Below are 57130 nucleotides of genomic sequence, written 5' to 3'. Positions count from 1 at the left end.
TTTTTATTTTAGGACACGCAAGGGTTGTCTTTTATTTTTTTAAAATCATTCTATTATTATTATAATAATTTTTTGTGGTTCTTTTTGTATGTAGGTGGTTTTTTTTTTGTTTTGGTTTTGGATTTTTTTTTTTTTTTTTTTTTTTTTTTTTATGATTCTCAGTGGTTCTATAAATATATATATATATTTTTTTTTTTTTTTTTTGGTAATGCAGGTCTATCTTGTATTTTGCCAATGTGAAAACTGCCCAGAAATGTGTGAAGTGAGGTCAGAAGGTTGTGGAATGCAGGGGGCACAGTTAACACACCACGTCACAAAAACCAGACAGATTTCTATCTCCATTTTATTTTGGGGTTGGTTTGGGGTTGTTTTTTTTTTGTTTTTTTTTGTTTTTTTTATTTTGTTTTGTTTTGTTTTGTTTTTGGTTTGCTTTTTTTGTTCTTTGGTTGGGTTTGGGGTTTTTTTTTTTTGTTTTGTTTTGTTTTTTTGTTTTTGTTTTATTTTTAATTTTTTACCTCTTTATGTATATGTAGGGAATTTATAGGAAAATATGTACTTTATTGAATAAATTTTAAAAACTAAAATATATTTTATTTTAAAAAGAAAATAACGGACCTTTAACCTTACATGGCTAAAGTACTGATTATATATTTGCTGAGCTGACTTGACGGTTATGAAAATTGTATCAAGAGTTTTATTTTTTGACTTCAAAGCCTTCTTAATAAAGACTTTTTACTATATATGAATTCTTGTGCTAGCTCAAGTGGTGTCTCCCTGCCTGGAGCCTCTTGGTATCTGTTCCCATTTCCTTGGGCCCAGGGAGAAAGGTGCCAGGAGCAGGAACCAGGGGGGGCTTCTGCCACCTCCACAGCTGGACCTGTCCCTGTTCAGGCTGGGTGTCCCTGCTCTGGGTCTGCCTCCTCCTGGTCCCCACAGGTGCTCCTGCCCCAGGCACTGTGGTGCTGCTGAGCAGGTCCCAGTCCCAAAATCCATCCGTGGCCTGGGCTGAGCCCCCAGCGTGGGCAGCAGGGGAGGGGGGGATTCTGCCCCTCTGCCTGCTCAGGTGAGACCCCACCTGCAGAGCTGCCCCAGCCCTGGGAACAGCAGCAGGAGGACGTGGAGCTGCTGGAGCCAGTGCAGAGGAACCACGGAGATGCTGCAAGGGCTGGAGCCCCTCTGCTCTGGGGACAGCCTGGGACAGCTGGGGGTGCTCACCTGGAGAAGAGAAGGATCCAGGGAGAGCTCAGAGCCCCTGGCAGGGCCTGAAGGGGCTCCAGGAGAGCTGGAGAGGGACTGGGGACAAGGGATGGAGGGACAGGAGCCAGGGAATGGCTGCCACTGGCAGAGGGCAGGGCTGGATGGGATATTGGGCAGGAATTGTTCCCTGGGAGGGTGGGGAGCCCTGGCACAGGGTGCCCAGAGCAGCTGTGGCTGCCCCTGGATCCCTGGCAGTGTCCCAGGCCAGGCTGGACATTGGGGCTGGAGCAGCCTGGGACAGTGGGAGGTGTCCCTGCCAGGGCAGGGGTGGCACTGGATGGGATTTGAGATCCTTTCCAGCCCAAACCATTCTCCATGCTCATCATCCCTCACCTCACCTGGACACCCTGTTGTCACTCTGTCCCCAGCTGCACCAGGGTTTCATTGTGGCCCTGCAGGGCTGCTCTGGCTGTGGCACAGCAGGGATGTGCTGAGAGCAGCACCGGGGCTGGGGGGACACAAGGGCAGCTGGGGCCGTGGCAAACGGGGATCTGCACACAGGGGCACCCCTGGGCAGTGGGGGCCCAGCCAGGGGCACTTGCAGGGACACCCCAAAATGTAGGAGCACCAGCAGTGCAAGGGTGGCTGATTTCCATCATTACTGGAGCCCCTGTCCTGAGGGGAGGGGGACTGTGCTGTGGGGTGGCCTGGGGGCCTCGGGGTGCCCTTTGATGGGGACAGTTTGGGGGTATTCTGAACAGGAGGGGTCTCTGGCTGCCCTCGACAGGATCTTGGGGTGTCCCAGTGGGAGAGGAGTGAGAGTTTGGGGTGTCCCTGTCGGGGGTGCCTGATGAGGTGTCTCTGAATGCCCCAAGGGAGGTCTTGGGATGCCTCTTTTGAGATGACCCTTTTTTTCTTGAATACATTTTCTCTATCCTTTGCACATGCAGTTGTTGCCTTGTAGCCTCATGTTGTAGCTTAGTTTCACACTTTTCCCAAGCAAAAAGACAAAACAACTTCCAGGATCCCTGTGCTATCTTGGTTTGACTTAGAAACCAAGGCTGAAACCAGCTCTCAGACACACTTTTATAAACAGGGCCTGGATCTTATCTGCAGGGTGCTAGAACTGGGGGAATAACTTCAGCAGGTGCTTTTCTAATTGGAGATTCTTGTCAGATTTTGCAGAATTTGCAGAATCTATAAAAATTCTACATGGGTCACAGGCAGTGTTCATCTTCAGCCTTTTCTACCTGATGAATTTGTGCACCTGAGGATCCTCATACAAAGGTACCCTTTTATCACTCTAATTGTGTTTGATTCATATTTTTAGGGCCAGTGAAAAGGGCATCAGGAGGACTGGCAGCAGTGGGGGGGGTCACACTGTGGCTGTGGGGACCTGCACATGCAGGTGAGGGGCTGGGGGTCCCAGCCACGGTGCTGTGAAGGGAGCTGGAGGAGCTTCACCCCCTTCCCTTGGGTCTGGAGGGCTCATTTCTGACCTGGGAAATGAGTGGCAGGGACTGAACCTCCCCAGAGCACCTGGAGTTCTAGGGCCAGCTCAAACCTCCTCCCTCCCTGCTTGGCAGGCATTTGGAAATGTAAAAACAACCAGGAATGACAACAGCAGCTGCTTTGGGAAGGACTTAGAGAACGGATTTATCCAAGAGAACATCACAGGGGCCACCATCAAAACCTACCTGTCTGAGAAGTCCCATGTCACCCTCCAGGTGGCACAGGGATGGAGCTGAGTGGGTCCCAGCCCTTCCAGTGGGAGGTTGTTCTTCCTGGGCATCCCTGGGGATGTGACCCCAGTGCTGCTGAGTTGAGCTGGGACAGGGGAAGGTGTCTCCTGCCCCCAAATCTGGGGCTGCAGTGCTGCTGCAGGGTGGCCCATGGTGACCTGACTTCAAGGTGACTCTGTTCATCCACAGGCAAAAGAGATGAACTACCACATCTCTGCCTGAGCTCCATGGCCTGGCTCTCTGTGAATGTCCCCACAAGTCCCCACGACCCCCATCTCTGCCATGCTGGCCAGTGCCAAAGTGCTGGAGGGGGCTCTGCTGGTGACAACCACAGAATGGTTTGGGTGGGGAGGGACCTTAAAGCCCATCTCCTTCTGTCCCCTGCCATGGGCAGGGACACCTGGCACTATCCCAGGCTGCTCCAAGCCCTGTCCAACCTGGCCTGGAACACTTCCTGCCGTGGGCTCTGGGCACCCTGTCACAGGGCAAGACTCGTTCCCAATATCCCATCCCTGCCTTCCTGCTGGATGCCCAGGGCTGGTTGGGGGGTGGTTTGGAGCCCCATGGGGCAGGGCTGTGCTGGGTCTCACAGGTGGGGCAGGGTCCTTCCACTCCTCCTGCCAGTGCCCAGAGCTTCAGAGATGCCAAGACTCGGAGAGCACCTGGCACTCCCTGGTTCCTCCTGGCCCTGGCTGAGCAAGGTGGGCAGGGCTGTCCCCAGGGGTGGCTGCCCCCTGTCCTCACCCTGACCCTGGGCTAAGAGTGCTGGGGAGCCTGGCTGTTAGTGAGAATTCCATCCCTCTGCTTCCTGGGTTGTGGGGGGTCTGGGGGTTCCTCGGGTGGGTGGGTATGAGGGACCCCTCCCTTGCTGCACCTGCCACAGGTGTCACTGCTGTCCCTGCAGGCCCTGGGGCTGTCCTGTGCCCTGCAGGGTGTGGGGGTGTCACAGGTGTCACTGCTGTCCCTGCAGGCCCTGGGGCTGTCCTGTGCCCTGCAGGGTGTGGGGTGTCACAGGTGTCACTGCTGTCCCTGCAGGCCCTGGGCTCCTGGGATGCCCTGGCCAAGCACAGGCACAGACAGGTCTGGATGGGGAGGAGGGTCAGCAGTGCCCTGGATCACTGAGGGGTCACCACACCTCCATTGTCACCTATGGCAAGAGCAGCTCCCCTCTCCTGGCTGGAAGAACTTGACCCTGACCCAGCTGCAGCTGGGCACAGCTGTGCCTGTCCCTGCACTGGGGACAGCTGGGCTGAGGAGGCTCTGCTGGGAGGTGCCTCACACTGGTCTCTGCTGCCCACAGGTTTGAGATGTGACAGTTTTGAGCAGTTCTGCATCAACTGCACCAACGAGAAGCTCCAGCAGTGCTTTAACCCGGTGGTATCACCCAGGGGTGTCCCCAGGGGTGTCCCCAGGGGTGTCCCTTTGCTGGGAGCTACTGAGGGGGGCCTGGCATGTCCCTGCTGATTCTGCGTCTGCAAGCCCAGGGCTCAGCACAGCCCCTGCTCTCTCCCAGAGTGCTGCACAGAAAGGGCTGCTCAGGGCTCATGTGGAAACCAAGTCACTGCCTGGGGGCTGAGCACCTTTGTCCCCTCCTGGCTGCTCCTGGTGTCCTGTCTCTGCCTTCCAGCACATCTTCAGGCTGGACTGGGAGGAGTGACACGACTGAGGTGATTCCTTGGGTGTTTGTCACCCTCTGTGCCTGCTTGGCATCCTGGACCTGCAGAATGAGGAGTCAAGGGGGGTGAGATCTGCTGGGAACAGGCTGCTGTGACCACCAGAGCCCCCCACTGCCCCCTCTGACCTCCTTGCTTTCCAGATGCCTCAAGGCAGTGATGGGAGCTGGGCCCAGAAGCTTTATCAGACCCACCTCAGTATCTCCCACTCCCAAAAACACCAGAGGCCCGTGGATGCTTTCATTGTCTCCCACTTTGCTGGAAAGGTAGGGGATGCTGTGGGTGGGGTGGGCTGGGGAGGGGCTGTGCACAAATGGTCCCCTCTCTGGAGATCATGATGGCACCTTCTGCACCCTCCCAGGGGGGAGGTGGATCCTGCTGGGCTGAAGCTCCTCATCTGAGGGAAAAACTGTGGAAACTGTGCTGGTTCCCATCAGCAGCCTCACAGCAGGATGAGAGAAGCTGTGTGGCCACCACTTCTGACTCCTGCACAGACATTGCCCAAGTGCTTGGGCTGTGTCCAAGCAGAGCCCTGCACCAAACTGGCCTGGGAAGCTGCAGGCTGAGGCTGGTGCAGGGGCTGTGTCCTGCCAGGTGGAACCAGTGTGAGGGCAGAAGAGCAGGGATGCTGTTCCCACGGGGCTGTGGAGCCAGCCAGGTGAGAGCCCCTGGGCAGGTGCTGAGCAGGTGCTGGGTGGCTGTGGGAGCTGAGATGGTGCAGGAGGTGAATCCCTGTGTGCCAGCCCCACACAGAGCAACAACCCCCAACAGCCCCCAACAGCCCCCAACAGCCCCCAACAGCCCCAACAGCCCCCAACAACCCCCAACAGCCCCCAACAGCCCCCAACAGCCCCACCCTGAGCATCCCTGAGAGCGCTGTCCAAACGCTCCTGCAGCTCTGGCAGCCTTGGGGCCGGGACCATTCCCTGGGGAGCCTGGGCAGTGCCCAGCACCCTCGGGGGGAAGAACCTTTCCCTGAGCTCCATGCCAGCCCTGACACAGCTCCAGCTGTTTGCGTGTGTGTGTCATGAGCTGTGTGTGCTCCCTGCTCCATTCCCCTTGCTTCAGCTTCCCCGTTTTGGGATCCACCTTGGCCATGTCCCTGCTCAGAATCCTTAAAGTTCCTGCTGCTTCCATGTCTGTAATGCTGTTGTGTCTCCCTTCCACCCTCTATGCACCTGGAAGAAGTAAGGAGCACGTGGGAAGGTTCTTGAGCTCACCTGGGAAGGTGCTTGGGGCTGTTCCTGGGGCAGGAGGGGCACAGCTGGGTCTAGCACATCTGGGCTGTGTGTCTGGGTGGGTTTTGGGGCTGTGGCTCTGCTCTCTCTGGGCAGTCTGCCCTCCTCACCAAGCTCTTCCTGGAGGACAGGGCTGTCCCCATGTCCCTGCAGTCCCACAGGGTCAGGGGCCTGGCTGCTCTGGCCACAGGTCCCTGCCCTGAGACAGAAGAGCAAGAAATCCCTCTCCAGGCAGGTCTGGGGGAGGGTGTGCTGGCCCCACCAGGAGCTCTGTGTGCCCTGGGGATCTCCTTGAGCCCCCGGGGCTTCCTGCTGGCCCTGAGCCCCCCTGCCTTGTCCCCTGCAGTTCAAAGCCTCCCTGAGCTGGTGGAGGAGCTGGGCAGCACCATCCCCATGACACCTCTGCTGTACCAACCCCAGCAGTGGAACAGCCCCTGGTGTGAGTGCCTGGCCAGAGGGATGGGGATGGGGAGGCTGGTGGGCACTGCTGTCCCTCCACTCGCTGTCCCTCTTGCCCTGCATGGTTTGGGGTGTGCCAAGCTGCCAGGACCTGTTCTGCACCAGCCCCTCTGTGCCCCAGGTTCGATTCCAGATAAGTGGTGGAGCCTGGGGGGTCCTGGAGACAATCCTGACCAGTGCCTCAGGATACCCCTCCAGGTGTTCCTGGGTGCTTCCCCCTGAGAGGAATGTTACATTTGTCTTTACAAATAAATTGTAAATCTGTTGGTAGATAAAGTTAGCACCTAGAGATAAAAGAAACAATGGGAGGGATTACACTGATTGGTGAATGGAAAAAGATATTTGCCTTTACAAACAAACTGTAGGTTTGCTGGTAAATGAAATTGGATAACAGAAGATGAAAGAAGCAAAAGCGGGGGAAACTATGAATTCTACAAGAATTAAAAATTAAAAGGGAGGGTTATACATTAGAGGGGAATGTCAGGTGTCAGGCGTTCCGGGAAGTCTGTGCCTCTCGAGTACCTCAGCCAATGGGGAAAGAGAGAGGGAAAAGCGGCCGGGAAATTAGGATAAAAAGGGAGGCTGCGTCCTCCAAAAATTCGAGAGATCCCAGGGGAATGCCCCATGGCCTCTCCCTTTATTCGAATAAAGCAAAAAGGACTCTTCTGTCTCCTTTTTGGACATAAACCTCTGGTGTTTGTGGATTAATTTTCCTTACAATTTGGGGGCTCGTCCGGGATATTTCCACCGTCCGGGGCGGCAGGCAGCGGGTGGAGCTGAAGGCGCGCCTCACCCAGTTTCGGTGATCAGCTCCCCTGGGTGCCAGCTGGCCCCGGGCGATTGATTGGGTTCCCGAGACTGTCCAGGAGACAGACGAGTGGCGGACCAGGGGTCCGTGAAGAGTCCGCAGGGAAGGACCAGTGAAAATCTCACCGGAGGCTCAGCTAGCACAGACCCTGCCTTTGGACTTTGCTGTTCACAACATCCAGCCAGGAGACTGGGTCCTAATTAAAGAGTATAAAGAAGCACCGCTGGTGGTGAAGTGGCGTGGACCGTTCCAGGTGTTGCTGACCACAGAAACAGCCGTCAAGACAGCTGAACACGGGTGGACCCATCATACTCGGGTCAAGATCTCTGAAGCCCCAGAGATTTGGACATCTCATCTGGAGGAGAGGGACAGGAAGCCACGACTGACACTCCGCAGGGGCGGACTGGAGCAGTAGCAAGTGCGTTGACATCGAGGGAAGCCTCGTGTGCCCACCCACGGACTGCCTGCTGAAAGTCTGTGTGGGCATCCCTCCTCTCGGATCTCCAGTCTGGCTGGGGGGCCAGCCCTTTGCTGTCACTGTTTTCTTTGTGTTGGGCTGTTTCTGTGCCTTCACTAACCACAGGTGCAGAAAACAACGTGAAAGTCAAAATTAGTTTGGGGAATTACATAACACCATTAGAATGTTTCTCTTAATAATCTTACCTTTATACTGTCAGTTAGGGTGGGGCCACGAATGGGAAAATAAGTTTTTAACTTTAGGAGAAGAAGTAGCAAAAACCTTTAACCTTAGCAATTGCTGGGTCTGTGGGGGGCCAGGGGGGATCTGAAAACTGGCCACGGGTGGCCAGCCCAGTCGAACCTAAATGGTGGGTTAGCACCCTGAGTGAGGTCCATAATGGAACAGGATTCTGGGATGAAGAAGGAAGTCCATGGCAGCTTCATTCTTCTGAAAGAGGAAGTTATTGTCTAAATAGAACAGGAAGCAAATACGTGGGAAAAAGTGTTTGTGACTGGACTTTATCTTTGGGTTTAGATTGTTGGACTCCCAACTGTCTTCCTTATGATTGTTCCAGATATCAGGGCAGATGGAATCAAACTCATGTTAAGCTCTCAAATGGTAGCTGGGTAAAGTGTTCCTACCATAATTACCAGAAAAATTTGGAAGGCTGTAAAGCAGTGGGAAGGGATAAGTTTTTTTGACTCCTTATTTTTAAGCTGCCCCCGCGATAATTCCACAAGTAGGACACATGTCGTTCGTGACTATCAGTGGAAGTGGCAACACCGGAATGGAACTCGAACTCTTTTTAGCAGGTTCTGGTCCAAATCTAATAAGACAGATCTGGGATGTAACTGCAGCTGGAAACCTCATGTGGGAGCATGGAAGTGCAAATACTGTGATTCCTATGGTGGGGAAACTATTGTTGGGGGACCACTAGGCCCAGGAAGCAAGCTGTATTTTGACTCCCCAGTGGATCATGAACATTGGGAAGGTCCCTTTGCCAACGGGACCGGGCTTTAAAAGGGCATTACTGGATTTGTGGCCAACACGCCTATCGCAGGTTACCCCCAAACTGGTCAGGGATATGTTATGTGGGGTATATCAGACCTCTGTTCTTTCTGCTACCACAGGTTCAGGGAAACCAGTTAGGAATCAAGGTATATGATGATCTAATTAGGGAAAAGCGGTCGATTGATGTATCCCTGGCTGGGGGGAGCACCCAAAAGTGGGGTGATGATGAATGGCCACCTGAACGAATCATACAACACTATGGACCAGCCACTTGGAATCCTAATGAATTAATATCAGGTGCCAGAGAGCCCATTTATAATTTAAATCGAATAATTAGGTTACAAGCTGTCTTTGAAATAGTAAGTAACCAGACAGCTACAGCTCTTGCTGACCAATCTACTCAGATGAGAAATGCAATATTCCAACACCGGATGGTATTAACCTATTTATTAGCAGAAGAAGGGGGGGTGTGTGGCAAATTAAATGACTCAAATTGCTGTTTGCAAATAGATGACAATGGAAAAGTGGTGAAACAAATAGCAAAAGGAATAAGAAAGTTAGCTCATGTACCTGTCCAAACATGGAAAGGATGGGAATGGGACATGTTTTCATGGCTACCTGGTGGACTGTGGGTTAAACAACTGCTTTTTTTCCTCTTATGTGCTGTAGCAACTCTAACCTTTTTACCATGCATGATTCCTTGCATAGTACAACTTATTCAACATGTGATCAAGGGGATGCAGGTTATAGCCATGCCTACTGACCCAGAGATGGCTACAAAAGGACAGAAATTGATGTCATTGCAAATAATTGCAAAACCAAAAAAGACACAAGAACAAGAAATTAAGACAATGATAGCTAAAGTTTGTAAAGACAATTACTAAAAATAAAAAGAGGAGGGATTGAGAGGAATGTTACATTTGTCTTTACAAATAAATTGTAAATCTGTTGGTAGATAAAGTTAGCACCTAGAGATAAAAGAAACAATGGGAGGGATTACACTGATTGGTGAATGGAAAAAGATATTTGCCTTTACAAACAAACTGTAGGTTTGCTGGTAAATGAAATTGGATAACAGAAGATGAAAGAAGCAAAAGCGGGGGAAACTATGAATTCTACAAGAATTAAAAATTAAAAGGGAGGGTTATACATTAGAGGGGAATGTCAGGTGTCAGGCGTTCCGGGAAGTCTGTGCCTCTCGAGTACCTCAGCCAATGGGGAAAGAGAGAGGGAAAAGCGGCCGGGAAATTAGGATAAAAAGGGAGGCTGCGTCCTCCAAAAATTCGAGAGATCCCAGGGGAATGCCCCATGGCCTCTCCCTTTATTCGAATAAAGCAAAAAGGACTCCTCTGTCTCCTTTTTGGACATAAACCTCTGGTGTTTGTGGATTAATTTTCCTTACACCCCTCTCCAGCTGCGACGCCTCTGACCCCACTCTGACCCCACAGATGGATGTACCAGGAGTTCTTGGAGAGGCCTCTGTGAACAGAGACAAGCTGAAAGGCACCAACACGAAGCAGAGCTGCAGCGCTGCCCTTGGGACACTGCTTCAAGCAAAGGTCCTGCCTGGGGATGCAGCTGTGGCACCAGAGCACCCCTTGCAGGTGCTTTCCCCGTGTGTTGGTGCCCATGAGGCACAGAAATGCGTGAGCTGGGATGAGCTCTGCCTCTGGAGAGGCTGGATGGGAAGGATCCCTCTGCAGATGCTCTGTCCTGGCTCTGGCTCTGCCGCAGGACTCCAGCAGGTACCAGAGTGGGAAGAGCAAAGTGTGTTTCGGGCTGGAGGAGCTGGGGCAGCCTGCGGGGCGGGACGGCAGAGCCGAGCTGTGCCTGCAGTGCCACGCCCGGGCTGGCCCAGCTGAGCGGGGACACTCTGGGGACACGCTGGGCACACACGGCAGGGCTGGGGACACATGGCAGTGCTGGGGACACATGGCAGGTCTGGGGACACACGCTGGGGACACGCTGGGGACACACGGCAGTGCTGGGGACACATGGCAGTGCCGGACTCTGGGCTGTCGCCGGGGCTTTGTCCTCCCTCTGCCCAGGGAGCCCCTCCTTGCCCTGCTCTCTGCCATTCCTCTCAGCCCTTGCTGTCCCTTCTCTGGGCTCTGCCACCCCTCGCTCAGCTCTGTTCCCCTCTTGGCTCTGTGTTCCCTGCCCAGCTCCCTGTTCCTCTCTTGGCTCTGTGCTCCCTGCCCTGCTCCCTGTTCCCCTCTTGGCTCTGTGTTCCCTGCCCTGCTCCCTGTTCCCCTCTTGGCTCTGTGTTCCCTGCCCTGCTCCCTGTTCCCCTCTTGGCTCTGTGTTCCCAGCCCAGCTCCCTGTTCCTCTCTTGGCTCTGTGTTCCCAGCCCAGCTCCCTGTTCCTCTCTTGGCTCTGTGTTCCCTGCCCAGCTCCCTGTTCCCCTCTTGGCTCTGTGTTCCCAGCCCTGCTCCCTGTTCCTCTCTTGGCTCTGTGTTCCCTGCCCTGCTCCCTGTTCCCCTCTTGGCTCTGTGTTCCCTGCCCTGCTCCCTGTTCCTCTCTTGGCTCTGTGTTCCCTGCCCTGCTCCCTGTTCCTCTCTTGGCTCTGTGTTCCCTGCCCTGCTCCCTGTTCCCCTCTTGGCTCTGTGTTCCCTGCCCTGCTCCCTGTTCCTCTCTTGGCTCTGTGTTCCCTGCCCAGCTCCCTGTTCCCCTCTTGGCTCTGTGTTCCCAGCCCTGCTCCCTGTTCCTCTCTTGGCTCTGTGTTCCCTGCCCTGCTCCCTGTTCCCCTCTTGGCTCTGTGTTCCCTGCCCTGCTCCCTGCTCCCCTGCGGGTTTGTGGGGATGCTGCAGAGGACCAGAGCTGCCCTGGTGTGCAGAGAACTCTGTGGATGCTCGTGCCCCCCTCATTCCTGCAGCTGCACCGGGCTGGTGCCATCACCGAGAGCCGGGAGCGCGGCAGGGCAGGGGGTGCCCGGGTCCCCTCTGGGGGTGCCGGTGGTGCCACTGCCCCAGCTCTGCCCCACGGGTGTTGTGGCTCTGCAAGGCTGTGGTGACCCAGGCTCTGTCCCAGTCGAGCAGCACAAGCAGCTCACAGGGCAGGAGACGGAGGTGACCCAGCTGAGCAGGCTGGAGGAGCTGGAGGGTCCCAGGGGCAGGGGCAGTGCTTTGTGCTGACCACCCCTCACCTGGTCCTGTTCCCCTGACTCCTGGCCTGGGGCAGGAGCTGATTTCCTGACATGGTCCCCAGGAGAAGTTGTGCCTCTGGGCTTTGCTGCTGGGTTTCTGTGCTCCTTGGTGGCATCGGGACGGGTGGGACTCTCCTGGGTGCAGCCGTGCCATGTGCCAGGGACAGCTCTGGTGTGACATGTTCCACTCTGCTGCTGGCAGTGTCCCTTTCCACCGTCTGGGTTTCTCTGCTCTGCCACTGCTCCAGTTCTGGGCTGTCTCTGGAGGATGAGGGAGGTGGTGTGATCCTGTCTGGGAGCTGGAGGAACCAGGGCAGGGTAATCCTGCTGTGGGGACCAGCCTGGGGGTGGGGAAGGGAGGGACGTCCCAGGAGCTTTGCCATGCTTTAGAGCCCATGGGAGAGCTGCTCTCCCAGGCCTGAGCTCAGTGGGGGGGATCCCAAGGCTCAGAACTCCAAAGGGGTGGTGGGAAATGGGGTTTCATTACAGAGGGGCAGCCCCTGAGTCCACGGGGCTCTCAGTGATGTGACAAGTGTGACATGTGTCCCTGCTCCTGTTCCCAGCCCTGCCTGATGCTCTTTTGCCTTTTTTCCAACCTGGAAATGAAACTCAAGTTAATTTTAGTAAGGAGGTAATATAAGAATGGATCTTTATTTTCTCTATTCCACCATAAGAGCCTTCAGAGGCAGTTATGGAAAGATGTCCACAAAAGCCAAACCCCCCAGGGATGAGTGCATATTTATAGGTTTTAGGAAATTAGCATAATTGATAAAAAGCACCAATTAGGAGGACAAGTGGTGATTTAATTTCCCCTCAGGTCAAACCCCCTCTCTGGAGTCCCCCTGCTGGCACTGGCTGTACTTTGTCTATGAAAATGTATCTGGAATAGTTGTTCTCGGCCTTGGCTCCCAGGAAGAACCAAGATAGCAGAGCAGCCCTGCACCTCCCAGGGCTTGGGCTTTGGAATTTGTTTTGTTTTTCTGCTAAGGGAAAGGCCATGGAAAGGTACTGGGAAAACTAGGTACTAATAAAATAGGCTACAGAGTTACAAGTGTATGGGTGACCAATAGAGATAACAGAGAAAAGAAAGAAAAAGCAAAACCAGAGGGCATCAGCTCTGCCCCTAACCTCAGGCCCAGGAGGAGAGGAGAGGAGAGGAGAGGAGAGGAGAGGAGAGGAGAGGAGAGGAGAGGAGAGGAGAGGAGAGGAGAGGAGAGGAGAGGAGAGGAGAGGAGAGGAGAGGAGAGGAGAGGAGAGGAGAGGAGAGGAGAGGAGAGGAGAGGAGAGGAGAGGAGAGGAGAGGAGAGGAGAGGAGAGGAGAGGAGAGGAGAGGAGGAGCAGGAGCAGCTCTAAGAGCTCAGGGCTGCCCAGGCTGAGGAGCTGCAGTGCTCGTGTGTGATGCAGTGCCCAGGGATGAGATGCAGTGCCCGGGGATGAGATGCAGTGCCCATGGATGAGATGCAGTGCCTGTGGATGGGATGCAGTGCCTGGGGATGAGATGCAGTGCCCATAGATGAGATGCAGTGCCCAGGGATGAGATGCAGTGCCCAGGGATGAGATGCAGTGCCTGGGGATGAGATGCAGTGCCCGGGGATGAGATGCAGTGCCTGGGGATGAGATGCAGTGCCCATGGATGAGATGCAGTGCCCAGGGATGAGATGCAGTGCCTGGGGATGAGATGCAGTGCCCATAGATGAGATGCAGTGCCTGTGGATGGGATGCAGTGCCCAGGGATGAGATGCAGTGCACAGGGATGAGATGCAGTGCCCATGGATGAGATGCAGTGCCCAGGGATGAGATGCAGTGACCGTGGATGAGATGCAGTGCTCGTGTGTGAGATGCAGTGCCCAGGGATGAGATGCAGTGCCCATAGATGAGATGCAGTGCCTGGGGATGTGATGCAGTGCCCAGGGATGAGATGCAGTGCCTGGGGATGAGATGCAGTGCCCGGGGATGAGATGCAGTGCCTGGGGATGAGATGCAGTGCCCATGGATGAGATGCAGTGCCCAGGGATGAGATGCAGTGCCCATGGATGTGATGCAGTGCCTGTGGATGGGATGCAGTGCCCAGGGATGAGATGCAGTGCCCAGGGATGAGATGCAGTGACCGTGGATGAGATGCAGTGCCCAGGGATGAGATGCAGTGCCCGGGGATGAGATGCAGTGCCCAGGGATGAGATGCAGTGCCTGGGGATGAGATGCAGTGCCTGGGGGTGAGATGCAGTGACCGTGGGTGAGATGCAGTGCCCATAGATGAGATGCAGTGCCCATGGATGTGATGCAGTGCCCAGGGATGAGATGCAGTGCCCGTGGATGAGATGCAGTGCCCAGGGATGAGATGCAGTGCCTGGGGATGAGATGCAGTGCCCGGGGATGAGATGCAGTGCCTGGGGGTGAGATGCAGTGCCCATAGATGAGATGCAGTGCCCAGGGATGAGATGCAGTGCCTGGGGATGAGATGCAGTGCCTGGGGGTGAGATGCAGTGCCCATAGATGAGATGCAGTGCCTGGGGATGAGATGCAGTGCCTGGGGATGAGATGCAGTGCCCATAGATGAGATGCAGTGCACAGGGATGAGATGCAGTGCCCATAGATGAGATGCAGTGCCCGTGGATGAGATGCAGTGCCTGTGGATGAGATGCAGTGCCCATAGATGAGATGCAGTGCCCATGGATGTGATGCAGTGCCTGTGGATGGGATGCAGTGCCCAGGGATGAGATGCAGTGCCCAGGGATGAGATGCAGTGCCCGGGGATGAGATGCAGTGCCCAGGGATGAGATGCAGTGCCTGGGGATGAGATGCAGTGCCCGGGGATGAGATGCAGTGCCTGGGGGTGAGATGCAGTGCCCATAGATGAGATGCAGTGCCCGGGGATGAGATGCAGTGCCCATGGATGAGATGCAGTGACCGTGGATGAGATGCAGTGCCTGGGGATGAGATGCAGTGACCAGGGATGAGATGCAGTGCACAGGGATGAGAAGCAGTGCCCATAGATGAGATGCAGTGCACAGGGATGAGAAGCAGTGCCCATAGATGAGATGCAGTGCCCAGGGATGAGATGCAGTGCCTGGGGATGAGATGCAGTGCCTGGGGGTGAGATGCAGTGCCCATAGATGAGATGCAGTGCCTGGGGATGAGATGCAGTGCCTGGGGATGAGATGCAGTGCCCATAGATGAGATGCAGTGCACAGGGATGAGATGCAGTGCCCATAGATGAGATGCAGTGCCCGTGGATGAGATGCAGTGCCTGTGGATGAGATGCAGTGCCCATAGATGAGATGCAGTGCCCATGGATGTGATGCAGTGCCTGTGGATGGGATGCAGTGCCCAGGGATGAGATGCAGTGCCCAGGGATGAGATGCAGTGACCGTGGATGAGATGCAGTGCCCAGGGATGAGATGCAGTGCCCGGGGATGAGATGCAGTGCCCAGGGATGAGATGCAGTGCCTGGGGATGAGATGCAGTGCCCGGGGATGAGATGCAGTGCCTGGGGGTGAGATGCAGTGACCAGGGATGAGATGCAGTGCACAGGGATGAGATGCAGTGACCGTGGATGAGATGCAGTGCTCGTGTGTGAGATGCAGTGCCCAGGGATGAGATGCAGTGCCCGGGGATGAGATGCAGTGACCAGGGATGAGATGCAGTGCACAGGGATGAGATGCAGTGCCCGTGGATGAGATGCAGTGCCCAGGGATGAGATGCAGTGACCGTGGATGAGATGCAGTGCTCGTGTGTGAGATGCAGTGCCCAGGGATGAGATGCAGTGCCCGGGGATGAGATGCAGTGCCCGGGGATGAGATGCAGTGACCAGGGATGAGATGCAGTGCACAGGGATGAGATGCAGTGCCCGTGGATGAGATGCAGTGCCCATAGATGAGATGCAGTGACCGTGGATGAGATGCAGTGCCTGGGGATGAGATGCAGTGACCAGGGATGAGATGCAGTGCACAGGGATGAGATGCAGTGCCCGTGGATGAGATGCAGTGCCCAGGGATGAGATGCAGTGACCGTGGATGAGATGCAGTGCTCGTGTGTGAGATGCAGTGCCCAGGGATGAGATGCAGTGCCCGGGGATGAGATGCAGTGCCCGTGGATGAGATGCAGTGCCCAGGGATGAGATGCAGTGCCCGGGGATGAGATGCAGTGCCCAGGGATGAGATGCAGTGCCCGTGGGTGAGATGCAGTGCCCGTGGGTGAGATGCAGTGGCTGCAGGAGGACATGGCCCGTGATGCCGAGGGCCAGCAGCTGGCACAACTGCCTGGGCCAGGAGGTCAAGGAGCTTAGGCAGATCTGTGGGGGATGTTCCTGCTCTTCTGGGGCTCCAAGTGGCTCTCCTGGGAACATGCAGTGGTGCAGGGATCAGGCTGTAACTCCCCTCTGCCTTCCTGCAGTGCTCAGGGGCGATGGAGGCAGTGCAGCTGCAGCTGGGGAAGGAGAAGGATGCTCTGATCCAGCGCACATTGGAGCAGTCACAGGACCTGGAAGGTAAACGGGGTCCTCTGACCCCCTCATGCCCCTGGGTATGGGCAGGTCCTGCAGGCTGGCTGTGTGTCTGCACATCCCTTCTCTGAGGGGTCGTGTCTGTCCCCCTCGAGCCTTGTCCGTCCCCCCTGAGCCATGTCTGTCCCCCCACAGTACTATGACTGTGCCCCCTGAGCCGTGTCCATCCCCATAGAGCCGTGTCCATCCCCCCTGTGCCGTGTCCATCCCCACAGGGGGGTGCCGTGTCCATCCCCATAGAGCCGTGTCCATCCCCATAGAGCCGTGTCTATCCCCATAGAGCCGTGTCTATCCCCATAGAGCCGTGTCTGTCCCCACAGCACTGCAGCACAGACAGAGGCGGCTGCAGGAGCTGGAGAAGAAGCAGGAGCTGCTGGAGCCTGGTGCAGAAATGTGCCCACCTGGAGCAGGAGTGTGGGAACCCGCAGGAGGAGGTGGCCTTGCACAGGGTGAGGGCCTGGCAGGGAAACTGGAGCCTCCAGGCTGGAGCCTGCCCTGGCTGGGGACCATGCTGCACCTGGAGTGCCAGGATGGCCCAGCCCTTCCCTGTCCCTGTCCCTGTCCCTGTCCCTGTCCCTGTCCCCATGCTCCCCTCCAGGCTGTGAAGATCCTCTGAGCACAGCCATGGGGTAGCAGTAGCACCTCAGCCCCCTCTTCCTCAGCTGGGTGGAGGTGATGGGGCCTGGGGGGCTCCCTGCATGGACACCCCCACACGGGGACACTCCTGACCTGACCATTGTCCCTGCAGAGGCAGTGCAGGACCAGCACGGGGAGGGATTGCCCAGCTCCTGGGGGACACCAAGCACATCTTCCCTGTGCAGCTGCCCTTCAGCACCTCCCCTGCACCTGGATGAGCTCCCAATCCCTGGGAGCCCAGCCTGGCCTTCCCTGGCACCCCTGAGCCCAAGGCCAGTGTCCCGTTTTGAGCTGCCTGAACCCTCGGAAGTTTGGGAAGGCCATGAGAGCAGGGGTTCAGCACCCTTTGAGTTTTCATGGGTTGTGTGGCCCTTTTAATCCTTTGAAGCTAATAAAAGTCTTTGCATGTAACTGTGGCCTTGAGGCTGTTTGCAGGGTGCTGGGAGGGAGTTTAAGGAGTGAGGGAGGGAGGTGTGAGGAAGCTCTTTAGCCCCTAGAGAAGGGGTGGTCAGCAGGCTTGGAATAGACTTATCTGCTTCCTGGGATTCCAGGAATCCTTCCAGGGAGGATTTATTTGAATGACCTAGCTTAGCTGATGACATGCAGACTTTAGCTTCTCAGCCTGCTAGGTTAGGAGTGTTGGCAGGAGTAATGCCACCAGCTGGAACAGGAGCATTTCTAGAAAGGTTTGGTACAGTTAATCACAGTTGGGCTTCTCATGAGAAGGAGTAAAGAATTGTACACTCCTCCCTGACCCACCTGTGCAGTTCCTGTTAAACACTGCCCACAGCATCCTCTCTCAAGGAATTCCTCTGAGGAATTGCAATATCTCCTGAAGCCAAGCCTCTCCCTTTCCTCATAAACAGGATTTACTCCAGGAGCAGAAAATGAAAATGCTGTGTCCTCCTCTGGAGTTATAATGACTTTAGGAACCTTAGGACTGAGAATTGCATGAAGGTGGTAGGATGATGAGAGTCAGGGCTCAGAGGGACTTTAATTTAAATTCAAGAACCCAACTATTTTCCACTGTGTGACTGAAGTGAGATTTGATGATGGGAAAATGGACCAGTAATAGCCAATCCTGCCCTCTGGCAGTGGGAAGCCATTTCACCTTGTCCTGTCCCTGCAGGCCCTTGTCCAAAGTCCTTCTCCAGCTCTTCTGGAGCCCCTTTGGGCACTAAAAGGTGCTCTGAGGTCTCTTTAGAGCCTTCTCTTCTCCAGGCTTAAAAGAGTTTGGTTACAGATGCTTCTGGCTGGGAGGGGCCTCCATTCTCCCAGCTGAGATGGGTTTGGGTTTTCCAGTGCTCAGCATTGCATCCCAGAACTCACAGACCAAGAGGCCACCAGACTCACTCAGATCTTTACTTGAATTTACTGAACAGGATTTGAGGACAACCCTCTCATGGACATTATTTATTGTCCTGCTCACAGGGGGCAGCTGTTAAATTCTTGTTAACCAATTTCTCTAAGGTCATGGCAAATAAAAGTAAATCATAAAACAACCTCTCCCCACCTCTCCCTTCTCCACAGGCTCAACTCCCTCCCAAATTCTCCACCTCCACAGCTGTACAGGGGGATGGGAAATGGAGATTGTGCTCAGTCATCACCCCTTGTCTCTGCTGCTCCTTCCTCCTCCTCTTCCCCTGCTCTAGAGTGGGGTTCCTCCCATGGAACCTCCAACATGGATGAATCTCTCAGGTTCTGCATGAGCTGTTCCAGCCTCAGGTGCTGCCAGGAGCCTGCCCCAGCACAGCCTTTGCTCAGAGCTCCCCCAGGGCACATCCTCCTGCTCTGCTCAGGGTCCTCCAGGTGCATCTCTGCTCCCCATGCACAGCCTGTGCTACCATGGCCTCCCAGGGAACCTCTGCTCTCCTTTCACATAGGGACAGGAGCCCCATGTGAAATTATGATGAGTAAAGCTAATTAATTAATCTAGAAAACCTCAAGAAAGGGTGTATCCCATCGAGGATCACTGGAAAAAGACAAGAGCCCAGGAACAAGGATGGGGTTGGACTTGAGCTTTAAACTCCCTTTCAGCCTAAGCCATTCCATGATTCTAGCAAAGCCTGGTGGCAGCCCCACAGGAACAGCTCAGCTCTCTCTGTATGTCATCAGGGCCCTGCATCCATCAAATCCACATCATTCCAATTTAGTGGGGAAAGTGTTTGGAGGGAGTGTGTCAAAACCCTCAAAGAAGTCCAGACAGGTGCCATCAACAGCTCATCCTTTATCTGCTGATGGAGTCAGCCCATCATGGAAGGAAATGAGGTCAGTGAGGGACGGGTTTGCCCTCCATGAGGCTGTGCTGGCTGTCCCTGATCACTCCCATGCCTGGGAATTACCAGCATTGTGCTTGGGAGTAGTGTCACCTCCCAGGACAGTCTGTCCCAGCCCTGAAGCTCCTCCCGAGGGCAGAGGCTGACTCTGCTCTGGGACAGGGCCAGGAGCCCAGCAAGGGCTGGAGCTGTGTCAGGGCTGGCATGGAGCTCAGGGAAAGGTTCTTCCCCCCGAGGGTGCTGGGCACTGCCCAGGCTCCCCAGGGAATGGTCCCGGCCCCAAGGCTGCCAGAGCTGCAGAAGCGTTTGGACAGCGCTCTCAGGGATGCTCAGGGTGGGGCTGTTGGGGGCTGGGCAGGGACAGGGGCTGCACTGATGGTCCCTGAGGGTCCCTCCAGCTCAGGATATCCCAGGATTCTGAGTTCCTGTGATTCCATTTAACACCTATCCTCGGTTTTGCAAAGGCACCCTCAGGGAGGCTGAGTAGCAGCAGGGATCATCCCTGGGCTATTGGTCCTTGGAGCTGGTTATCCTTGGAGCTGGTTATTCTTGAGGTTGGATATCCCTGGTTTTCCCCTTAAAGGTGGAAGTGCTGCACTGGGGTGGGACTGGGGCTGGGAATCCCCCAAGTGCCTCTCCCCTCCCAACTGCCCACAGGAGACACAGTGAAGGGTGTGCTTTTTAATGTCAGTTATAATAAAATATTTTTACAGAGCCCAAAAAATTCAAAATAGTGCAAAACATCTCACTGTCATGCATCCATGGGAGCCGCCGCCGCGGGCGGGACAGACACACAGGCATCGGTGACACTGTGCTACAGGAGCAGAATTGGTCAGTTCAATCACATGCCAACAGGACAGTCTGGGGAGGGGCACAGGGCCAGGGGCAGCACGGCCGGCTGTGGGGCCGAGCCCCAGCCTGGCCGGGCAGGAGCAGCCGGTAGAAAAAAGGGTGTAAACATTGAACAGAAACGAGAGCAAAGTGAAACCCTTTGGTCCCAGGCAAACCCTCTAGGTAAAGGAGCATGGGGGTCACTTGGGGTACCCTGTTTTGGGATGGGAGGGGGCTGAGAGCTGTATTGACTTGTGGGGTCATGAGGCCTCTGTCTGCCCCGGGACTCGGGGCACACTGGCCAGCTGGGGTGGCCACCCCAACAGCACACACCCAGGCCTCCCAGGCACTCACACGAGACATGCACACCACTTAGCACACAGAAATGGTGCTCACTGGGGAACTGGGGGGCACAGAACTGGTGCTTACTGGGGGACTGGAGGGAGGGATTCTCTGGGGCAGGGTGGGAAGGGTTTTGCTTGCGCCAAGGAGATCCCATGGGCTGTGCTGCTCAGGGATGCTGGTCTCCACCGGCCAGAGCAAAGAGGAATGAGTCCCTGTGCTCTGGTGCCCCCAGCCCCTGCCTCCCCGAGCCCTGGCACCTTGTGGGGGGCAGTGGGGTAGCCCACGGTGGCAGCAAGGCAGGGAAGACAGGATATGGGCCGGGGCTGCTGCCTGCTGCTCCCGACCCTGATGATGCTGCTGCCAGCCAGGGAGGGGACCCTGTGCAGGGCCCGTGGGGGCTGCACCCACCAACCCAACAGCCCCAATAGCCCTTCCGGGTGCAGGACACAGCCTGTCAGCTGCCCTGTATGTACAGCTATTTACATATGTACACGTGTGTGCTCAGGGCTGGCAGCTGCCCCGACCTCAGGACACAACACGATGCTCAGGGATGGGGACAAGGGGCCATCACGCTGTGCCAGCCGCTCACCAACACTCACACATGGCATGAGGCACACACACCACCCACAGCCCTTTCCTTGTGTCACTCAGTGGGGTTTGGGGCTGGCTGGGACAGTGGAGGTTCAGGGATGGGCCACTGGGGTTCCTCTATCTCAGGCAGGCTGGGGAAAGGCAGATTGCTCCGCACACCCAGGCTCAGCTCCAGCCCTTCCCTGCAGCCCCCAACCCCAGCACCCTCCTGCAGGGTGTGAGGGGGCCTGGCTGTGCTTGGCACCGCTGTCACCCAGCCAGCGTGGCCAGGGAGGGAGGGGAGGGTCTGTCACTGCAGCCACAGCACCCCCTCCCCAGGGCTGGGGCAGCAGCTCCTCTGTGGCCACTCCTATGGCTTATACACGGCTAGAGGATCTGTCAGGGGGCCGGGAGCGGGGAGCGAGGGCTGCAGGGACCAAAGGACTCTAACTGCTGCCCTCCTCGGCCGAGCGCGTGTCCGACTTGAGCTTGACGAACTCCTTGGCCACCTCGTCGTTGTTGCGCTGGGACAGGATGCGCAGCACGGTGAGCCCGGTGTCGTCCATGTGGATGCGGCGGCCCAGGGGCAGCCAGCAGGCGGAGCCGGGGCGCTGCAGGATGTCCCGCAGCTGCAGCACGGCGATGCCCACCGTGCGGTCCTCCCGCGCGAAGCAGTAATCCTTCACACACACCTGCAGCTCGTAGCACTCGGGGCCCGTCTCTGTCCCCAGCGTGCTGAGGGGGGCAAGGGATGGGCAGGGTCGGCACAGGGGGTCACACTCCACCCCTAGCCGTGGCTGCTGTCCCCCACCCCTAGAAAAGCCTTTTCCTTTTTACTCCTGTTCCCCCCTCCCTGCTTTTACCAATGAGAAAATACCTAAAACATCCCACTGGGGATGAGCAGACCCCAGGAGGTGCCCACGTGCCCCAGCCTGTCCCCACATCCCCAGCCCGTGGTGCCACTCACAACTGGAAGCTCTCATTGTACTTGGGGGCCCAGCTGTTGTTCTTGGATTTGGTGGCGAATTTCCTCTTCTTGTCGCTGAGGTGGGGCCCGATGATGTTGACCTCGATGAAGGGCCGGAAGATGCCCGAGGTCTGCCACTTGAGGTCATTGGCAGCCACCACTGCAAGGAGGGGACAGGTGAGGCTCAGGGAGCACTGTCACCTGCCAGAGCCCGGCACCGTGGCCAGCAGGACCCACCTTTGACGGTGACCTTGTGCTCGCCGCTGCTGGGGTGGGTCAAGAGCTCCACGTGGATGGACACCTCCCCAACGGGGTCATCCACGCCAGCGCCTGGGACAGAGGGAGGAGATGGAAGTGCCTGTTTTCCCACTGCTGCTGACATGCCCTGCCCAACACTAACCCCACTGAGGAGGCAGGTCACCCACCAAAGGTGGAAAGGGGTGGGCATTAGGGTGTGTCCCAAAGGGTTGTGGGCACAGCAGTGTGGGTACAGCAGCTGTGATGGACATGGCAGGGCACCCCCAGCAGCAGGCTGACTCTGCCATCCCACCCCTGTGAACCCCCTCTTGCCCAGGCAGGGCTGAGGGGCCTGTCCAGGATGGGGCAGAGGACAGTGGCCCAGCTCCCTGAGCTCTGGCCATGGAGGGGTGACAGTGTCATGGGCACAGCACTGGGCAGGAGGGACCCAGCCAGGGCAGCCACAGCCCTACCAGTGTCTTGAGGCTGACCCACCCCTCGCACCCCTCCATCCCAGGGACCCCCAAGCCCAGGGGTCTCCGAGCCTGGGGACCTTCAGTGACCTTTGGCCAAGAGGTCAGCCCACCCCATGCCACCCCAGAGTCGTGCATGCACCCATGGGTGAAGGACGGGAGGGCAAGGCAGAGGGACGAGCTCTGTGGGTCTGATGGGGCCACGGAGATCCAACAGGGCTTAGTGGGAAGCTCTCAGGGAGGGAATAGCAGTGGAAGGAGGATGTGTCCCCACATGTCACTGAGGGTGCCAGGCTGGGCCAAGGCTGGCTGGCACACTCCCCTCCATCCCCCCGGCCCCTGCCCCGCATGCTGAGCCGGGATGGAGGCGATGGTGGGAGGGGAGGGGGCTCTGGGCATGGAAGGCCAAGCGGGGTGCAGCCCCCGCCCCAGCGGGGTGTGATGGAGGCCAAGCAGGGCCCGTGGGGGATCAATCCCTGCACCCCAGGCCAGGCAGAGCGCGCCAGAGCAGGGCTAGTAATGGTCCTAAGGGCAGCAGGGTGGGCAGGAAGGGGACAGGATGTGGCATCACCTCCCCTAGGGCCACATGTCCCAGGGGGAGGTCATAGTGGGTGCCCACCCCCAGGCAGCAGTGCTGGGGACGATGTGGGGTGCCCAGAGTGTGCGGGCAGAAACCCCTAGTCCCATGGGGACAGCCCCGACCCACTCTGGGGGTGGTCAATATGGCTGAGCACAGCTCCTCCAAACTCCCCCCAAAGGAGCCCTGGGAGTGACAGTTTGCCCATTCTGGGGGTCCCCAAGGCCGACGATGCAGGGGGGGTCCCCAGGCCACCCCAGCCCGCAGTGCTGGGACTGTTACTAGCCCAGGCCGGCGGCAGGCAGGTGCAGGGGCGGGCGAGTAGCACACGTACCCTTCTCAGGATACACCTCTTCACTAAGGGTAAACCTAATCCCTTTCCCACCATGAACTAGTGGGAAGGAGAGAGAAAGAGACAGAGACACGGCACAGAGTACACAAAGAGAGGAGGAAGGAGATGAAGGAGATGACAACGAAGAGAGGAGGGAGGAGATGCAAAAGAAGGGAGGAGTGAAGAGATGAAGAGGAGAGGAGGAAGGAGATGAGGAAAAGAGGAGGGAGGAGATGACGTGTGTGGGGAACAGGAACAGTGAGGGAGGGGGGGAAACAAAGAGAAAGAGAGATCAGATCTCGCAGACAGACTGACGGCCAAGCACCCGGACAACACTGCAGCCACACAGGAGTGCCAGGCACCCCCAGCTCCGAGCGCGGGCTCCTGGGACAGGGCACACCCAGGGGTGCTGGCACCCACCAGACCCAACCCACGCCCCCAACATGGCTGGCACAGAAGGCACAGACAGGACAGACGTCCCTTGAGGGAGACTCACGGACAGCAAACGCACGTCCCACTCCCCGAGGACGCAGACAAGCCTGGCTCAGGCACCCTGCGGTGGCCATGACCACCACTGAGCATCTCAGGGCCCTCCTCAAGCAGCCAAGGGACAGAATAAAGGGCAGGGTTTAGAACTGAGGGCTAATCTTGCCCAGGAAGGTGCCCAGCATCCTGCACTGCACCCCAGCACCCTGGAGCCCAGATCAGGGGCTTGGGCACCCAGCATGCCCAGGACAGACCCTGGCACTGCATCCAGATCCTGTGGACCCTGTGACTGGTCTGTGCTGAGTGCCTGGGGCCATCCAGAGGGAACAAACACTGCAACACTGGCCAGAGGGTGGCCTTCCCCCCACCCACAGGCCCCTTTTCCATGCCAGTCAGCAATGCCCTGGCACTGGGGACCCACTGCTCTTGTGGTGGGGGACTGGGAAGTGCCATGATGCTGCTGCTGCTGGGCACCCATGGCCCCTCTTCACCTGCAAGGCATGGGAGGAGAAAGCCCTTCCTTCCCCACCCACCTCTCCCCCACTGTGAGCCTGGCTGGGACCCCAGCCCCACTGGGACAGAGCCTAGGTGGCTCCTGGCCATGGAGCAGCCAAGCTGCTGGGGAGGAGGGGGCCAGGGCAGCACGTCCTACCCTGCGACGACTGGGTCTGCACGAAGGTTTTGATGAGGAGATCCGTGGCCTGCGTGTAGAGGGACAGGGCGTAGCGCAGCGACTGCAGGTCAGGGCTCTTCTCCAGGAATGTCTTCTTCAGCCCCACGCCGCCGGCATGGAAGTATTGCTGGAGGGGGACAGCCCTCAGGATGCTCAGCAGGTCTGCGGGGGTCCCCCAGGGGCTCCCTGTGCCCCCTCAGGGTCAGAGCCCCGGGGGCACCCCAAACTCCCCAGAGTGCCCTCACCTTGATGGTGTCCAGTGCCAGCTCCACCACGGCACACTGCTTCGGGGTCAGGCTCTTGGCTTCCTCACGCACCATGTGGTCCTGGGGGACACAAACCCTGCTCTCAGCACAGGACCAGCTGTGCTGCCCCCAGCCCAGCCCAGCCCAGCCAGCAAGGGGCACTGAGGTCCTGGCAGCAGTGGCACTGGCACACCCCCCAGACCAGGGAGCACCCCAGCACCCCCAGCCTTCACCTTCAGCTGGGTGACCCCCAGCCGAGCCCCCCAGCCCTCACCTTCAGCTTGGAAAGCTGCCCCAGCTCCTTGGCCGCGTTGAAAATCATCTGTGTGCCCTGCAGAGAGCAAAGAGACAGGGACAGCCCCGGTGAGCAGCTGGGCTGGGGGTGGCACGGCCAGGCTGGGCACGGCCAGGCTGGGCACATCGTGCCAGAAGCTTGCTGCAGTTCCAGGGGCTCCTCCAGGGGACAGCAGCCAGGAAGGTGACACAGGTCACCGGCAGCCCCCCGGTTCAGCCCCAATTCTCAGCACAGCTGTGAGGCTGCAGGCTTGGGGACCCCAGGGTAGGATGTCATCCTGGCATCAGGTGCCTCATGCTCTGCTCAGCACAAGCAGCTCGGCCCAGGAGTCCCATCCCGCCTCCTGTGCTCCAAGGACCTGCTCCTGCACCCAGCAGGGCTGGCACAGCACGGCACTGCCCACTGGGACACCAGACACGCTGGGAGCAGAGAGCGAGTGCGAGGGACAGCAGGCACGGGGAGGATGTGGCCTGTACCCCACAGCCACCAAACAGCCCCTGGCCACACTGAGCCCTGCCCAGCTCCAGGGAGGTTCCCAGCCCCTTGGCACTCCAGGAGACTCCCAGGTGAGAGACCCAGGCTGCCTCTGCCTGACCTCTGCCCCCACCATGGCAGGGGCCATGGAGCCATTCCATGGGGCCCGTGAGCACAGCAACCCCCTGGATGGGCAGATCCTGCTGACTGCCCTGGGCTGGCACCTCTGACTGGGCTAAGCACAAGCTCTCCTCAGCTCCTCCAGTGTGCAAATGCAGTTGGATAAACTGGGGCCCAGAGACCTCCACCACCTTCCCTCTCCCAGCACCAGTAGTTCCAGTCCCTCCCAGCACAGAAACCTCAGCATCTCTCCCATTAACCAGTACCTTCTGCAGGGGTCTGTCCCCTCCATGCCCTCATTTTGTATGCCCCCATTAACTCGTTGTGCCCACCCCTCTGCCCACCCAGTTCTGTCCCATTAATTCCACCCTCACTGTTCCCATCTCCCCCAGTCAGTGGACAGGCTGGGAGCTGGGGACACTGGTGTCCCCAAAACAGAGCACAACAGGACACTACACTGAGCTGGGAGCCCCCAATCCAGAGCACAAGGGACAAGGGACAGGGAGGAGGGAAGGGGAGAGTAGTGCCAAGTGGGGAGCAGAAGAGCCATGTCCTTACTTCAGTGTGACTGGGCAGCTTCACCCTGCTCTGGAAGAGAACAGCAAGGGACAGTTACTGGTGGCCCCAGCAGCATTCGGTCGCAGCTCCAGGCCCCCCACATCCCCTGGCCATGAGGGCTCTGCCCAGTTCTCTGCTGGTGCTGCTGGTTCGGCACCAGTTCACAGCTGCAAAGGCTCAGCCCCATGCTGGAGTGTGCCAGGTCTCTTCTGAGGGTGGGCAGGTTTGTTCCCCACCCCTTTTGGGGCTGGGAGACCAGAGGGAATCAGCTCACCCAGCACACTCAGCAAACTGGGCAGGAGCCAGTGTCCCCAGGAGAGGAGGGGGAGCCGCAGGCATTGCCCAGATGGATGCTGGCATGGCTCTTCCCAAGAACCAGGATTTGGGGAGCAGGCTGGGGTCACTGCTGGGTCCCCACCCTGTGGTGAGGAGCCCCCAGACAGGGCAAGAGCCCATGTGCTGGAGAAAGCCCTGGGAGCAGAGCTGGGAGTCAGCAAGGAAGGGGGAGCGGGCTCAGAGATCCAGGGGATCTCATCAGCCCCGGGGCCCTCACTGTGCCCAGCAGGGCCCAGCATGGGGGGATCCCTTCTTCCTGAGCCCCCCACAGTGGGAGGGGGTTGTGTGGTCTCCCAAGCCCTTGCAGTCCCAGCCAGGCAGCTGGTGCTGAGGGCTGTGGGGCAGTGTCCCCCATGGGGACGGGTGACACCCCACATCCGCCCCACGGGGACTGAACAGCACAGAACCCCCACTCCCTAGCCCAGGGACACACAGAGCCGGGGCTGTCCCCAGCACACAGCACAGCACACCTCACCACAACACCACGCAGGCAACAGCACATCCAGACAGCACGACAGAGGAAGCACGGACAAGCCTGGACCTCCACAGCAGGTGGGTGTGAGACCACGAGTGTGGCCCCGGGGTGGTGACACACACGGAGCCCACAGCTATTTACCTTCTCTGTCCCCTTGCCATGTTTTCTCAAGAGCGTGCCCTGTAGAAGCAATGTCAGAGGTTGAGTGTGAGGTGGGGGGACAGCATGGGACAGGACACAGGGGCACAGGTGGCAGAGACATCACGAGCTCCTGAACGACAGCCAGTGGGGGACCGGTCCCCTCTGGGATACCCAGGGAGGGCCTGGTGTCAGCAGGATGCTGTATCCCCACTGGAAAGCAGGATGCTGCACTGCTGGAGAACTTGTCCTCACACTGGGAAACTGCTGGGATGCAGGGATGCTGAATCTATGAGGATGATCCTTGCTGGGACACACAGATGCTGAATCCATGAGGGAGGATCCTCGCTGGAATACAGGATCCAGCTGTGTGTGGGCAGGCTCTGGTGCCCCCACACATCCTGCTTCAGCTCTGGCAGGTGCTCCCAGCACTGAGGAGGGAGCAAGGAGGGAGTAGCTGGGATTTGGCTTTGGCACACAGAGCTCTGGTTTGTGCAGGGCTGGGCCCAGTGGCAACCCCACACTGATCCAGGCAAGAGAAACTGTGTGAAATGAGGCAGTAGTGCCACGGGGGTGACAAACTCTGCTCTCAGGGAGGACTGCTGGAATCAGGAGAGGGGAGCACAGACACAGCTGGCTGGGAAGCCTCAGAAGGAACAAGCAGCACAGGTAGGGCCAAGCAGGGCTGCCAGGAGGGGTTCTGGCCCTGGCTCAGGTTGATGAGTGAACAAGAGGAGCTTGTCCCGCACAGAGCTGACACTGCTCTGTCTCCCAGAGCCTCAGCAAAGCTGGGACATGGGGTCCCCACAAGGTCCCCATGAGGTCTGAGGGGATGCTCAGCCCCAGGCTGCCTCAAGGCCTCCCAAAATGCTGCTGTTGGACACAAAAGGTGTTGGCTGACAGCAGAGGGGTGTTTATTCCTGCAGGGATTGGCACCAGCACCCAGCAGCTGGCTCCCACTGCTCTTCCTGCACAGGTTGCCTGAGTCACAGCAGGGGTGGGGACGGGACTGGGGAGTGAATTGCCCTTCCCTTGCCCCCAGGGGCATAAACCCGCAGCCACAGACTGGTCAGAAGAGGACAGAAGGAAACTGCTCAGTCAAAGCCATGCAAGGACCCAGCAGCGATGCCGAGAAGGGAACCAGGATCACACGCAGGTTCCCAGGGTCATACCCCGACCAGGGAGGGAGCCTCACACCTTGTGCCACAGCCTGCCCCCACACCGAGCACCCGGGCCAGGGACCGCCTGTCCCTGCAGAGACAACTCCTCCTCCCGGCAGGGAAAGCCTCCGCCCTCGCCACCACACAGACCCCAGCCAGGGCCTCCAGGGGAAACTGAGGCACGAGGGAAAGGAAGAGCAGCCCCGAGTCCAGGCACGCACCGCTCCCTCTCGTTCCCTCGGCGTTCCTTCCCCGGCGCTCCCTGGGGACACGGCGCTGCCATCACCGCCCCTCCGCCCCAGCGCTCCCCCGTGTCCCTCCCCACATCCCGGCACTGCCAACCTGTCCAAACCTCTCCACCCACCGCATCCCGGAGGGGCCGCTGGCAGGTGCCAGCCAGGAGCCAGCGCCAGGCAGGGGTGGGGACCAGGAGCTGGACCGGGTCAGGAGCCGGAGGAGGGTGTGGGCAGGGCACGGGCAGCCACACAAGACAAGAACCGGCGAGGCCAGGACCGACACAGAGCGGACAGACAGACAGACAGACAGGGAGCTGCCGTACTTACAATCATCTGCCATTGAGAGGCGAGAGGAGCAATTGGAGAGAACAACCGTGGCGTGAGTGTCGGCCCCCGCCTCCCCCATCCTCCCCAGTGCCCCCCCGGGCCATGGGGACCCCATCCACAGCACTCAGTGCCACTGCCCTGCCACTGCCCTGCGGCCCTCCACAGCCCCCGAGGGGCCCCATCCTCACCTGCCCAGGCCCTCCTGACTCTGGGGGGAGCTCAGTTCCAGGGACCCCACTTGACACTCGGCTCTGACATGGACCCCCAAACTGCCAACCTGTCCAGCCACCCTGTGGAACACCTGGGCAGGATGTCCCCTGTCCCCAGCACAGCTTTCCCCAGGGACTGCCTGCCCTCAGGAAAATCAGCCAACAGAGCCACATGTCCATGCCCCCTCCTCTGCCCTAGCACGGGCTCCATTGTCTCCAGAGCACGGCTGGAAAGGGACGGGGATGGGGACTGGGACTCAGCATTCTATGAGATTTGGCCACCTTTGGCCAGAGCAATGTGGGGCTGTGACACGGTGACAGTGAGGTGGCACTACTGAGGGCTGACATGTCAGCACTGTGCTGTCCCTCACAGACACAGTACAGGAGCTCCACAGCCCCAGAAAGCCGACATAAAGGCTGACAGCTCCAGGAACCCCAAGGAGAGCCTGACAGTTTTGTAACAGTGACAAAAGCCACCCAAGAGTGACAGAACAGGTGTGTGGCTGGTCCAGAGCACTCAGTGTCACCCTTTCCTGCCTTACTTTGAGGGAACCACCTCAGAAAGCTCCAGGTGCAGGGGGGGGCAGACAAACAGCAATGCAATATGGAGCCTCAGAGAAGGAGCATTCCCCGGGTTTGCTCTGCTTTCCTAAACACCCCAGGAGCAAGGAACAGCTCAGCCCTGCTGGGGAATATGTTCCCTCATCCTCATGAAACCCCCAGGCCCCTAGCAAGGCCAGCAGGCAGCATCTCCCCACACTCCAAGAGCCTCTGGATTCACCTCCTGGCACAGGGAGCCTGCCCACAGCCAGTGTGGATGGGTGTGGCATGGGATGCTGTCCTAGCTCTGAGGGAAGGATGGATAAGAAAGGGCCAGTGTCCCCTCTTCATGCCACAATGGAGGTGGCAGGAGGATCCTTTGGCAATGCCAACCAAGAAGGTGCTGGAGCAAGGCTGACCTATCTCTCTTCCATCCTTTCCCTGGCCAGGAGCTGGACATGGGTTTGGAGACGTCAGTGAAGTCCCCGCCCTCTCCCATGCCAGTGAGGGCACCTGGCCAGCAATGTCCCACACTGGCCCCAGTCAGTCACCTGTGTCTCAGGGTCCCTGCTCCCTCTCCCCATCACTCACCGTCTGGTCCGTCAGGGGGGGCAGGACGATGGTTTTCTCCATGGTGTTCATCACCAGCTTCCAGAGCTCCTTCAGCACCCGCTTCAGCACCGTCTTCTCGCAGATCTTGGCGAAGAGCGTCAGGCTGCGCAGAGGAGACAGTGCTGGAGCATCCCTCTGTCACCCTTCCCGTGTCACCTGGCTGGACTCTGCAGGTCCCTCACACTGCCTGAAGAGGCCAGGAGGGGCAGGGTGGGGATTCTAGCTGCCCCCACACTCACTTGCTGTCCAGCAGGTCCATGATGGGCTGCAGGACGTTGTCAGCGTCCTGTGCGACACTGCTGCAGGTGCTGGCAGGGACGTTGCCAGTGCCTTTCACCTGGCTCAGAATGTCACCCATCTGCTTCACACACTCCTCGATGTGTGGCTGGAAACTGGGGACCACAACACACAGGCAGCTCAGCATATCGCCCCCAGAGCCCCCAGCCTGGCCCCAGCCACAGCTTCTGGGCCCCCAGACCTCTCCTTTGCCCACTGCCCCTGCCCCCTCATCCAGCTGTACCTGGTGGCAAAGACTCGGCTCAGATCATCCAGGACATTGTTAAGTTTCACTTGCAGCTCCTTGAGGATATCACTGGCTTCTGTGTCCAGCTGCAGGAAGGACAGGTTGTTGAAGCTGACAGGGTCACTGAACCAGCCCTCAGGGAAGTTTCTGCATCCCTGGGCAGGGTGAAGCCTTTCCCAGTCCAATGGTGGGAGAGCAGGGTGCTATAGGGTGGGACAGTGTGATCCCACACAGGAGTGAGGAATGGGTCTGCACCCAGCACTGGGGAAACGGGCAAGGAGCTATCTCTGGGGGAAGGGAATGATCCAACCCTCCCCAGGGCTCCCTCCTGGAACTCCCCCTCCCCATACTCACATCCTTCCCACCCATGGCTTCGAACATCTTCTCAAGCTGGACACGGAGCTGCTGGATGTTGTTCATCAGGATGCAGGGCTGGAGGGGTGGGATGGAGAGGGGGGTCAGCACCAATAAATATGGCTGGGACAGCTCCCCACAGCCCCAGGACCCTCCCACCTTGCACTGGGGGACATGAGGACAGGGATGGCATGGAAGCCACCCTGGCAGCGTGACAAGAACTGCCATGAGGAAGGAACTGACCCACCCTGGGGTTGAAGTGACAGCTGGGGTCACCATGTGGGCATAGAAAAATGGAGATACATCACCACTTTCTCCTTCTCCTTGGAGCAGTATGAGGCAAAATCCTTGGAGATGATCTCAGCATACTGGAGCAGCACATTGCTGATGGTCTGCAGCCAAACACGGCACCAACAAAGGCATCCAGACAGCAGCAACAAAGGCAAGGAGGGAGAGAAGGAAACCATGAGTCCCATGGCACTGAAACAACCTCATATCTGGATACATATGGGGAGCCCCAGACCCTCTAGCCTCATGGATCACAACATCATGGAATCATTAAGGTTTGAAAAGTCCTATAAATTCAAGTCTAACAACCAACTCCGCACCACCACCGCACTGTTCACCTCTAAATCATATCCTCAACTGCCACATCCACATGTGGCAGTTTTAACATGTGGTTTTTAAACACTTCCAGGGATGGTGACTCCACCACTGCCCTGGGCAACCTGTGCCAGGGCTGGAGAAACCTTTCAGTGCAGAAATTTTACCAACATCCAATCCAGACCTCCCCTAGCACAGCTTGAGGGCATGTCCTCTCATCCTGTCCCTTGTTCGCTGGGAGCAGAGCCCAACCCTCCCTGCTGTCCCCTCCTGTCAGGGAGTTGTGCAGAGCCACAAGGGCCCCTGAGCCTCCTTTTCTCCAGGCTGAGCCTCCCCAGCTCCCTCAGCCACTCCTGGTGCTCCAGCCCCTTCCCCAGCTCTGTTCCCTTCCCTGGACATGCTCCAGCCCCTCAATGTTTTTCTTGTTATGAGGGGCCCAAAACTCTCCCCAGGATTTGAGGTGGGGCCCCCAGCACAGGGGGGTGGTCACTGTCCTGGTCCTACTGGCCACATCATTGCTGGTACAAGCCAGGTGCCTCCTTGCCCACCTGGGCACACCTGGCTCGTGTTCATGCACCAGGAGCCACATGGGCACAGCCAGATCCAGAACAAGTGATCTCCATGAGCAGCTCCAGCACAGCTACGAAGGCAACAGCCACCAAGCCTGCATGCAGCTCCTTCCTATATTGCAGCAAGCCAGTTTTAATTAATCTATATTAATTAAGCAAATAACTCATCAATTAGCTCATAATTAATTAATTAATCTGTGCTAGCAGAGCTGGAAGTGTCCCAGGGTGTGTTGGTGGCATATTGCTGCCCACAGCTGGATGGAGGGGGCACAGAGAGCCCAGAAGCCCCAGCCAGGGCTGGGACTGGGGTCCCAGGGGGGTGTTGACCCCTGCCCTGGCAGGTGCCCACCTTGGCAAACCGTCTCATGTAGTGCCCCACAATCTGGGGATCAGGACACTCCAGCTTCTTGATGATCTCAAAGCTCTGGTTGAGCTGGGAGAAAACGTCCACCACGGAGCAGGAGAAGAGCGCGTGCTCCGAGGTCTGCTGGAACTGTGGGAGTGAGATGAGGTGTCAGGATGTGTGGGGGAGATTTTGGCCCCAGTCAGGACATCCTGGGCATCAAGGGACAAGCTCTGCACCTCCAAGACTGCTCATACTCCTAGTCCTGTTCATACCCCATCCTTCTTGTCGCGCTCCAGCGCTCCGTGCAGGAAATCCCGTGACACCTCTTCATTCTCATCCAGCCACTGGATGACAAAGGGCTCGAACCAGCTGGAAGAGAGAGCCGTGGGTGGTGAGGGCAGCAGCCCTGGCAGTGCCAGTGCCCCTGCCCGGCCCCAGGGCTGCACTCACGCGGGGTACTCGGGCACGCGGCTCTTGAAGGAGGGCAGCTCGGTGACGTACTCGTTGTACAGCCACTTCACCTTGAAGTGCAGGTTCATGTAGTCTGCACTCTTGCACAGCCGGTGCTTCTCGTGCTCTGCACGGGGAAAGCGTGTGGGGGTCACTCTGAGTCCCAAACCTGGGGCGTGGCTCCCCAAGGGCAGCTCCAGGGTAACAGGGTGGAGGGAGAAGTGCTTCTGGGGGTGGTTAAGCTACATATGATGTTGATGAGGAGATTAAATGGGTCTGCTCAGGGAACAGGTGAGGTGTGAGCTGAGGACAGCCCCTGCCTGGTTCCCCCTCTCTGGCTCAGGGTGGCAGGTGGGACTCACCCTCCATCGCATACTTCATGTCCTGAGCAAAGAGGTTCCACATCACTTCAGCGCTGATCTTCCCCACGTTCAGTTCCTGGGGGAACCTGGGGCGAGGGGAGAGTGTGAATCACAGAGTTGTTTAGGGTGAAAAAGACCTCCAAGTTCATCGAGTCCAACCTGTGAATGATCCCCCACTTGTCACCCAGCCCAGAGCAATCCAGGCCTTCCTTGGACACCTCCAGGGGCAGGGACTCCAAGCCTCCCTGGGCAGGCCAATCCAATGACTGACTAGCCTTCCCATGAATTCTGATGTTCAACCTGAACCTCCCCTCGCACAGCTTGAGGCTAAGAACACAGGATAAATCAGCCCTCCAGGTGCACAGACATCCCTCACACACCTCCCAGCAGCCTCAGCTTTCCCACCTGTAGAATGGATGTCACAACCACTTCCAAAGGCCTCAAGATCCCACTGCCTGCACATGGGCACCCTCTGTGGGCACAGCAGCATCCCCTTCCCCAGCACCTACTCACTGGTTCAGGCAGGGTGTGTAGGAGTTCTTGTCTTCCTCGATAATGGAGACAATCAGGGTGATGAGCTTGGACCAGAAATCCAGGTTTTTGATGCTGGGGCCCTGCTCCTCGGGGGGTACCTCGCCTTTCTTAGTCTAGAGGGGTGGGGACACAGTGGAGACTTCAGTCACCCCAGTGCAGGGCTCAACTTTGTGTCAGGGCTAACAAGGGGGCAGGAGGGCCTGGAGGTCTCATACAGCCCCCTCTTGTCCTGATCTCACCCCACAGCTCAAACCCCAAGGCCTGGGGATCATTCTGCATGGACTGAGCACTCTGGAGAGGGAGCAGGAGCGTGAGGAGAAGGAGAAGAGCACAGGATGGGGAGGTCAGTGCCCAGCATCCCCCCTGCCCCACGCACCGGGTCTGTCTGGTACTCGCGGCTGTAGAGCTCGTGGCAGTTGTTGAAGATGTACTCGTAGGTGGAGTTGAGACAGGCCTTCACACAGTCCTTCACCACCTGGCTGGCTCGTGGGGGGCTCTGCAGCTCCTGGACCTGGTGTGCAGGGAGGGCATGGTGTATGGAGCATCCCCAGACGCCCACCCAGGAGCACCAGTGCAACCCCAACCCCCAGAGAAGCAAGGAGAGTCAGACCCCTGAGGGACAGGGTGAGCTGGGCCCCAGCAGTACCTTCATCCGAAAGAAGGTGATGCTGGTCAGCAAATCCACTGTGGACTTCAAGTCCTGCAGCCGTTCGGGGCTGCTGGCAGGGAAGTTGTTCTGGAAAGGAAAGAGGAGAGCTGCCCTCAAAATCCACAGGGACAAGTGAGGGTGAGGAAACAGCCACCCATTGCTTCAGGGGGGGACGCTGGGGCAGGGCAGCACCTTACCCGGTACATGGAGAGGTCGATGCGCAGGGAGTTGTGCAGCTGGTCCAGGAGTTTGACAAAGCGATCTTTCTGCGGAGAAACGCCCGAGGGCAGGTGAACAGGGGAGAGGGGCACAGACCGACCCCTCCCGCCCTTGGCTCTCTTCTCTGCTTTCAGCCCAGCCCTCGCTCATCCCTCTCCTTCCTACTGTCCTTCCTTCCTTCCTTCCTTCCTTCCTTCCTTCCTTCCTTCCTTCCTTCCTTCCTTCCTTCCTTCCTTCCTTCCTTCCTTCCTTCCTTCCTTCCTTCCTTCCCTTTCCTTCCTTTCCTTTCCTTTCCTTCCTTTCCTTTCCTTCCAGCCCTGAATGGGCAGCACCTGCCTGCAGAGAAAAACATCTCCTTGCTGGTGGCCGGGGCTCACTCGAAGCCCTCAGCAGCTCCTGGGGCACATGTGGCTGTGCCAGGTGTAGTTCAGGATGGAGAGGTGACACCACATGTCCCCTGTCATTGCTGGGAGGCTGACAGGCTGCACTGTCTGCCCTGCCCACTGGAACTCCTCTGAGCCGGGGCTCAGGACAACAGTTGGAAGAGGGGCTGCAGGATCAGTAGCCCCTTGATTGGGCTTTCCAACAGCTCAGGAAAAAGGGCAGGGAAAGGATGTGCAGTGGTTGTCCATCTTCAGGGTGGCCCCAGCAATTGGACATTTACACGGACTCCTCACTCACCCCACTGGGCTGCATCCAGGGACATGGGCAGGGAACACCCCATGTGGGGGTCTCCAGTGGGGCTGTAGTTCAGCTCAGCCCTGCTCCCACCCAGGGAGCCTAGGCTAGAAGGATGCAAATCCCATCTTGGGTTGCAGACTGGATCAGGAGTCAGAGCTGATGGCAAGTAACTAATCAGAGAATCCCAGATTGGTTTGGGTTGGAAGGGACCTTAAGGATCACCTCATTCCACTCCCTGCCAAGGGCAAGGACACCTTATACTATTGCAGGTTGCTCCAAGCCCTGTCCAACCTGGTCTTGAACACTTCCAAGGATGAGACAGCCACAGCTGCTCTCAGGGCAACCTCACTCCTCACTCCCGCACAGAGAAGAACTTCTTCCCAATATTGGCCCTGAAATGTTGTTGGGGAGTATTTCCCCTTGCACTCCTGTGGATGGGGAGGCTTTGGACAGCCATGTGGGCCTCCCAGGAGAGCCCTGGGCTGTTCGGGGTCAGGGCTGACCCGCAGGGCTCTGGGGTCCGGAGCAGAGTCTGAGTCCTGGTGGGGTGGGAGGGCAGCGAGTCCCTGGCTGGGCTGTGCCCACAGCCTGTGCTGGCCGCCGCAAACCTTCGGCCTGGGGGCCGGGCCTGGGCCGGGCCCAGGGAACGGCTGCTGCACTCTAACACTGGACACGACGGCTACACACGGCCGGGCACTTTAGGACCCAGCCTTAGGCTCTCTAAAAAAGAGAAAGAGACAAGTTTTTAAAATCCCCCATGTTAGAGAAAAGGCGGGTTTTTGCACGGTTTCCTCCTCCTGGGTGATCCAAGGCACAGGTCGCTGGGCTCTAGCTACCCCCTGCAACAGGAACGTGGAGGTGAGCCAAAGCTGCCCGGAGCTGTGATCAACCTGGCTGTGTCCCTGGCTACCCAGCACCTCGCTGCACCCAGGGCTGGCCACTGACCCTGGCTCGACCCATGCACACCAGAGCAACCATTTTGTGCCTCTGGGATGGCATGGGGGGAGCCAAGGTGAGGGCTCAGCCCCTCCTTGCTCGTGTCCCCGAGGGGCACCTGGCCCTGCCACAAACTCACCCCACTTGGCACAACTGTGCTGAGTTTGCAGCAGGCCGGGGTCTCCCAAAGCACAGGAAGCTGTGCAAGACCCCCCACGAAATGCAGGGGTGGCTCATGGCCACAGGCTTCTGATTTTGCCACCAAAGTGTCCCCACTCCTAGCACGCTGCCACCCAGCGTCCCAGTTCGCTCAGGCTCCCATAATAATTAGGGGAGCAAGTTTAGCCCTTCTCCTGGGAAGGCGGTGGCTCTTTTCCTTCCTGAAAAACAGGAATGGGATGATTTTTGGGGCAAGCAGGGGCTGACCCCACTGCTGCCTGGCTGCAGATTGGAGCGGGGTGTTTTGCACAGCTCGTTTTGCTCGCCGAGCCCCCCACCCCCTCCCAAAGAAAGGAGAGAAGAAGAAAAGAGCGTTTACTTACCATGGGACTTACCCCGAAGTTGGAGGCGGCAAAGCGGTCGGAGGCGTTGGCGTTGCTGGAGGCGGTGGTGTGGGCGTAGTAGGCGTTGATGTTGGCCAGCAGGGTGCTCATCACCGCCGGCACCCCGGGGCACATGTACTTGGAGGAGAGGCAGGCAAAATGCCTGCGGAGAGAGGCGGCAGCTGAGGGTTGAGGGCCATGGGAGGGGATGCAGGGTTTGGAGTGCATAAGTCATTGAATCTCAGAGCATCCAAAATTGGAAGGGACCCTCAGGGATGATCAGTGCAGCCCCTGTCCCTGCCCAGCCCCCAACAGCCCCACCCTGAGCATCCCTGAGAGCGCTGTCCAAACGCTCCTGCAGCTCTGGCAGCCTTGGGGCCGGGACCATTCCCTGGGGAGCCTGGGCAGTGCCCAGCACCCTCGGGGGGAAGAACCTTTCCCTGAGCTCCATGCCAGCCCTGACACAGCTCCAGCCCTTGCTGGGCTCCTGGCCCTGTCCCAGAGCAGAGCTCAGCCCCTGCCCCTCTGCCTTCCCTCGGCAGGAGCTGCAGCCCCCGAGGAGTCTCCCCTCAGTCTCCTCTGCTCCAGCTGAACGAGCCAAGTGCCCTCAGCTGCTCCTCAGACCTTCTCCAGCTCCGGGTCCCTCCTTTGGACATTCTCCAACAGCTTTAGATCCTTCTGACCTTGCGGTGCCCAGACTGGACACAGGGATTAGGCTGTGCCAGAGTGCTTTGGGAAGGGGAAGGATGGGTGCACAGGTTTGGGGCAAGTCTGCACCCGTGGCAGGGAGTTAAGTGCCAATGGCAGCAGAAGAGGAAGATGGGGACAGTAACCTTCCAAACCAGATGGGACAGGGGACTCACGTCATGGCCTGGTAGATGGACTCCACCCCATAGCGCATGGCAAACTCGTCCACGATCTCCTGTGCTGTCTCATCAAAGTACACCTTCCATGCATCGTCCCCCTTGGCATCGGGGATCTTCACCACCCCGTTGTTTTGCAAATCCGTCACAAAGTGGAACAGGTTCTGGAGGTACAAATGAGTCCTGTCAGCTCAGGGGAAGATGGTGGCAGGGTGGCATTGCTGGGGAGGGGGCCGTGCCCCCTTTGCCTGTCTGGGCTGCTCACCTCATGCAGGCAGGTGTACTGAACGTGGTAGGGAGCCACCTTCTCCTCGCCCTTGATCTCCACGCTGATGTGCAGTCGGATGGCTCCTGACACTGCTGACTTGTCTGTGCGCTTGTCTGTGGGTACAGGGAGAGGGACAAGGTGTGAGGCTTCCCTGGGGCAACCCTGCTCACTGCCAGCCCCAAAGAGAGACACAATGCTCTGGCACAGGGCCAGGGCTGAGGGGACACCCAGCACTGTGTGCAGCCAGGCTTTGGCAGGGATTTGGCCACATTTCCAGCTGCTAGAGACATGGCCTTTCTGTGCCTCAGTTTCCCCTCTGCAGGGGGCTGGTGCTCTAGAACCTCCTGGGCAGAGGGTTCTGAAAATGACCCGGGAAAACAGTTTATCCTGATGGTTCATATTAAATGTTACTAAGAGCAGACCCTGCTGCAATAGCCTTAAGCCTATGGCTGGAAGCACTTCCCCCTTGGAGCCCAGGGCAGGGGTCCCAATGAACAGGATGTGTCACCCCTGAGGCAGGGCAGGGGTCCCAATGAACAGGATGTGTCACCCCTGAGGCAGGGCAGGGGTCCCAGCATGAACAGGATGTGTCACCCCTGAGGCAGGGCAGGGGTCCCAATGAACAGGATGTGTCACCCCTGAGGCAGGGCAGGGGTCCCAGCATGAACAGGATGTGTCACCCCTGAGGTAGGTGTGGGTTCCAATGAACAGGATGTGTCACCCCTAAGGCAGGTGGGGGTCCCAGCATGAGCAGGATTTGTCTCTCCTGAGGCAGGGCAGGGGTCCCAATGAACAGGATGTGTCACCCCTGGGGCAGGTGGGGCCCAGGCTGTGCTGGTTACCGAGGTTGTACCAGACGTCCATCTCCCCGCTCAGGGTCCGGACCTCGATGATGGTCTGGCCCAGGAAGTCGTCGGATTCCCTCTTGAAGCGCTGCTTGACACGGGACTTGATGTCATCGTCCTCGTCCCACACGCGGACCTTGATGCGGTCAGAGGAGTTATGGCACTCGCTGGGGAGGTGACAAAGGGCAAGCCCCAGGATGAGCAGCGAAACCTTTCCAGCTACTCCCCATCACTGCTTCCCTAAACATCAGGGACCAGCACGGAGCAGGAACTGGGGCAGAGACCAGATGGGGGGCACCAACCCCCTCCCAGTGGGCTCTGTGCCACACCCAGGCAGCCCCAGCACAGCCTGGATCAGCCCCCATAGTCACACCCTCATGGCATAAAACAGAACCCCAAGGGACCCCAGGACCTCAGTGGGGACAGGATGAGGCCCAGCTGGCTCCCCCCACCCTACTGAGACATGGCAAGAGCCAGCACAGCCTGGCACAACCATGAGGGGAGGGGATGGGGAGACCGGCGATGAACTTACAAATGGAAATTCTCCTCCCAGACTGGGTTGAGATTGCCATAGATAGTTTTTGTCCTTTTTTTTGTCTTTCCAACCTGGACAGTGACATAGGGGTCACTGGAACCTGTCTTATCCTTTGCTTGCAGGCCCTGGGCACAGACCACTGCAGCACAGCACAGCACAGCATGACAGAGAGAACAGACAGAGAGAAGTCAGTGCCACAGCCACACAAAGATCCCCAAAACAGGCACCTGTGTCCCCACATGGGCTGAAGCTGCCTGGCAGAATGAGGGGTTGAGCAATGGGGACATTCTCATGGTCCCCAAGGCTGAAGGTGACAAGCTGCCTACCTGTGATGCTGATCTTGGCTGACCATTTGGAGGTACCGTCCAGGACACTCTGCTTGACCGCCTTCATCTGCTGCGTGTGCGTGGTCTTGTTGACCCCAAACACCTCCTGGATCAGCTCAAATATCTCGGGTTTGTTGCGCTCCCGGATCTTCATGCGGTCCTTGAGCACCATGATGATGTTCTGGGTCCGGTCCTCTGCTCCATGCTTGGAGCTCTTCTCTGCTGCCCCTGGGAGAGGACAGGCATGGGTGAGATGGGTGGGGGGCTGGTGGTACCCGAGGAGAGAGACAAGAGCTCTTGCAGATTGGCACGGTGGGCTTGGGGATGGGCACAGGAGGAAATGGCCTCAAGTTGCACCAAAGAAGGTTTATGTTGGGTATTAGGGGGAATTTCTTCTCCAAAAGTGCTGTCCAGCCCTGGCACAGGCTGGAGTCACCTCTGGCAGTGTGCAAAAAACATTTGGCTGTGGCACTTGAGGACATTGTTCAGCAACAACCACAAAGGTGCTGAGTTGATGGTTGGACCTGATATAATCTTAAAGGTCTTTCCCAGCCTTAACAATTCCGTGATTCCACCATTCCATGCATGAATTAATTCAAACCCGGAGGGATCTATCCCCTGCCCAGGATGAGAGTGCCCTGCCCACCCCTTCTCCCATGCCCAAGTCAGGACAGGAGCTCTCCTGGGCTGCTCCCTCCTCCCTCTCCAAGGTGAGAAGGGCCAAGGCTGTGGCCCCCAGGTCCTTACTCTGCAGGCAGTCAGCGTTGAGCAGGTCCTGGCACTTCTCGTGGCACTTGACGCCGCACTCAGCGCAGCGCATGCCCTGCCGGGCGATGCCCCACAGCAGCCCCTCACACTCGTAGCAGTAGGTGGGGGTGGTGGCCGTCCACACCTCGAAGTTGTGGGGCGTTGTGCAGGAGATGGGGTACACTAAGGCTTGCAGGGTCTTCTTGTAAACATGGTTTTTCTGTGCAGGGAGGGCAGAGAGGGGGAGAAACACTGAAGCAGGACAGAGGATGCACTTGGGGACCAATGGTGGTGGTGCTGGGTTGACTTGATGTGGTGGTGCAGTGGGACTTTATATCTTCTAGGTCCTTTCCAACCCCAATGATCCCATGATTCTATCCCCAGGTGCTGCCATGAGCAGCCCAGATGCTCACACATAACCAGAGGATGCTGGCAGGGCACAGACTGCACCTCCACTGCTGGCCTGGTCCCCAAGGCTGTTTCCCCCTCCCAACCATTCCCAACCCAGCCCATCCCAGCACCTACCAGCTCCTCATTGTTCAAGGTGCTCGAGGCCAGCGCGGATGTGATTCCCGCTTTCCTGGACTGGACCAGGGACTGTGGGAAAGAAAGCGAGTTCCCAGATCCAGCAGACCATGAGAGCACCCTCCTACATCCCCAAGTGGCTGTGAAACACCCAGGACAGACCCCCATCCCAGACAGAGAAGGGTCCTGGCTGCACAGGGGCAGTGGGGACAGCCCAGCCCCCATCGATGGCAGCACTGCTGTGCAGTAGGACTGGAACCAGTTCAGCAGCCTATGACATTCCCAGTTCAGCTCCAGTGGGGCAGAGCCTCTCATCACATGCGTAAGAGCACTGGGGATATGGGGTGGGGGGCACTTACCATGGCCTGTGGGCAGCCAGGGCCAGCAAGGGGGGAATAAAAAGATGTTAGTGCAAACATTTCCCAGGAGAGCCCCTTCCCTGCCAGAACCTGTGGGAACTGGGGCAACACCCCCTCATCCAGCACTGAGCAGTCCCTGCTGGGGGGGATTGTGTCCCCAAGCCACAGCACTGGTTGCAGCCTACAAATCCCAGCAGGGAAAGGCAGCAGCCCCCCACAAACCCCACACATTGCCCACCCCATCACCCCCCACCCCCAAAACACCAACACAGCACAGTGCAGAAGCATCAGCAGCTGCCCAAGAGGGCTGGGATGGGGGTACTAAGTTTGGGACAGCAAGAGGATGGGGGGAGGCAGGTTGGGAACAGGAGGGTGGCACCCCAGGGAGGGCACACAGTGGAGCTGACAAGGTGTTAAGAGAGGGGGAAGGAGGGGAAGGCACCTAATTCTGGGGGACAAGGGTGTCTGGTTTCCAAAATTGCTGTCTCTTGTCATCAGGAAGGGACCAGCAGAGTGACCCTGTGAAACAGAGCCCAGGGTCTGCAGGGGACCCCATGATGGGGGCCCACACATCGGGGGTCTCCAGCCCCATACACTGGGACAGTGGGGACAGGAGAACAGAGTCTGGGCAACTTGGAAAAGCCACTGCCAGCCCTCCCTTGGTACGGACATCTGTCCAGCACCAGTGCCATCCAAGCTGCAGGGACCTATGGCAGCTGGGACAGGAAGCGACCAGGGACACAGCACCAGTAAAAAAATGGGAAACCAGATGCAGCCCTGGGAAACCTTAGGCTGATGCTTGGGGTAGGGACAGAGCTCCGTTAAAGAGAAGCACCCTGGGTAGGGAGAGCCCAGCTCCCAACTGCAGGGAGGGCCAGGAGCCCCCCGAGCAGTGTGGGACGCCCCCGCCCCCCTTTGGCAGGGTGGGGCAGCAGGGCTGGCCGGCAGCCCCCAGGGGCGCTGTCTCTTTAACCCCTCGCTTTAACCGCGCTCACCAGATCGCTGACTAGAGGGAGAGATTTGCGTCCAGGCTTAATGTCGGGCATGCTGTTAATGCAGCGCAGAAACCTTACAGCCGCCCCCCTGCCGCAGGGAAGGCCCAGCCAGGCCACAGGAGAGAAAACAGAGAACACAAGCCAAGTTAGAGGCAGCTGGGGAGCGGGGCACGGGCGGCGCAGTCCGGTGGGGAGCAGCGGGAGCAAAGCTGGCAGCTAGGGGTGCCTGGGGAGGAACCTCACCAAATCGCTAACTAGGGGGATGGGTTTTCGCTTGCGAATGTCCGGCATGCTGTCTATAATGATCAGCCCACCACCAGGCCTGCAAGAGAGAGCAGAGTCAGCGGGCAAGGGCAATCTGAGGCAGGAAGGGGCCCCTGTTGTTGCCCCGTGGTCACTCAGCGCTTTGGAGAATCACAGAATGGTTTGGGTTGGAAGGGATCTTAAAGCTCATTTCATTCCAGCCCTGCTATGGGCAGGGACACCTTGCACTAGATCAGGTTGCCAACCTGGCCTTGGATATTTCCAGGGATGGGGCAGACACAGCTGGTCTGAACAACCTGTGCCAGAGCTTTACCACCCTCACAGGAAAGGATTTCTTCTCAATATCTAGGACTTGGTGAATATGACTACAAAGCAACCCCTGTGTGTCCTGGGACCCACCCATGGGATCCCCATCCCCACCACTACCCCAGCCAGGGTAGGGATCACTGAACTAAAAACTGAGGGGGAAGGGGATTTTGGCAAAAACTGTGATTTTTCCCCACATGAAGCTTGACAGCGAAACCCAGGAGAAAATCTGCCCATTTGGCTTAGTCAGCTTTGGCTTTGCAGTGAGGCTGGAGAGCTGGGGTTCCCTCTGGGACCCCAAAGGGGAGTAGTGGGCAGGTGAGCCTCAAGTTCTGCTGTAAGGGAACCCAAGGAAGGAATGGAACTTCACAGCCCTGTTGGAAAGAAATCCCTAGAATGATCTGGGGGTTCTCAAGCAACCTACCAGGTTCTGCCCAGGTCCATGGCAGGGCTGTCTGCAAGGGCAAGACAGGACTGAGACCTCCAGCCCGTCCAGGTGAGAGGTTCAGGATTCCCATGACCACTCCATGAGGGAAGCAGGAGTTGCCACCCCTCCTCATCCCCATCTCACTCACCTCTCGCTCTCCCCCTCAGCAGCAGTGCTTGCAGTCACAGAGCAATGTCATGTCTGCTGGCTGCTCCAAAAGCACTGACCAGTCCCAAAATTGAGCTCCAAAAAACTGGCCTCCTTGCATGCCCACAGCTTGGCAACCCTCCCCCACACAAGCCCACTGCTGAGCTCATTAATCACATCTAATGAGGAGGGGGCTGAGATCCCGGGGCAGAGTGTACCCAGCTTCCCCTGGTACTCACCCGCCTTTGAACCACAGGGATTTTTCTCCATCACCTTCCCCGCGGGCCTGGAAAACAAGGGACAGTGTCAGGGCACTGCAGGAGCCACCAGCGTGGGGACAGCCCCCCCAGGGCAGTGAATGCTCACAGCACTGGGGGAGCATGGAAGGGTGAGCAGGGTGGACAGAGAAAAGAATGTTCCAAAACCAAGGGAACTCTTCCCAGCAAAGAGCTGGCACTGGGAGTAAATATGTTCAGAAGGCTGATCCGGGTGAGCAAATGGGTGGGCTTCAGCAGAGGGGCTGAGGCTGGCAAAGCAGGGGGGATGGCTACACTGTGTGAAAATTCAGGGCTTGGGGGAGTGAAGAAGCATCATAAAGGCTCAGCAGGTCCTCAGGAACCCACAGCAGTTGGAAAGAAGAGCAGGGGAAAACTGTGTGTGTGTGCAGGGATCATCCAGCAGTGCCACCTACCCTGCAGGGAGGGGATTATTTTGGAGGAGAAGGACAGAGAGAGACCATTACCCATCCTTCATGGCAATCCCTGCACACACACACACACACACACACACACACAGAGGGAAGGCACACACGTGGCTGGAGGTTCCAGGTGGCCATGCTTACCTGCAGGCAGGCTACACCCCTTCCCTGCAGGGAGGGGAGACGCGGGTGCAAGGGCCATGGTGGTGGACAACTGAAAAGAGAAGCGGTGGGGAGGGGGATCGAGACCCCGGGGAGCGAATCCAGAGCCAAAACAAAAAGAAAAGATGGAGGATGGAGTCTAAAAACAAAACAAAACATTGTCAACTCAACAGAGGGGAAAAGGCTCACATGCAGCACACACAGGGGATCCTCAGCACTCCCGGCCCCTCCGGGGTGTCCCACTTGGTGGGAATGGGGTTGTGGCACCACTGCTGGTACCCCAAGTCTGTGGATGTCTCTGGAAGATGCCCAGCTGTGGAAAGGGGCTGTGCTCCCAGCCCAGAGCTGTGGCAGGGGCCAGGGGGTCCTCACCTCCTGCAGCTGCATGCAGACCTTGTTGAAGGCTCTCAACCAGTTGGCTTTGGCTCGTGCTTTGGGGTCCTGCACCTCCTCTTCTCCGGGCTCCCTGCAAGCACACACATCCTCTGTCACCTCCCAGCACAGCACCAGGAAGAGGGGAGCAGCCCCCACACCCCCAGCAGGTCTGAGCCTATGATCTGGGGATCCTGATGTGCCTTGAGACAGAGTGGCAATAGCAAAACAGCCTCTTGGTACCAGGAAGGACCTGCAAAGGCAGCAGATCCTGCTGCAAACGGCAGCACAATCAGGGCAGAGGACTGGGGAGAAGCCAGGAGCCTCCCCACCCTCAGGAGGCCCTGCCCTGGGCATCCAAGTGACACACAGGGGACACAAGTATGTGAATTAAACATCCTTTGCCCCCCATCTCCCCAGCACAATTTCCCACCACAGCTTCCTGGGGTAAAGAACACCCGACACCTCACTGGTTCCAAGCCCAGGGAAAAGTGTCTGCCTGGACATGCTGGGTTTGTGGGTTTTTTTCTCTTCTCCTACTAAATCAAGACAAGGAGGAAAAGAAATCCTCCAAGCACACAGTCTCCTGGAGAGCCTGGTGTGATGCAACACTGGAGAGAGGAACCCAGAACTGCTCTGGGAAGAGGCCATGGGGTGCTCAGGAGATGAACCTCCTCAGACCTAAGGGGCTTTGTCTGGGATCTACTAATCTGGGATCCTCAGTGCTAACCTGTGGTTCCCAGCACTAATTCACAGTCCCCAGTGCTATTCTGGGGTCACAAAAGCTAATTTGGAGTCATCGTTTGAGGGCCTCAGCACTACTCTAGGGGTTCCAACACACTCTGGTGTCCCCAGCACTAACTCACAGTCTCCAAATCCTAGCACAGGACCCCTAAGGCCCCTGCCCAGTGGGCACTGCAGGCAGACATGACCTGAGGCCCTCAGGTTCCTGCCAGGTCTTGGGCCTAAATATCCATTTTTTTAAAAAACAGCTCATTACATTGGTTTCAATTAGAGATTCCTCCTTCCTGGTGTGTAATTTAAACTAAATAAAAGGCTGAAAAAGCCCATCACAGTTTACTTCTGCACAGAGGAGTGACACTGAAAATAGAAATGGTCAATAATGATATTTGAATAATCTGTCCCCAAGACATGAATTATTCACATGCTGCACCAGGAACGTGACCACCAATTAATACACTTGTACAGCATAGGAGGCCATGGATGAGCTTTTACCAGGCCTAGGGAGAGGACTGACTTCTGCAAAGGAAATCTCTTTCTCTGACAAAGCTCCACCCAGGGTGCCAAGAGCCTGTGCCAGAGGAGAGGAATCACAGCCCTGAGATCCCATTCTCCCAGCCCCATGTTTGTCCCAGGCTAGAGCCACCTCCAGAGCATCCTCAGTGCCTCCAGGCACAGTGCCATCCCAGGGATGCCCCCTCCTACCTCTCAGCTGGTTTTGGGGGCTCAGTCTCCGGGGCTGCCTCTTGCGTGGGAACTTCCTCCTCTGCCCGCTGGGCCTGGAGGGCCTCGGGGGCTTCCTGGGGGGCAGAGGTGTCCTTCTCCTCCTTCCTCTCCTCTTTCCTCTCCTCCTTTCTTTCCTGCTGCTGAGGCTTCTGCTGGGGGACCAGCTGGGGTTGCTGCTGCTGCTGCTGCTGCTGTGGGGCCTGTTGCTGCTGCTGCTGCTGTGGCAGGGGTTTCTGTGGTGGTGGGTATGTTTCATGTTCAGGGGGCTCATAGGTGTCCTGGTCCCGCAGTTCCTCCTCCTCCTCCTCTTCCAGCTCCTCGTCCTTGGGGTAGCCTTCCTCAGTCTCACTGTAGTCCTCAATGAACTCTTCCTCCTCCTCCTCCAGGTAGAGATCGTCATCATCCTCCTCCTCCCAGCGCGGCGAGTCCTTGCGGTAGCTGACGGAGCTGTGGCAGGAGTGGTAGGAGTCGCCGTCCCTCTCGTCCAGCTCCGAGTCCCTCAGGCTCTCGTTCTCGAAGTCCTCGCTCAGCTGGGAGCTGCCCTGGCTCAGCTCGGCCGACGAGGCGTAGCGGCTGCTCCCGGTGGGGCTGGGGGGAGGGGACAAGGACAGGGCTCCCGTGGGTCCGTGTCACCCCAGGCAGAGCCCCGGGGCCCTGCACGGGGCAGGAGGATGTGCAGCTCCCATGGGAGCGCTGGGCTCCTCGTCCTGGGAGCCGAAGGCAGGAACCAGGAATCACTGTGGGCTGGAAACAGCCCCCAACAGGGGCACTCTGACCTCCCTGCCTGTGCCTGGGCCGAGACTGGGGATGGGGGTGACAGTGTCTTCTAGGCTCACCCCAGCAGGGGTGGGGGCAGCAGCACCCCCAGCCACATCCTGCCTCCTGCTGCTGCAGACACCCTGTCTTGCCCCTGACACACAGATCTGTCACACAACCTCTATCCTGATGCTCCAGTGCTCCCCACAGCCCTCCCAGGCGCCCCCACTCCAGGACACCCCCTCAAGCCCCTCTCTCCTCTTAACACCATCCCTACCCATGGGTCCCCTCTCCTCTTACTGCCAGGCCAGACTCCTTCCCTCATCCCATCTGTCCCTCCAGCCCTTCCAGCCCCCTTCTTTCACAGCTGCCTGCACTGGGAGGCCCAGGGGGGCCCTGCATCCCAGGAGGCTGCCAGGGACAGGGCAGCCCTGTGACTCCATGGGGACAGGCTGACAGAAGCAGACATGCAGACAGGACAGGAACATGCCAAGGAAGAGGCCGACACCACATCTCCAGCACTGGCAGCCAGGGCTCAGGGGGCGTGTGAGGGGACAAAGGTGAGGGGCTGGGCCGGGCAGAGCGCAGAGTGGCTGAGCCAGGCTGTGGGGAGCCAGGGGACACCACAGGGAAGAGAGTGCTGGGGGATGGCTCAGGCTGGCCCCAGCTGGGAGGGGTACTGGCATCATCCAGGTACCTTGGGAAGGAGCACTTGGGGCACAGGGATGCAGGAGACACAACGCACACCTGGAAACCCCACCCTTCCCCATCCTGATCCTGGCAGAGCCGGGAGAGGTGCTCTTGGCACATCGCAGGATCCCAAATCACTGCACGAAGCTTTTGTCCAGGCAGGCACACCCTGGCAGGTGACCAGGAACAGGGGGTGGCACGTGAGTCCCCGAGGGCACAGTCCCACACCCGCTGGCACGACAAGGAACAGGCAGCAGTGCTGCCAGACAGCTGCAGTGCCAGCAAGCGGGAGCAGGGAGATGGGGTGTCACCCCACGAACTGGGGCGCAGCAGCAAGAGGGGCTGGGGGGACACCTGGAGCATCCCAATGCTGTCCCTGCACAAGGCCGATCCGGGGCGGGGAGGGTGGCACGAGGCCGCCCTTGCCAGGACTGGTGTTGGCCTCACCACGGCTGCAAGGACCGACCACAGCACTCTGCGACGGCACACGGCACACGGCACAGGTATGGACCCACCTATCCGATAGGTCTAGGGACCGCCTGCTCTCAAGGGAAGGCTGGCGGCTGGTCCGCCTGCTCGACTCAGAGCCGGACTCAGCGTCGCTGCGCCCGTTTGCGGCAGAGTCTACGCTACCATAGCGTCTGCCAGGGGAGGAGAGGAACATGGTCAGCGAGCTCCCACCGCCACCCGCCACCCCCTGCTGCCGTGGGGACACTGGCAGGGAGGCTCTGTCCGCCTGGATGGGGCTGGCACTTCAGGCTGGGCTCTGCCACGTCTGGGTCCCCAGCCACCCCACGCTCCACTGCCCAGCTTCCAGCAGGGACAGCCAGGGGTGGGAGGCCCCAAACCCAGTAAGGGCAGAAGAGGGCAGTGACCCAAAAGAGTTTGAAAACTTCCCAGTGAGAAGGAAAAACTTGGACGGGGCCAGCATCACCCCACTCTTCCTCACCTCAGCATCCTTCCCTCTGTCACCCACTGCACTGGGAGTACCATCCCTGGCATCACCCTGGGGACCTGCTGGCCTCTGTCACCTGCGGGGGAGGTTGAGAAAGCCGGTCCCAGGGGGAGCTGGCTGTGGCCACACTACCTGATAGGAGCCTGGTCTGAGTAGTCCATCTCGTAGCTCTGCATGGAGTCAGTGTAGGAGTCACGGGAGCTCTGCTGCTGGTGCCTCATGGGGTACTGGTGCACGGAGGCGTTGGGCTGGGACGTGGTGTAGTAGGGTGGGGGGATGCTGTTACTGGTCTCGCTGCGGTAGTCACTGTCCCGGTCATCCACGGTACTGTCGGGGTCATCGTCTGCAAGGGGCCACGATGAGTGGGACAGGGGATGGTCCAAATCTGCCCCCACCCTGCACTGACCCTTTAGTGCCACCAGTGCCCCCACCGCTGTGGGACCGTGCTGGGGAGGTGGGCCCAGGGCAGGATGAGGGGCAAGCTGACATTATCAGCACAGGAAGGGTTTTGGGAGGATGAGGGGAAGGTGGAGGGGGAATTTGGGACATACAGAAGGGGCAAAAGGATGGGGGCAGGGACCCTCCCTCTGCCCCATCAATGTCCCACTACAGAGGCAAAGCTTGAGATGTTCATTGCCACTGGGACACCCCAAGGGCACAGAGCCCCATGGTGCCACGTCCCCACCAGCCCATGGGGACAGCCCTGCCCAGGACAGGGCACTTGGTGACACTGTCTTCACCCAGTACAGAGTCATGGCACAAGGCCACAGGCTAGACCCAAGCTCCAGGTGCTCTGAGCCCTGGGCCAGGCAAAGAGGGATGTGCTGGGGACCCCCAGGCTGGGAAGAGTGGAGTGGGCAGGATACTTACTCTGCTGTTCTCCCCAGCCAAAATAATTCCAGTTGCCTACAAAGAAATGGGCAGAGACAAGAAAGATGGAGGCAGCTGATTGGGAGGAACCAGCATCTCCCCAGGGGGCACACTGGATTGGGGACACTGCCCTGGGAACAGGATGGGGCACAGTGGCACTGGGACACTGCCTGGGCCTGAACATGATGACATTGAGCTGGACTAGAGACAGTGCCTAGGGTGGGTATGGTGTCACTGACCCGGGTTGGGGACAATGCTACAGCCAGGCATGGTGACACTAACAGGGGACAGGGCCTGGGGTTGGGCCCAGGGGCACTGAACGATGCATGTACCTGGGATGGTTACAGAAGGAACACTGAGGCACGTGTTGGGATAAACTGAGCTGCCACTCCAAATGCCTCTGCAGGGCCCCCATCCAGTAGCCCCCCCACACCAGCCTGCTGCCCCTTGTCCCAGAGGAACTGTCCTCATCAGCCCCATTGCTGCCATGCCCTGCTCCCCTCCACCCACAGGAAGGCTCACCCACTGTGGAGCTGGGAGACAGCAGAGAAACGCTGGCAAACACAGGAAGGACAACAGGAATGGGAATGGGGGCTGGGTATGGGGGGAAGTTGAGCCCCAATTGGGATGGGGTCCAATGCCCCAAAGCAGATATGGAGCCCACCCCTTAAAATTTCACGGTGTGGAAGTGGGGAGAAAGGAGGGTGTGGGGGTCCCACAGCGGGGCAGGGACAGGGCAGCACTTACAGCACTGCGAGCCATGCACAGGCAGAGGCTTTTCCTGCTCCTCCTGGAAGGCATACTGGGGAGAGAGGGGCTGGTAAGGGCTCCTGCTGGCAGCCCTGCCCCTGCCCCTCACCCCAGGCCTGGCTGCACTCACATCATCCTGGTCCCGCATGGCGTTGAGCTGCTCCAGTTTCTTGGCCCAGTACCTGGCCTCCTCCTCAGGGATATCTGTGAGGGCAAAGACCCCAGCTGGTGCCCAGACCTCCCCAAAACAGCCTCCAAGCTTTTGGGGCCACAGGATCAGACCCCCAGTCCCAGCTGCAAGGCTCATGAGCAGCCCTGGGGCTGAGGGCAAGGCACACACAGGCTGGTCTGGGGGCAGGGCTGGGGCACCCACCCAGCGGCAGCTCAAAGCGCGTGTCCAGGAGGATGCGGTGGAAAGTCGGATCCTTGGTGCCTGAGATCTCATTGTCGGTCATGATGACCTGGGAGTCGAGGGTGAGCCACTCCCCAGGGCCCTCCTGTGGGTACAAATGGGGTGAGGAGAGCTCCCAGACGCCTCTTTCGTGGCCCCACAATCCCAGCACGCAGGGTTTGGCCCCAGGCAGGACAGGGAAGGCTCTGCCTGGCCCAAAGGACAGCTGGGGGTGGCACATGTCCCTTGGGGCTCAGCAGGGATTTGCCTGTGCCTGCCTCCCTACCTCATTGGACTGCCTGATGGTCCGGAGGGGGATCCACACCGTGCCCACCATGGTGTCCCAGATGAGCCCCTTGTTCCACACCTCCACAGTCAGCCCCAAGTCCAGCCGATTGATCTCACTGGGGATAGAAAGGTATCAGGTTACTCCCTATGAAGTTAACCCCCTCAGGTCTCAGCAGCCTCCTGGGACCACCCCAGCTTCTACCTGTCCCTTCAGAGCCAGGACTCAGGTGAGCCCCCCAGATCTGAGGTCAGGGCAGTGGAGGACTCCCCATGTTATTTATGGGGGCAAGGGGCAGCAGCAGGGATGAGGGGGCGAGGGGACCCCCTGACACTCACAACATGAAGTCCTGTTCCCAGGAGGGCAGGTTGCCCCGCACTGCTATGGTCGTGCTCTTGACATTTTGCACCTTCAGGGTCACATATGTGTTAAACTTCTCTGTGGGAACAAACAGAGGGTGAAGTGACCTTCAGTGTGTCCCCATTCCCCAACACTTCCACCCCCACACACACGTCCCTCAGCACCCCAGAAGGGAAACTACATCTGCCAGGGCTGGTAGGATGTGGGCCCCCACTCTGTCCAGGGCACCCCCATTTGTGTGTCTGTGTGTGTGTGTGTGTGTGTGTGTGTGTGTGTGTGTGTGTGTGTGTGTCCCCAGCTTGCCAAATGATACCTCCAGAGCTATGGGACCCCTCAACCCCCTTCCCCAGCCCCTCCTCTGGCCCTGCCACATCCAGCCAGCCCAAGTGGCCCCCAGCCTCTCCCCTCAGGTGGGCAGGCAGGTGGTATCTCACTTACCTTGGGGCCCATCATACTTGGCCTTTTTAACTGTGGGGACAAAAGGAGGGAAGAAAATCAGGGTGAGACCCTGGGGAAAGACTGGGGATCCCCACCAGGGTGTGAGGGGGGTGAGAGGGACCTAGACCTGGTTGCCCTCCACACTCCCCCTGGGATCCCCCATGCCAGGTGAGGGTGAGGGATTGAGGGATCAGATATGAGATGGAGGTGGGCATCAAAGGGAAGTAAAGGCTCCCCCCAAAACTCTGCTACTCTGGGGCAGCTTGCAACCCCAAATGACCAGCCTTTCTCTGTTGAGGGGGTGTTACCCCCCTCACCCCACACTTTTGATTTGGGATTTATTTGGAGAAACAGATGATGTTATTATCCATATCCAAAGGAAAACCTGTGTTCTGGGGAACCCTGCTCTCCACTCGAGTCCCAGCTGGGTGGCACCGTCTCAGCAGTATCAGGGTTAAGGCTCTCCCAAACCACTGACCCACATTTCCCACAGGAAACCTGGTGGGTCAGGGGCTTGTAACTCTCCCTGCCCACAAACAGCCCCAGGGGTGGAGGAGACGCCCCCCAAAATCCTATACAGCCCCAAAACATCCCCATTGCATCCCAGCCCTGTGTCCCCCGTGGGGGCACTGTGGGGCTGGTTCCCCTCCTGCCCATCGGGGGGTGCAGGGGCCCCTCTGATCCTGCTCAGCTCCATGGGAACCCCCCCCAGTTCTGGCTCCATGGGAAACCTCCCCCCCAGCTTTACCCAGCTGGGTGGGGGTCCATCCCCAGCTTTTGGCTGCGGGGGGGGCAAACGGAGCTGAGCCCGGGGGCGGCGGGGCTGCGGGGGGACCGGGCGGGCAGGGAATGACACAGCACCCGGAGAACGGGTGAATGACGCGGGTGCCAGCGGGTGCAGACCAACGTGACCGAGCAGGGATGAAAATAGCCCTGGCGACATCAAAGGTAATTTGATTTCGGAGACGTGCCGCTCGCCAGCCGCTTATCAGCCGCCACCAGCGCTGGAGGGGACGCGGGGCTGCCGCCAGCGCCACGTGCCCGGCTGGGCTGGCCGCAGCCCACGTGGCACCACAGGCCTCGGGGAAACTGAGGCAGGGGAAAGCATCCCCTCGGAAAACAACTGGGACCCCCTGACTCGGCTGCCTGCCCTGTGCCACCCAAAGGGTGACACTCGGGTGGCTTTGTGCCCGAAGGAAGGTCACCGGTTACGTCCCTGGCAGCCAAGTTCCCAGGGAATCACAGGAAGCTCCAGGGGCTGCAGCTTCACTCAGGGATGGGGAATTCTCAATGGAGGGTTGGCACAAGGCTCCGGGATCCCAAAGATCCTTGAGTGACGCCGGGTGGGAGCCCCCGGGCTATCTGGGGATGGCTGGCACCACTGTGTGTAATAATTATGTAAATCAAATGTAATGTATTTATACATATTATAAATTGATTAGTCTATTCTAATAGAGCATTTGGAGGCAGAACCTGCCTGTGGCTGACAGGGATCCCCCTTCCCCCGGGCCCAGGGGCACCCACTACTCTTCACCAGCTGCTGCTTCCAAAAAGGAACGGGAGAGCAGAGGAAGGAAAAGCTCCAAAAATACCCGAGCTGACAGGAACAAACAATTACCCAGGGAACACGTGGCTTTCCTGGCTGTCATCTCCTGCCAGGGAGAAATCCTGCTGTCACCATCTGCGGGATGTGCTGCCTTCCCACCCATACAAGGGTCCCCAAAGCTGGCACAGGGGTGGTGAATCCTGGGGTGCCACCCTGGGGCTAAATTCAACCTGAGGCCCCAGGCAAGGACCTGAGGACAGTGTGACATCAACAAGCTGGGATCTTCCCAGGCTGTTCACTGGGAGGGTGTTCCCAAGCTGATCACTGCAGGCTTCCCAGGAGTGATCTGGCTCCTCTCAGAGGATGTTGACTAGTTGGGGAAATTGAGGCAGGAGGCAGCTGCCAGAGATTGGACTGGGAATGGCATGAAAATGGGGCTGGGCTGCTGGCATTACGGGCCTGTCTGTCTGTCCATACATCCCTCTGTCCATCCATCCTGCTGTCTGTCCACTTACCCCTCTCTCCACCCAGCTGGATCATCTGTCATCCATCTTGCTGTCCATCCATCCACCCACTCCTCTGCCCATCCACCCACCCCTCTGTCCATTTTCCTCTCTCCATTCATCCTTCTGTCTATCCATCAATTCTGTCCACCCACATACCCCACCACCCACCATGTGTCCATCTCCTGTGTGTCCACCCCTCTGTCTGTCCATTTACCTGTCTCTTCATTCACTCCCCTATCTGTTCATCCACCCACGCCTCTGCCTGTCCACCCCACTATCTTGGGGGCACTTCCTGGTCTTTCCACACACCCATCCCTACGTCCATCCCTCATACATCTATCTGTCCATCCCTCTGTCCTTCATCCAACCCTCTGTCCAATCCTCCATGCACCCCTCATCCATCCATCCATCCATCCATCCATCCATCCATCCATCCATCCATCCATCCCTGTCTGTCCTTCATCCACTGTTCTGTTCTTCCATCTGTCCCTTCATCCATCCACCCACCTCTGTCTGTCCTTCTATCCACCCCTCTGTCCTTCCTCTCCCTCTGTCCCTCCACCCCTCTGTCAGTCCATCCACCCACCCCTCAGCTCCGTGATCACGTCTCCCATCCCCTTCACCCATCTGTCCCTCCGTCTCTCCATCTGTCTCTCCGGATGCCCGTCCGCCCGCCTGTCCATCTGTCCATCTGCCTCCTGCCACTCCAGACACCCCCTCCTGTCCCCGCTCACCCCACACTCCCAGGTCACTCCAGTGCCTGTCATACAGGGACACTCCCTGGCACAAAGCCCCGGGAGGGGCAGGGAAAACCTGGGGGAGGCTCTGGGGTGGCACCCCTGTCCCCGAGACCCCCAAAAATAGCACGAGAAGCGTGACCAGCGAGTGGTGACGGAGCACTGGGGGAAGCCCGAACCCACTCAGAGCTGTTCCTAGGCAGCCACCCCCGAGGGTGTCACCACATGTGACAGCCCTTTACGTGGGAGCAAAGAGGTGCCTCCCCTGCCAGAGGAGAGTACCCGAAATCTGGGACTGGCTGGGGGCACACAGGGGCACGCCAGCTGTGGCACTGCCACGAGAGAGGGGGTGACAGCACCTAAAGGACAAGAACATTTCAGGGGGTGGAAGGGGGCACAGCCCCCATCCTGATGAACTCAGGCAGCACTGGGAGAGTCCCCATTTTCCTCCAGATTTTGCCTGGGGTGGGGGAATCCCAGACACACCCTGTCCCAGCTGTCACTCTGCCTCCTCCACCCTATGACCCCAAGACACACGAGTGCTATCCTGTTCCCATCAGGATGTCATAGGACCTTGAGAAGGGAGTAAAGTGACCCTCTCCTGACTTCTGTTCCCCCTTACTGAGCATTCATCCAGACTGAGCAGCGAGGCTGAAGCCAAGCCTGCAGGATTAATCTGTGCACCGGGCTGGGCAGGGCTCAGTGTGCTGGGTGCAGGCACCTGTGCACTCCTCCCAGTTCATCCCAGAATGGGGTGACCAGCCTCAGGTCCCCTAACTGGGCACACACCTAGCATCAAACCCCCAGGTTCCCATCCTGACCCCCTCCCCAGCTTCCCTGACTCCCAACAGCACCACCGTGCCCAGCTGGGGCAACACCTGCAGGAGCACAGGGGGCTGCAGGAGGTGGGGCTGGGGCTGTCATTTGAGGGGGGTATTTAGGGGTTCACAGAGGGAAGGGGGGACAGTGTGGGATTTGGGGTGCATGGGGTCTATCTGGGGGAGTGAGAATGTAGAGTTACATAGATGGGGAGGGATGATGTTTGGGAGTGGAGGAATTTTAGAGGTCGGGGGTGCTTGAGGGTGTAATTATGGGGTCTGGGATAGATGTGGGGCGATGGGGGCACATGTAGGGTGTTTTTGATGAGGAGGCGTTTGAGAATGCAGAGGGCTGTGTCTGCCTGAGGAGTGCCTGAGGACAGGCGTGAGGGGTGGGGTCCTGGGGAGCTGGGGAGGGGGATAAATGGGGAGAGATGCGATGGTGGGGGTGTACGGGCAGGGGCGTTTGGGGGGTGAGGTCTGCGCTTGAGGGGGGTGTAGGAAAAGACGCGGACGGGAAAGGGTGGGAAGAGCGGGGGTCCGAGGGGGCGGAGGGATAGACAGGAGCGGCTGGGGTGGGCAACGAGGGGGGAGCCCCCTCCCCACGGCGGGGGGAGGGCTACGGAGGGAGCCCGGGGGGACTTTATAGGGCAGCCCCCTCCCTCCTCGGCAGTGGGAAGTTATGGGGGCAGCTCACTCCCCACAACGCGGGGAGGTTGAGAAGGAAACCCGGGGGTTGTTACGGGGGGAGCCCCCTCCCCACGGCGGGGGAGAGCCAGGGAGGGTTACGGGGGGAGCCCCCCTCTCCTCTGCCGTCCCTCCTGGCGGGGGTTTGGGGTCAGGGTCGGGGTTGGGGGGTTCCCGGGGGGTTCGGGGGGATCCCTGCGCGGGCAGGGCGCGCCCACACCCCCGGCCCTGCCCCACCCCCACCCGCGGCTCCCGCGCCGCGCGCGCGCCCCCGCCGGTTCATTCATAAATCCACGCGCCGGGCGCTTGTGAATGGAGCCGTTCCCACGACCCCCCCCCCCTCCGCCTCCCCGCTGCCCGCACCCCGCTCAGCCCCTCGGCCCCGCGCCCCCCGCTCCCCGCCCCGAGCACGACGGCCGCGGGACGCGCCCCCCGCCCGGCCCGCGCCCTGCGCCCCGCTACCTCCGACGCAGAGCAGCGACATGGCGGCGGTGCGGCTGCCGGGGTGCCGGGGGGCGCGGGGGGCCCTGGCCGCCGCCCGGCTCTAGCGCGCCGCCATCTTCCCTCAGCACCGCGGACAGCGCCTGACGTCACCGCCGCCCCCGCCCGCGGGCGCCGCCCCCCGAGCCCCCCCGAGCCCCCCGGTGCCGGTGCCGGTGCCGGTGCTGTCCCGGTGCCGGGGCAGGCGGGGCCGGTGCTGTGCCGCTGCTGATGCTGTGCCGGTGCCGGTGCCGGTGCTATGCTGGTGCCGGTGCCGGGGCCGTGCCGGTGCCGGTGCTGTTCCTGTGCCGGTGCTGTGCCGGTGCTATGCCGGTGCTGTGCCGGGGCCGTGCCGGTGCCGTGCCGGTGCCGTGACGGTGCTGGTGCTATGCCGGTGCTGTTCCGGTGCTGTGCCGGTGCCGGTGC

General features: G+C 58.6%; 1 protein-coding gene across 1 annotated transcript; it reads right to left on the bottom strand.

Annotated features, from left to right (window-relative positions):
- Positions 1 to 19818: 19818 nt before the first annotated feature.
- Positions 19819 to 56806, bottom strand: UNC13A (unc-13 homolog A). Its single transcript, XM_056512514.1, has 43 exons — positions 56687 to 56806; positions 51931 to 51960; positions 51471 to 51570; positions 51133 to 51250; positions 50829 to 50952; positions 50586 to 50659; positions 50453 to 50507; positions 49706 to 49741; positions 48968 to 49178; positions 48396 to 48521; positions 46414 to 47022; positions 44968 to 45061; positions 43976 to 44022; positions 42836 to 42914; positions 41239 to 41310; positions 40714 to 40933; positions 39967 to 40194; positions 39638 to 39779; positions 39103 to 39272; positions 38258 to 38373; positions 37993 to 38156; positions 37130 to 37292; positions 34949 to 35017; positions 34749 to 34838; positions 34479 to 34613; positions 34082 to 34215; positions 33569 to 33654; positions 33207 to 33333; positions 33029 to 33125; positions 32760 to 32903; positions 31547 to 31630; positions 31239 to 31316; positions 30882 to 30970; positions 30601 to 30753; positions 30341 to 30464; positions 27281 to 27319; positions 26329 to 26358; positions 25156 to 25212; positions 24882 to 24962; positions 24616 to 24763; positions 22097 to 22189; positions 21860 to 22019; positions 19819 to 21627 (listed from the first exon to the last, which is right to left on the bottom strand). Exons 1-43 carry the CDS (start codon positions 56706 to 56708, stop codon positions 21339 to 21341), a joined length of 5307 nt encoding a protein of 1768 aa, XP_056368489.1. The 5' UTR covers positions 56709 to 56806; the 3' UTR covers positions 19819 to 21338.
- Between the last annotated feature and the right edge of the window lie 324 nt (positions 56807 to 57130).

This window comes from Oenanthe melanoleuca, chromosome 28, assembly GCF_029582105.1.
Source record: "Oenanthe melanoleuca isolate GR-GAL-2019-014 chromosome 28, OMel1.0, whole genome shotgun sequence".
NCBI lineage: Eukaryota > Metazoa > Chordata > Aves > Passeriformes > Muscicapidae > Oenanthe > Oenanthe melanoleuca.
Note: the sequence above shows the minus strand (reverse complement) of the source record. Positions and strands in the feature narration are given on the sequence as shown.

What these genes read in the sequence shown, in the direction of transcription:
- UNC13A (XM_056512514.1), bottom strand. Translation starts at nt 56,708, where the DNA reads ATGTCGCTGCTCTGCGTCGGAG. An exon ending in CAAGTATGATGGGCCCCAAG is followed by an intron (nt 51,571 to 51,930) that starts GTAAGTGAGATA and finishes TTGTTCCCACAG; the next exon opens with AGAAGTTTAACACATATGTG. An exon ending in TCCCTAGACCTATCGGATAG is followed by an intron (nt 47,023 to 48,395) that starts GTGGGTCCATAC and finishes CCCTCCCCCCAG; the next exon opens with CCCCACCGGGAGCAGCCGCT.